We start from the raw sequence: 71,582 nt of genomic DNA, 5'->3' as shown, positions 1-71,582 counted from the left end.
TTACATTATATTAAAGGCAGCAATAGCGTCAGATGCATTTTGATTTTATAACATCAGGTTATACTGTCTGGCACATTTAAAGCACTGACACAAATTTAATTGGTGTGTCTGCGTCAATGCATGCAAGGTTTCTGTATTTATAACCACCTCAGAGGATATTGGGGGTCGCGAGTCACTGGCATGGTTATTTTGGGGGTCGCGGGCTGAAAAGTTTGGGAACCCCTGGTCTAGTGGACTGAACACCTTGTATGTAATGTAAATGTGTGGGGGGAGGTACATTATGCGATCATTGAAAACTTGTTTGGATGTATGTTCTTCACAGAAATTAAGCCAAAGCCAGTGAATTTCAGGTTGAAAAAATAATCCATTGTTTAATTTTTCTTTTGAAAAAAACTGAAAACGGGTCTCACAGACCCGAACACCACGCAAGGGTTAGGCACAAACACAACAATCACAAAACATGTTGAGCGTCCTCATTTCTTAAGTGAAGTCTTTCACACAACCTGTTTGTACTCATCAGTTTTCTGATGAAAATCAGCCAGCGGCAATGCAAAGGTACACAGTAGCTGTGCATTTTTGCAGCTATTTCATACTTTTAGTCATGAACTGAACCTTCTCTGTGATGGCTATAGGGCAGATTGCCTAAGTTCACTTCCTCCATGAATTCTTGCTAAAAGAATTTTTGTTTTCAACAGAGAATTCACTTTTATGAAAAACAGGTATGCTAAAATGCAAATAATGTTGAGACACCCCCATCGCCCACCACACGTACACACACAGACATGAACCAAACCAACAGTACATGCACGCACACAGACACACAGATGTACAGTACATCAACGGTCACACTACCACACAGGGCCGGAGTGGGACTCTTTTTCAGCCCTGGAGTTTCAAGCCTTAGACCGGCCCACATCAGTTCTCGACTGACAATATTAAAATAAGGTCAAATTCAGTTTCTAATAACACTATAATGTCTTTTTCAAGTAAACAGCTGCTTTAGAACTTCAAATATTCAACAACCCTAACAGTATAACATGTCTTAACAATAAAAATAAAAAAATAAATAATTACTCAGGTGAGGTTATAACACCGGTTGGCAGCATCATAACGCAACGTGCTGACCACTGGACCACAGCTGTTATGCTGGTGCGGCCGGAATATAATCTTTTTCTCTCCTATCTGGATTACTGATCAAGTTATGTCAGATTTATTAATGTAGTAATTCATCTGATTTTGGCGACGCAGTGGCCGCTGGATGAAAGACCTAGAAAGACCTTGGATCCAAGGTCGCTGGATCGAGCCTCGGCTCAGTTGGCGTTTGTGTGGAGTTTGCATGTTCTCCCTGGGTTCGCGTGGGTTTCCTTTTGGTCTAGGCTAAGCGGACAAGAAAAATGAATCATCTGATTTTCATTGAGCAGGTGTAATATTCATTAATATTAATTATTCGAATTCTTACTTTCACTAAGGTGCCGCTGTTTGTGGTTGAATGATAGTTACGTCTTCATTACCCTGCAGGCAGCATTTTGCTCTCGGGGCAGTGAGAAAATAAATAAGAAGAGCGGAGCTGCGGCAAAATAATGAATAAAAAGAGTGAGGCCTTGGTCAAATAAATAAATAAATGAAAAAAAAAAGTGTGACTGCTGAGAGTGCAAGCAGCTAGGGACACCAGCACTTAATTGCGGCCAAAAAACGGACCGGCCCACCGGGAATTCTCCCGGTCCTCCTGATTAGCCAATCCAGGCCTGCCCTCACAGAAGTGACAGAAGGATAATTGTAAGTCCCATTAAGTGTGAGACCCCTCCAGCCACAGAAGAGGATCCACAATCCATCCCGCCAGGCTGTCCTCCAGGTCTCCAGTTCATCCCTCAGTCTCAATGCATCCCACGATTTCTGGTGGCTGGGAATGGCACAGGACGTGAGAAGGTTTGTGCAGAGGTGCAAAGAATGCACTATGGCCAAAACTCCTTGTCGTCTGCCAAAAGGGAAGCTGTTATCCCTGCAAGTCTCAAATCATCCCTAGATTCAACATCTAGATTATTTGACTGACCTCGCAGCTTCCCAGGGTAATACCTGTATTTTGGAATCGTAGGTCGATTTTTCAAGTTTTGTAAATTTATTCCTTACTAGGCCTATCATCTGCAATGGTAACTGTAGAGCTCATGTTTAACCATGTTTTCCTCAATTATGGACCTTCACAAGATATTGTTTCAGATCAAGGTCCCTAGTTTATTTCCAGAGTCTGAAGAGTATTTTTCAGACTACAAGATGTGACCATCAGTCTGTGCTCAAACTATCATCCCCAGACAAATGGACAGACTGAGTGTCACCAGAACTCCTGGAGCCAGTTCCTGGGCAGGGGCGAGTATGTGCAAAACTTCTTGTGCCATCCTGACTCTAGACATTCTGGTTCTGAGAGATAAAGATGGTCTGGGACTCAGCTCATCACCATCTCCAGAGGGCTGTACGGAGATGGAAAAATTACACAGATCAACGTCGTTCCAACACTCTCAACTTTGAGATTGGCCAGAGAGTCTGGTTGTCTACTCGGCATATGAGTCTCTGATAGCCCTGTAAAAAGCTGAGTCCCAGGTTCGTTGGTCTTTTCCTCATCATCGAGAAGATCAACATCCTTTCACATGTCCCTACTAAAAACCCTTCTACCTTCCTCTCTCCACACATGCTGGTCCTGCAGAAGAACCCCCTCCGCCTATCTTGTTGGAAGAGGGTTCAATTTATTCTGTAAAGGAGATCATCAGTTCTAGATGGAGTTGAGGTAGATGGGAATATCTAGATATTTACGTAAGTTAGGATAATTAGGCAAGTCATTGTATAACAGTGGTTTGTTCTGTAGACAATCCAAAAACAAATATTGCTTTAGGGGGCTAATAATATTGACCTTAACATGGCTTCAAAACAATAAAAACTGATTTTTTCCAGCCGAAATAAAACAAATAAGACGTTCTCTAGAAGAAAAAAATAGTATATGAAATACTGTGACAATTTCCTGAACCTGTTAAAACATCATTTAGGAAATATTTAATAAAGAAAAAAAAAATCAAAGGAGGGTGAATAGTAATAACAACACGGTGGCTCAGGGGTTAGCACCGTCACCTCACAGCAAGAAGGTCACTGGTTCGAGTGCAGGCTGGGCCAGATGACAATTCATGCATTGCACGAATTCTGTTTATTCTTCACGTATGAGTGGACACAGCCATTTGAATCTTTTTGGCGTGAGGCTTCCGGTCGCAATCATTTTCATTAATTTTTAGACATTAACAACAGCTCATTTTGCTGCTTGTTGTTGCAAACTGATATTTTCTTATTATATTATTGTATTCTGTCTGTATAATCAAATGTTTGTAGAGCAAGAAGTTTTCTGCAGTTTATCACTCCTAGTCATTTCTCCCGTAGGCAGCTGACTCGGAAGTTCTAAAATAATCTTAAAAACAGTACACTTCCGCATTGAAGAAGAAGGTCAATAGGTGAATTGGATTAACTAAACTGGCTGTAGTGTGTGTGCTAAAGGGAAATAAATGCATGAGGGTGAATAATTGTGTACATGTAACTGTACACATAAACACCGCACTTCAAAGACAATAAATGTCAAACTTGCCAACAACAACAGCAGTCGAGGAAACTACATCTCTTACATTTACCTTGGAATTCCAACAATTGTACAAGACATTCTGCAGGGCATTCATGTTTGTGTTTTTTCACCTCAACTATGAGACAGTTCTGAGACCTGTAAACGAGTGTTGTCCATGTGTTTTTGAGCAAGTTATTTCTCTGCTAAACCTGTCGAGATCTTCAGCAGAAATGTCTCTTCTCTACATCTAATCAACTGATATTTTTTATGAGGGGGGTAAAATCAGATTTGTTTGCATTTTGCAACTTTTGTAAGGATGCGGTTTTCATTCGCTTATTTTTTATTCTCTAACTATAGATCATACACCTTAATTATGCAGATATGATGACAACGGTTGACCTAAAAGAGTAATAATATTCATTTTTCACACAAACAAGAGGTTTCTTTTTTCTTCTTCTCAAAATTCTGCTACACAAGTCCGCTACACATTGATTTTCATAGATGGTTATTATTGGCCTTTTTAGTCACAAAATACCAGACACTATTTAGGGATTTCACTGGGCAAAAAAAAGGTTCTTACCCGTTTTAAAAACTGAATCGTTTTCAAACCCAAAGCAACTTTTAACAATAAAAGGTTCCCAAAAGAACCGAAAAATCACATGGAATCATTTTTGTCATTTACCAATCAAAATATGTGCAGCAGAGAGTTAAGTAGAACATATGATTACATTTGTTTGTTTAAATTCAGCTTATAAAAAATTGTTTGCAACCAAAATGAGCAAATCCAAAGAGTCATTTTTTTGTCAGTGCAGTGTGAACTATCAAAGACAAATGCAGACTTGTTGCCGATGTCTAGGAACTATTTGGCATGCTATATATCCTGACCTGTTAGACCAGTTGAAACAGGTTAAAACTATGCTGTCAAATGAGTTCTTACTGTAAAAACAGATTAGGATCAGCGGGGAGTTCAGGAATGAGTTACAAAAGGCACAAATAATCATTTATTTAATTGACGGTGACATTTTTTCATTCAAATCTTTGGTTGAGGTATTTTTTGCTGGTTAGTGTGCACATTTATACGGTGGCCGGGAAAGGTGAGAAACGTTTTAGAAATCTCAAGACAAATTTACATTTTGGAAAACAGTTTTACCTATCACTTGACACAATTACATAGAAAAAATGATTTTACCAGGGACGAAACAAATGTACATTTTAGAAAAAAATTAACAAGACGCAGAACAACACCAATCCCGAAACACATTTACAATGGCAGATTCTTTACGGAAAGGGAATGTACAACACACTGGAAAATATCAGCTCATGTTTGACTTCGTACACAGTCCAAAGGCACAGGTAGACATGAGTATATGACAATAAAAAAGTAATGTAATGTAATGTGTGTATTTATATAGCGCATTTATTGTGTATGGCCATACACCCAAAGCGCTTCACAATCATGAGAAGGGTTTCTCCACACCACCACCAGTGTGCAGCATCCACTTGGATGATGCGACGGCTGCCACAGGACAACGGCGCCAGTGCGCTCACCACACACCAGCTATTGGTGGAGTGGAGAGACAGTGATAGAGTCAATTCGGTGGAAGGGGATGATTGGGAGGCCATGATCATATGGGCCGATAGAGGGACTTTGGCCAGAACACCAGGGTTACACTCCTGCTCTTTCACGAGAAGTGCCATGGGATTTTTAATGACCACAGAGAGTCAGGACCTCGGTTTAACGTCTCATCCGAAAGACGGCTCCCACTGACAGTTTAGTGTCCCCTTCACTTTTACTGGGGCATTAGGACTCACACAGACCACAGGTTGAGCGCCCCCTGCTGGCCTCACTAACACCACTTCCAACAGCAACCTAGTGTTCCCTAGTGGTCTCCCATCCAGGTACTAACCAGGCTCAGCCCTGCTTAGCTTCAGTGAGTAACCGGTCTTGGGCTGCAGGGTGATATGGCTGTGACAAAAATCCTGATTTGACCAACTGCAACAAAACAATGTTTTGTCAATTAGAGCTATTCTGAGAAAATATCAGCGTTAGAGTATGTAGAAACATATAAATGCCAGTACATGGAAACAAGTTAACACAACCAAAGCACAACATATCGTCACCTTAGAATTATAAGGTTCTATCTGACATTTTTGTCAAAATTGAGTTGTCGACATATTATTAATTGACAACTTATTTACATTATGGGATGTTTTTTTATAAGTTGTTTACATTTTAAGACTTTTATTTTTTTAAAGCAAATGTTACACACATACTGTTTGAATATTGAACCTCAATATCTCAAGATGATTCAGAACGCAGAAACAACCTTATAATTCCAAGGTGACGAAATGTTGACTGATAAAGATAACACAAAAGGCTTTAATGTCTAGTCCTGAATAGTTCAGTCAGATGAGTCGATTGATACTTGTGCTGAACCTTTTGATTTGGGTTCGAATCCCATTGATGACATTCATTCATTCATTTATTCATTTTCTTGTCGGCTTAGTCCCTTTATTAATCCGGGGTCGCCACAGCAGAATTAACTGCCAACTTATGCAGAGGATGCCCTTCCAGCCGCAACCATCTCTGGGAAACTTTCACACACACACTCATACACTATGGACGATTTAGCCTACCCAATTCACCTGTACCACATGTCTTTGGACTGAAGCACTTAGAGGAAACCCACGTGAACACAGGGAGAACATGCAAACTCCACACAGAAATGCCAACTGAGCCGAGGCTCGAACCAGTGACCTTCTTGCTGTGTGGCGACAGCACTACCTACTCCGCCACTGCTTCACCCCCCATTTATGACATGTCAATTTTAATACAATGACACTGACACCAAGTGATAAGAATATTTATTTGATACGGGCATGTTTTGTTAAGAAGTGATGAATCTGCCAATCTTCCAGTTCCCCAAAAGGGTCCCCAGTTCACACGGACACCAGTTAAACCATAACAATGGCTTCATTTAGTTTACTGTTAATAGTCCTCTAGCAGATGTTTACAGAGTGTAGACTTAACATCATGTCTATGATTACAGCGTACGAGTGGCCCTCGTTGGTGACTTGTGCGGGCCCTTGATAATGTCTCTGGCGGCCCCCTAAATATATGAGCCCTTAGAATCATCCTAACACCAAGTTTAGTTAATTTTTTCAATTATATTTTAATGATAGTTATATATATATATATATATATATATATATATATATATATATATATATATTTATAACCCAATGGTTGAGTTTGTCTATATTAGGCCCAATTTTGGGTTACAATGTTGTTGTTGTTTTTTTTTTTTTTTTTTTTTGTAGTGTTAAAAAAAAATATTCTTTAAAAAAATAATGGGTTATTGTTCGAAATTAATACTTGCAGTTTTTCCCTATTGTCAACGCACAATTACTTGCACCTCAGACGCAATGCCTACAATATGTAACTGATGCACCAACCCCCTGAACCAATTCTGCTAAACTACAAGCACAATTCCTGCTTTACATTTAAATTGCAGGTTTAAAACACACTTTTTACAAAACACTAGACACAATTCTCTGCATTTGGCACAAGGAGAAAATCTCCTGTTTTTACATGGTACACACTAACATTCAAAATTACCCTACTTTGCATATTAGCTCATCACATGACTAAACATGTCACAAGTGGAATTTGAAAATCAGAACTCCTCTGGTTCAAAACTAACCTGGTTCCTCAAACCTATTGAGGAATTTTTTTCTGCCTGGGGATGGAAAGTGTATGACTGAAATCCACACACACATATACCCCTTCTCTAAACTATAGCAGTTGATGCTTTTCATGGCTGAATTCGCCATGCAAGATAACATTTTCCCTACTGCTTGGCCAGACCAAAACAGAGAAGAGGATGCAGTATAGCTGTTTATATATATATATATATATATATATATATATATATATATATATATATATATATATATATATATATATATATATATATATATATATATATATATACTGTAACTGTATTCTGTAAATACTTCTGTTGATGGCATATGTAGATCATATTATGTAAAACTTTGTGTTGGCTAAGATGAACACTGTGTTTTTGTGGGGAAAATATAGTCACATATATTTGGTATTTGTGTGTTTTGTATAAAAACATTATTTTGAAATATTTTGCAATGCACTTCTGTAGGCCTATATGTCTGTAGTACAGTTTTACTGGATTGCTTACACACTAAAATTAAAAGTAGTACACTATTAGCAAAACCTTACACACAAGAAGCAAAACATCAGCCCATATTTGCGCAACTATCAGCACATTGACAACCTCACACTTGTTGCAAAACTCTACACGCAGTGATTTGCAAAACACTAAACAAACTTAACTTACAATACACACTAAAATCTATCATGAAATCACTTCTTAGCAATACCAAAGCACTGACTGTCAAATTACCGCGCCGTCCAACCAATTGGTTCAGCATTGGGTCATCAGGTGTGCAAACACTTGTTTGCTTAATTGTAGACACACCAATCAGGTGTTTAAGCACTATAAAAAGCAGCAGGTGAGTTCATCGGTCTTCAAGCACAATGGAAAGTGTCAGGGAAAGAGTAAGAAAATCAGCAAATCGATCATATGCAATACATTGTTGTCTTGGACACTGTGTCTTACCATCGCTCTGCTCTGGTTCAGAACTGGTGTCAGCAACATCCACAATTCATCGTCCTATATCTTCCACCATACTCTCCATTCCTCAACCCTATAGAAGAGATTTTTCTCAGCGTGGTGGTGGAAGGTGTATAATCTCCATCTCCAAGCTGAGGTATCCCTCATCCAAGCCATGACAGGAGGAGACCTGTGACCAGATGGAGGTAGCAGCGATGCAAGAACACTGCAAAAAAAGGCTTTTCTTTCTTAGATTTTTTTGTCTTGTTTCTAGTCCAAATATCTACAATTTTTTTATTTTAAATCAAGATGCATTTTCTAGACAAGCAACACATATTGTCTTGTTTTACAGTTTTTTCCTATTGTTTATGTAACAGAGGCCAGCTAGTGAGTTCTGTGCAGGTAAACCTCACTCCTCTGACCTCTAAAGGTGCTCTAGCGACAAATATTTTCTGTATTTTCAGAACTCTACACACAAAACACACACACACATTGGGCAAAACTCTTCAATGCTTCTGCAAGTTCAAAACAGTGTGCTTTCTTCTCAAATGTATTTATACTCTAATGTAAAACACAATGATCACTTCTTCTCTATTCATTATTATGACTTTCTGTAAGCCTTTTTTTTTTGGCCTACAGAAGTGCATTGTAAAATATTTCAGAGTGTTGTTTTTATACAAATTCAAGAGTTCACACTTAGATACTGTTTGACACTTGTTAGCAAGTTAGCAGGTTTGGCATGCTGTCCCGGGAGAGAACCCTGAGCTCGGAAATAGTTGAGCCCAGGGCTCCCGCCAGGTCCATAGGGCATGTGAGGGGAGTACGAGGTCAGGTGTTCTCGAGAGCTCCCCTCGGCAAAAGAGGAAAGGAGGAGAAGGGGTGGATGGGGGGTTTCTTCGGGAAACGAAGATAAGGGAGTAGATCTTAGCTAGGTTACTTATAGTGAGTTTGGATCAATCTGATTGGCTAGCCAATGAGTGTAGATGAGTGGCCAGCTGCAGTCTATCATGTCACGTGCTCCTCTCGAAATTAGTTTGTGAAAACAATACCAAATATATTTTACTGTATTTTCCCACAAAAACAGAGTACACAGTGTTCATTCCAACCAACACAAAGCTGCAGATACCGTGGTCTACATGTACCATCAACAAGTATTTACAGAATACAGTTACAATTAAAAAAATAAAAAATAAAATAAATAAATAAAATACAGTACTGCATCCTCTTTTCTGTTTTGGTCTGGCCAAGCAGTGAGGGAAATGTCACTTCGCCTGACGAATCCAGCCACGAAAAGCATCAACTGCTATAGCTTGCAAAATAGGTATATGTGTGTGTGGATGTCGGTCATACACTTTACATCTTCAGGCAGAAAAAAAGAAAATTCTCAATAGGTTCGAGGAATGGAGAATATGGAGGGGGAGATAAACTAGTTGTGACCCAGATGAGCTCTGATTTCCAAATTCTGTGTGACAGGTGTTTACTCATGTGATGAGTTGGTATGCAAAGTAGGACGACTGAATTTACAATTGTGACAGTGTGTTCCTTGTGAAAACAAGATTTTCTGCATGAAAATTGTGCAAAATGCAGAGAATTGTGTGTAGTGTTTTGAAAAAAAAAGTGTGTTTTAAACCTGCAATTAAAGTCTAGAGCAGGAATTGTGCTTGTAGTTTAGCAGAATTGGTTCAGGGGGTTGGTGCATTATTTACATGTTGTAGTCATTGTGTCTGAAGTACAAGTAATTGTGTAAACTGCAAAAAATGCTTTTCTTACTTAGATTTTTTGTCTTGTTTCTTGTCCAAATATTTAAACACTCTTAAATCAAGCAGAAATTTATAGACAAGCAAAACAAACTGTCTTGTTTTAAGATATAATATGCCAAAATTAAGTGAGTTTTTCCTTAAAACAAGTTAAATAATCTGCTAACGGGGTGAGCAAAATAATCTTAGGTCAAAAGGAAAAAACAAGATTATTTTGCTTACCCCATTGGCAGATTATTTAGCTTGTTTTAAGGGAAAACCCATTAAATATTGGCATGTTATTTCTGAAAACAAGACAATATGTTTCGCTTGTCTGAAAAATGCTTCTTAATATAAGAATTTTTAAATATTTGGACTAGAATCAAGACAAAAAAATCTAAATAAGAAAAGCATTTTTGCAGTGTAAACAATTAGAAAAAAATGGAAGAAATAATATGCCAAAATGAAGTGAGTTTTTCCTTAAATCAAGCTAAATAATCTGCCAATGGGGTAAGCAAAATAATCTTATTACAAATCGAAAAACAAGATTATTTTGCTAACCCCATTGGCAGATTATTTTGCTTGATTTGAGGAAAAACTCACTTCATTTTGGCATATTATTTCTGAAAACAAGACAATATGTTTTGCTTGTCTAGGAAATGCTTCTTGATTTAAGAACTTTTAGATATTTGGACAAGAAATAAGACAAAACAAATCTAGGTAAGAAAAGCATTTTTTTGCATTGAATGGATTCGTCATTCAAGACATTTCTTTCCAAGGTGTCTTAGTAATGACATTACCTGCGTTGTTGATGAAATTCTCTGGCCAGATCCAGCTAGATGAAGAGAGTATTCTTTTTTTTCTTTTTTTTTTTGTAACAGTAAACTTTCAGTACAATAGGTAAAATTACATGTTGTTACAGTACTATGAATCTCCATGTCAACATGTTGGGCATATTGAGAAATAAATGAGTTTCTTCAGTGTGCTGCATTGGTTTTGTGTAGTTTTTGGTGGATTCAGTTTATATTTGTACTTTGTTGACGGTAGCCTACTCTAATCATAGGGAAGTAGAAGTGCTAAAAGTGTTTATCACAGCGGAGTGTAACTCGTGCAAACTGAGTATAGTAAATGTGAAACACACGTTTCTTATGGTAAAAAAAAAAGTGTGTTTAAAAAAAAAAAACAGTAGTGTCGAGTTTTTACAAGAGTGTTTAATTATGCAAATGATCTGTAGTGTTTTGCTAAGTGGGTGTGTGGTTGTGCTACTTGTGTGTACTGTTTTGAAAACTCGGCCCCTGTTTTGAAAATCGTGCTTAAGCAATTCCTAAAAAACTAAGTTTAACACTGAACGAAAAAAGGCTTACAACAAGTCATTATGATGAATGGAGAAGAAGTGGTCATAGTGTTTTACATTAGGCACATCAGTGCTTAATTGTACATAAAATTGTCTATTCATGTGATGGCTTGTGTGTCATTTGAAAACAAAACACCATTTTAAGGAAGGAATCACACTGTTTTGATTTCATTTTGCAGAAGAATTGAAGGGTTTTGACTAATGTGTGTGTGGTTTGAGACCTGCTTTCAGAAAATGTGTGCAAACCACTCGGAAAAACTGTAATAACCCAAAGGTTGGGTTTGTCCACATATCACCCAACATTGGGTTTCAATAACCCATATTTTCTTTGAGTGTAATAATATTCTTAAAACACGTTAAATCCTATTTGTTAACACTAATAACCTGCTGGGCATGCCGGTTTGAAATGCAGCATTTTTCTTCAAAGAGTGTGTTGTGGGTGTTTCCCCATATTAAAGGCGGTATGCAGTGAAGACTATATAAGTTCCTCTTTTTCAGTTCTTATTCAGATGAACCAAGGCTCTGAGTGACTGCAGGAGGCAAAATGTCATCAAGAGAAGGTCAGTCTAAACTAATCTAACATCCACTAATCTAACAAACACTCACAGACTAGACAGCTAGGACAGGAATTCTGCACTATTGATTACGTTCAAATACTGTAAATATACTACATTATTAACCCTTCTGTCAAATGTATGGTTATTATGGTTATGGTTTTGTAGATGTTTTTCATATGCCTTTTATGAACCTTTTTCACAGTATATTCATAAACATGCACTCATCTCAGTTAGAGAGTTTGTTGATGTGACATAAAGCAAATGTTTTCAAATGTTTGACATTTATTGTGACTCTGTGTTTCTCATTTTGGTCATTATTAAAGATGAAGATTATGAAGACAATTACGAAGATGATGGTGATGTAAATGATGAGGTGGAGGAAGATGAAGCTGAGGAAGAAGTTGAAGAGGATGAGGAAGAAGAAGAAGATGAGGAGGAGGTAGAAGTAGATGAGGAAGAGGAGGAGGAGGAGGAGGAGGAAGATAATGAGGAGGAGGAAAATGAAGATGAGGAAGAAGATGATGATGATGATGATGATGATGATGATGATGATGAGGAAGAAGATGACGAAGAAGATGAAGATGGTGACAAGATCTCCGGTATGTAAATATGTACATATTACAGTGATTCAACAGCTGAATGTGCCTCTATATCTAGTATATTCAGTATGTTCTGACTGCAGTTTAAGATATTAAACATCAAACATTTATTTGAAAAATGTCATTAAATTATAAATAAATTATATTTGGCCCCGCCCATGGCTGTTCCATATTAGCATAGATTTCCCTGAGTGAGTCACATTAAACAAGCCCCGGCGGCCTCAACTCTGTATTGCACTGCAGTATTAGCGTAGATCTGCCCTGAGTGAGTCACTTTACAGAGGCCACGCCCATTATCATATTAGCCTTGTTAGCATAAACCCGCCCAGTCACACTGAACTTGCCCCGCCCATGACTGTTGATGATGTTTACTGTACTTTTGGTTTAGTTTAACTCTTGTGTGAATACAGATATCACGCCCTGGATTGTTAACAAACCCTACCTTATTAGTGTAGCCCCGAATGAAGCTGCAGTCACACTGGGCTTTTCCTCCCATAGACTCCATTCATACGCACGCGAATGCGTCAGACCGGAAACACAGGGTCATGTGTCAAGTTTTGCAGGTTGCTGCGGTGCAAAGTTCAAGCTTGGTGAACTCTGACCTGCGGAATCGCATCACTTGACTGCTCGCTTTTTTAAATATCTAATAAGCTTGTTTAATCCCGCCCGTTTTCGCATCCCCGCACGACAAAATATATCGCATGCTCAAACTCTAATGTGATCGCAGCTTAAGTCGCATTGAACAGGCCCCGCCCATGACTGTGTCATAATTAGCATAAACCTGCAGTAATAAAGTCACATTAAACAGCCCCCGCCCACAACTCTTGATGGACACTGCTATAGTAGCATAGACCTGCCTTGAGTAAGATATTTTGAACTGGCTCCACCTATGACTGCACCATAATTAGCATAGGCCTGCCCTAAGTAAGTCACATTGAACAGGCCCGCCCACAACTGTTAATGGACATTGCTTTAGTAGCATAGACCTGCCTTAAGTTATACACTCTGAACTGACTCTGCCCATAATTGTGTATAATTAGAATAGACCCGCCCTGAGTGAGTCACATTGAACTCACAGGCCCTGCCCACAAATATGTATTACTCTACAGTATGAAGCTGTGGTCACGCTAGAGTTTATGCATGCGAAATTCTGTCGGGCGGAGCAGCAAAAAAGGGTGGGATTAAACAAAATGATTAGACATTTTAATAAGCGAGCTATTGGTCCATATTTAAATTTCTGTCCGGAGAGGTCATGTTTTGACCCTCGATTGGTCCCACGCAGTCATGTGATGCGATTTCGCAGGTCGGAGTTCACCAAGCTTGAACTTTGCACCGCAGCAACCTGCGAAACTCGACGCATTCGCGTGCGTATGAATGGAAGCCTATAGGAGGAAAAGCCCAGTGTGACCGCAGCTGTAGCGTAGATCTCACTTTACAGAGGCCATGTACAGGATTGTTGACAATCCCTTCATTATTAGCATAGACCTGCCTTGAGTCACATTGAACAGGCCCCGCCCATGATTGTGCTATAATTAGAATAGACCCGCCCTGAGTGAGTCACATTGAACAGGGCCACATGGCCCTGCCCACAAATGTGTATTACTCTGCTGTATTAGCATAAATCTGATCTGAGTGAGTCACTTTCAAGAGGCCACATCCAGGATTATTGACAAACCCTACATTATTAGCATAGACCCACCCCGAGTGAGTCATATTGAACAAGACCTGCCCATGACTCTTTATTGTACTGCAGTGTTAGCGTAGATCTGCCCTGAGTGAGTCACTTTACAGAGGCCACATCTGGTATTGTTTACCTTATTAGCATAGACTCGCCCAGTCACACTGAACTTGCCCCGCCCATGACTGTTGATGATGTTTACAGTACTTTTGGTTTACTTTAACTCTTGTGTGAATACAGATATCATCGCAATGGGCTTAAGCGATCTCGCTGTCTCCAGTATGCCAGGTGAGCAATTTCTGAATTGAGAGAAATGCTTCTAAAGCCATAGATGATCATTAATGTTTCACTTAAGGTTACTAAATCAGTAGAATTATTTTTTATATAAATGAGGTTCACTGGATATTGTGTCTCATACATGCACTTTCTATCAAGATAACTACATTAACATCAAACTAACATAAACTTTTCCCACCCATGTGTAAAGATGAGCTGGTGCATAAGAAAATGCAAAAGAAGATTCGCAAAATGAAAGAGGCGGGGGTCGAAAAAGCTGTTATTATCGCTGATACAAAGGCTATGATGCATAAAATCGAGAAGAAAACACAAAGAAAAAACGCAGCTGCAGCTGGTACAAAGGCTACGATGCCGAAAACCCAGAAGAAACAAACGAAGATAAAAGCCACTGCAACTGGAACAAATGCTGCGATGCCGAAAACCCAGAAGAAACCAACAAAGATAAAAGCCACCTTAACTGGTACAAATGCCACGACACCTAAAGTCCAGAAGAAACAAACGAAGAAAAAAGCTGCTGCAGCATCTCATTAAATATTTAGCTCAACAGTTTTATTTTTATTATTTATGTTATTGTTATCATTATTATTAGTAATCGAACCTGAAAATACATTGGTCACTTCTACAGCACTTTCAGTACTTGCGTTTTACTCAGCCTGATCTCACGAGGAAAGTAACTATTTTAAATTTTGTTTAGTAGTCAAGTCATACGAGTTTAGTCATACAAAATGGCTCCTAAACCAAATCGTCATTGGGGATAAGCAAATCGTGCTAAACTGTGTGAATACAAATTCATACAAATTAGCCACTAAATCAATTTAGGAAATGCCATGAGAATATGTTGGATGTACCAATCACTCTGCGTAGATCATTTAACAACATATATACATATATTCACATGTAGTTAAAGTCAAAATGATTCGCTTAACTCTGAATTGTTTTTTTCTCTCTCAAATGTTATAAACCAGTGTTAGACATAGACTTGCATAATAACTCTAACTTGCCTAATTAACCTAGTTAAGCTATTAAATGTCACTTTAAGCTGAATACTAGTATCTTGAAAAATTCTGTGCAAAAAATACAATGCTGAAGTCAGATATTCTGCTTTGAAAATGTGCTCTACGTGCTGGAATGCTGTCTTTGTTTTGGTTCTTTTAACCCACCCAATGCCAGTTTAGCTAATTATGTTTCAGCACACCGGGGTGCCTTCATGGAAAACAGCATATTAGGGTGCTTTCACAGCTAGACTTTTGTTTCAGAACTTGTCTCGTTTGCCCAGTTAGCGCGGTTCATTTGGCAAATGTGAATTCAGCAATTGCGCTTGGATCCGCGCCAAAACAATCGCTCCGAAATCGCCTGAATGAGGTGGTCTCGGCTCAATTGAAACGAACTCTGGAGCTGATCAATTATAGTGAGAAAGCGATACGATCCGAGCCTGGTTATATCACAGTGTTTTATGGATATGTAATAGGCATACGGCTATATGAAGAGAGAACTATGAGTAGGGCAGGAGGTCATTTCAGACATCCCAAGTCTCCCGGATGTCACCGGGAGTCTCCCTCAAATGCACTGACACCCGGATGGCCGCAAATGTGTGATAATTTCCCGGTAATCGCGCGTCTCCCTCCCGGTCTTCAAATACATTGCGCACCCTTCTCACCCCTCCCCACCAGATCCCTCCTCGCACTTCAGACACTTTGCGTGCACCCTGTCAAACACCACCAAACCACCACTGCCCCTGACAGCTGAGCGGGACTCTGCAAATAAATCGTGAATCTCTGACCAATGTGAGGAGAGTTTAGTCACACATGACTTGTTTTAGCTATTTTGGTCCATTTAGAAACATTGCCGTGTGAAAGCGAAACGCAACAAAGAGCAACAATGTAACAATTTTAATCCCTGTTTTGGAACAAATGAATTGATTCACAGGTGTGAAAGCACCCTTAGATTCCCTCAGTTAGGAAGGCTCTCAAAGCATGCGTACACGACGGATAATGCAACCTCTTGTGGACAGTAGCAGACTCTGTAACGAGTTCCACGTGGGGTGGTTATTATTAGCAAGTAATATAAATATTAGGAATGTAAACATTAGGTGAACAGATTACATTGCAACCTTGTGTGCTAACAACACGCTATGTGAAGAGATTTGCAGTGATCAGCAATTTGGATGTTTGCATCAGACAAAACACAACAGATATGTAAATACAGCCATTCAGAAGCACAGAATAGTGCACTTACTGCACTCCAACAACATGGTAAGGTCTGTAATCTAATATACACAACATTAAACCTCTTTAACATTATCATCATATGTACCTGATGAATAATTGGTATTTGTTGGCACTGAGTCTCAGTTCTAAAGTTCAGTTTCAAACTGTTTATTTTACTTTATTTATCTGCTGCTGCTTTCAGTAGTATGGCAATAAATGTCATGTAAAATGGCATTCAAACTCTCACATTGATAGCACTCGTGTTAATCTGGCAACCTGCACTTGCGTGGACTCAGAGAAGGAGCCGAGTGAAAATGTGTGTTGATCCAGGAATGCAATACCTAGTTCAACCACTAGGTGTCAAACTTACATACTTCGCCTTTAAACGGGGGGGGGGGGTGGAAGAGGGGGGCTAATAATTCAGGAGGGCGAATGATTCAGACTTTAACTGTGCATATATGCAATTGAATAAAGCTGAACACAAACTCAGCTTTTTAAGACATTATACGCAAGACATCCTCATGTAGTGCTGAGTGTCGATGTTGTTTGGGTCAGAGTTTGTTGGATGAAACTTTTGTCAGTGTTTAAAACTGTGAGTTAAATTTCCATATTCATTACACGTTTTGGGAGTTTTGATTTGCAAATTGTTAAAAAGATATCAGTCTTTTTGAATCTTTCAAAAAAATTAATCCAACAATAGCTAAATAATAATGAAATAAATACATGAATAATAAAAAAATACTGGAAATGGGCAAATGTTTTAAGCACACTGATTATAAAGCATGATGCATTTATTTGTTCTGCTGCAATAAATGGTTTATGGGTTTATGAGTGTGAATTCATTTTTTAATATTCAATACTTGTTAGATTTTAGTTCCTCTTTGTTCTTTTATTAGTATTTTGGTTTGTATTTGCTCTGATCCTTTCATCTTTGGCATTGCTTGTGTGTTTCTAAATAAAAACTTTACTGAAAATCAGACTTTTTGTTTTTAGTTGATTTCCTATAAAGTATATAGACCCATACAAAATTATATATATTCAATTCAATTCAATTCAGCTTTATTTGTATAGCGCTTTTACAATGTAGATTGTGTCAAAGCAGCTTCACATAAATGGTCATAGTAACTGGAACAGTGTGGTTCAGTAACTGGAACAGTGTGGTTCAGGTTTTAGTGTTTAAGTTCAGTTCAGTTTAGCTCAGTTCAGTGTGATTTAATCATTACTGAGAGTTCAAACACTGAAGAGCAAATTCATTGATGCGTAGCTCTACCAATCCTGAACCATGCGAGGCAGTGGCGAGCGGAGAGGGAAAAAAAAACTTCACCTATATATATATGAGTAAAGTAAGTACTTTAATCACCCAGGAGCTGTGCAGAGAGTATGACAGTGAAGTAATAAAGAGTTATATTTAACACTCTGTTGTGTGCACACTAAGAAGTGCTTATTTTATGCATTTAAGTTTCAAGATCACAAATTATTGAACTACAACTCCCATAATGCGAGGTCTACACACACCAGTTCCTAATCCCCCTGATTACAAACACACATCTGGAAGCTCATGATGGACTAATCAGATGGACTATAAAAACAGCACACAAAGACACACACACAGACACATACATCATTGCTGAGTCTTCTTTATTCCCTGTAACATTACAAAGCATTTTCCATTGTCTTGCCTTGATGTGTTTTCTGACCTACGCCTTGTTTGATGTTGTTTAACCCTATCTACTCTTTTGGGTTGCCCTTAAACTTGCTGCTCTCTCCTACTTGGATTGTTTATCTGTGCCCAAATGAATAAAGACACTACATAGTGGATCCTTAACTCTGTTGCCAGAACAGTTTATGTTACATAAAGTACATTTTACAACAATGCAATTGAATGCATGGGAGTTTAATTCTACATGCAATGCTCTGTTAAGATTGTCTAATTTCGAGACAACTGAAGAGTTAATTAATTCAATGACTTTTGCAATGATTGGATAAAATTTAGTTATTGAATTTCAAAATCATGTGTGTAATCACAAAGCGTACAAATATATAAACTCACAAGTGCAGCCAGCAATCTCAAGAGGTTACTGTCGAACACATAATAGCTGCAGGACACCTGAGAGCTGTTTTTGACATCAAGGCATCTTCAGCTTTAAGGGAATCATTTTCAAAATGAAAACATTACAGTTTTTCTCAAATGCTAAAACACATTTAACAAATGTTTCCGCCATGTTCCCCTAAAAACAACACCCTTTTCTAAAGCTACACAACCACACCTTCTCACTTCAAAACTCAAACTTTCACACCAAAAGAGCAGCTTAAAGCATTCATAAATGTAAACACTGTACACATCATCACACACTACAGCAAAACAATTGAAAACACAATGCTCAATTTGTGAGTATATTCTTTGTTTCATAACTGCCGCGTGGACGGATTATGAGAATAAAGGCCTTTGAATATTTTTCCAGACACATTTAGCTGCTAGAAATCAGTCAGATAACGTTTTTATGTTCATCTGAATGCCAACTGTGTAAATAATTATTGCTGTTAATTTTCCGGAAAGGTTTGTATGTGTTAAAGGGGCTAATGACTAAAACATGTAACTGATGCACCAACCCCCTGAACCAATTCTGCTAAACTACAAGCACAATTCCTGCTTCACACTCTAATTGCAGGTTTAAAACACACTTTTTTTAAAAAAAAACACTACACACAGTTCTCTGCATCTGGCGCAATTTCTATGCAGAAAATCTCTTGCGTTTACAAGGAACGCACTGTCTGTCAAAATGGCTCAGTCAGCAGCCCTACTTTGCATACTAGCTCATCACATGACTAAACATGTCTCAAGTGGAATTTGGAAATCAGAGCTTCTGTGGTTCACAACTGGTTCACTGCCCACCCATGTTTTTTAGTTGTTTATCTCCCTCCATATTCTCCATTCCTCAAACCTATTGAGGATATTTTTTCTGCCTGGGGATGGAAAGTGTATGACTGAAATCCACACACACATATACCCCTTCTCCAAACTAAAGCAGTTGATGCTTTTCATGGCTGGATTTGCCATGTGAGATAACATTTCCCCCACTGCTTGGCCAGACCAAAACAGAAAAAAAGATGTGGTATAGTTGGTTATATATATATATATATATATATATATATATATATATATATATATATATACTGTAACTGTATTCTGTAAATACTTCTGTTGATGGCATATGTAGACCACACTATGTGCAACTTTGTGTTGGCTGAGATGAACAGTGTACACTGTTTTTGTGGGGAAAATACAGTAAAATATATTTGGTATTTAAGTGTTTTCTATAAAAACATTATTCTGAAATATTTTACAATGCACTTCTGTAGGACTTTATGTCTGTAGTAGGTGAACACTGAACAAAAAAAAAGGCTTACAGTAAGTCATTACGATGAATGGAGAAGAAGTGCTCATAGTGTTTTACATTAGGCACATCAGTGCTCAACTGTTCTTATAATTGTCTATTCATGTGATGGCTTGTGTGTCATTTGATAACAAAACACCATTTTGAGAATAAATTACATTGATTGGAACATAGAGTTTTATTTTGCTGAAGAATTGAAGGGTTTTGACCAATGTGTGTGTGATTTGTGTGTAGAGTTCTGACAACATGATACCTGCTTTCAGAAAACGTGTGCAAACAACTGGGAAAAAACTGTAATAACCCAAAGGTTGGGTTTGTCCACATATGACCCAACATTTGACCCATATTTTTTTTGAGTGTAATAATATTCTTAAAACATGTTAAATCCTATTTGTTAAAACTAATAATCTACTCGTCTGCTCACTTGGAATGCAGCATTTTTCTTCAGAGAGTGTGTTGTGGGTGTTTCCTCATGTTAAAGGCGGGATGCAGTGAAGACTTTAGACGTTCCTCTTTTTCAGTTCATATTCAGATGAACCGTGGATCTGAGTGACTGCAGGAGGCAAAAATGGCAACAAGAGGTCAGTCTAAACTAATTTAATATTTAATTTAAAAGTAATTTAACACTAATCTAACAAACACTCACAGACTAGACAGCTAGGACAGGAATTCTGCACTATTGATTACGTTCAAATACTGTAAATACGCTACATTATTAACCCTTCTGTCAAATGTTTGGTTATTATGGTTATGGTTTTGTAGATGTTTTCCATATGCCTTTTATGAACCTTTTTCACAGTATATTCATAAACATGCACTCATCTCAGTTAGAGAGTTTGTTGATGTGACATAAAGCAAATGTTTTCAAATGTTTGACATTTATTGTGACTCTGTGTTTCTCATTTTGGTCATTATTAAAGATGAAGATTATGAAGACAATTACGAAGATGATGGTGATGTAGATGATGAGGTGGAGGAAGATAAGGATGGGGAAGATGATGATGGTGATGTAAATGATGAGGTGGAGGAAGATAAGGATGAGGAAGATGATGGTGGTGATGTGATTAATGAGGTGGAGGAAGATAAGGATGAGGAAGATGATGGTGGTGATGTGATTAATGAGGTGGAGGAAGATAAGGATGAGGAAGATGATGGTGGTGATGTAATTAATGAGATGGAGGAAGATGAAGATGAGGAAGATGGTGGTGGTGATGTAATTAATGAGGTGGAGGAAGATGAAGATGAGGAAGATGGTGGTGGTGATGTAATTAATGAGGTGGAGGAAGATGAAGATGAGGAAGATGGTGGTGGTGATGTAATTAATGAGGTGGAGGAAGATGATGGTGGGGATGTAATTAATGAGGTGGAGGAAGATGATGATGAGGAAGATGGTGGTGGTGATGTAATTAATGAGGTGGAGGAAGATAAGGATGAGGAAGATGATGGTGGTGATGTAATTAATGAGGTAGAGGAAGATAAGGATGAGGAAGATGATGGTGGTGATGTAATTAATGAGATGGAGGAAGATGAAGATGAGGAAGATGGTGGTGGTGATGTAATTAATGAGGTGGAGGAAGATGAAGATGAGGAAGATGGTGGTGGTGATGTAATTAATGAGGTGGAGGAAGATGATGGTGGGGATGTAATTAATGAGGTGGAGGAAGATGATGATGAGGAAGATGGTGGTGGTGATGTAATTAATGAGGTGGAGGAAGATAAGGATGAGGAAGATGATGGTGGTGATGTAATTAATGAGGTAGAGGAAGATAAGGATGAAGATGATGGTGGTGATGTAATTAATGAGGTAGAGGAAGATAAGGATGAAGATGATGGTGGTGATGTAATTAATGAGGTAGAGGAAGATAAGGATGAAGATGATGGTGGTGATGTAATTAATGAGGTGGAGGGAGATAAGGATGAGGAAGATGATGGTGGTGATGTACTTAATGAGGTGGAGGAAGATAAAGATGAGGATGTGGAAGAAGATGATGAGGAAGGTAAAGATAATGAGAAGGTAGAAGAAGATGAGGAAGATAATGAGGAGGAGGAAGAGGAAGAAGATAAAGTGGAGGTAGAAGAAGATGTGGAAGAAGAAGATGATGGAGAGGTAGAAGAAGATGAGGAAGATGAGGAGGAGGAGGAGGAGGATGAAGAAGATGAAGATGATGACGACGACGATGATGATGATGATGATGATGATGAAGATGATGATGATGAAGAAGATGAAGATGGTGACAAGATCTCCGGTAAGTAGATATTTACATAATACAGTGATTTAACAGCTGAATGTACCTCTATATCTAGTAAATTCAGTATGTTCTGACTGCAGTTTAAGATATTAAACAGCATACATTTATTTAAAAAATGTCATTAAATTATAAATAAATTATATTTGGCCCCGCCCATGGCTGTACCATATTAGCATAGATTTCCCTGAGTGAGTCACATTAAACAAGCCCCGGCCTCAACTGTGTATTGTACTGCAGTGTTAGCGTAGATCTGCCCTGAGTGAGTCACTTTACAGAGGCCACGCCCAGGATTGTTGACAAACCCTACCTTATTAGTGTAGCCCTTGAATGAGTCGCATTGAACTGTGTCATAATTAGCATAGACCTGCAGTAATTAAGTCAAATTAAACAGGCCCCGCCCACAACTTTTGATGGACACTGCTATAGTAGCATAGACCTGCCTTGAGTAAGATATTTTGAACTGGCTCTGCCCATGACTGCGCCATAATTACCATAGGCCTGCCCTAATTAGGTCACATTGAACAGGCCCGCCCACGACTGTTGATGGACAATGCATTAGTAGCATAGACCTGCCTTAAGTTAGACACTCTGAACTGACTCTGCCCATGATTGTGTATAACTAGAATAGACCTGCCCTGAGTGAGTCACATTGAACAGGCCCACAGGGCCCCGCCCACAAATGTTTATTACGCTGCCGTATTAGCATAGACCCACCTTGAGAGAGTCATATTGAACAAGCCCTGCCCATGAATGCTTATTGCACTGCAGTATTAGCATAGATCTGCCCTGAGTGAGTCACTTTACTGAGGCCACGGCCAGTAAAAAAGTTTACCTTATTAGCATAGACCTGCCCTGAATGAGTCACAATTGGCCCTGCTCATAACTGTGCCATATTAGCATAAACCCACCCTGAGTGAGTCACATTGAACAAGCCCCGCTCATGAGGGTTTATTGTACTACAGAGGCCACGCCCATTATCATATTATAAACCCGCCCAGTCACACTGAACTTGCTTGTTGATGATGTTTACAGTACTTTTGGTTTACTTTAACTCTTGTGTGAATACAGATATCATCGCAATGGGCTTAATGGATCTCGCTGTCTCCAAACTGCCAGGTGAGCAATTTCTGAATTGAAAGAAATGCTTGTAAAGCCATAGATGATCATTAATGTTTCACTTTAGGTTTCTAAATACTCGTATCAGTAGTATTATTTTTTATATAAATGAGGTTCACTGGATATTGTGTCTCATACATGCACTTTCTATCAAGATAACTACATTAACATCAAACTAACATAAACTTTTCCCACCCATGTGTAAAGATGAGCTGGTTAATAAGAAAATGCGCAAGAAGATCCGGAAAAAGATGAAGTCGGGAGTCGAAAAAGCTGTTCTTATCGCTGATACAGTGGCTATGATGTATAAAATCCAGAAGAAAACCAAAAAAAAAATCAAGAAGACAAAAAAAAAAATCCAGAAGAAGCTAACAAAGTTAAAAGACACTACAGCTGGAACAAAGGCCACGACTCCTACAACCGAGACGAAACAAACGATGATGAAAGACACTACAGCTGGAACAAAGGCCACGACTCCTACAACCGAGACGAAACAAACGATGATGAAAGACACTACAGCTGGAACAAAGGCCACGACTCCTACAACCGAGACGAAACAAACGATGATGAAAGACACTACAGCTGGAACAAAGGCCACGACTCCTACAACCGAGACGAAACAAACGATGATGAAAGACACTACAGCTGGTACAAATGTCAAGACGCCTATAACCGAGAAGAAACAAGTCATGGAAAAAGCCGCTGGAGCTGGTACAAATGTCAAGACGCCTATAACCGAGAAGAAACAAGCGATGGAAAAAGCTGCTGGAGCTGGTACAAATGTCAAGACGCCTATAACCGACAAGAAACAAGCGATGGAAAAAGCTGCTGGAGCTGGTAAAACTGCCAAGACGCCAATAACCGAGAAGAAACAAGCGATGGAAAAAGCCGCTGGAGGTGGTACAAATGTCAAGACGCCTATAACCGAGAAGAAACAAGCTATGGAAAAAGCTGCTGGAGCTGGTAAAACTGGCAAGACGCCAATAACCGAGAAGAAACAAGCGATGGAAAAAGCCGCTGGAGCTGGTACAAATGTCAAGACGCCTATAACCGAGAAGAAACAAGCGATAATAAAAGACACTAAAGCTGGTACAAATGTCAAGACGCCTATAACCGGGAAGAATCAAACGAAGATAAAAGACACTAAAGCTGGTACAAATGTCAAGACGCCAATAACCGAGGAGAAACAAACGATGATAAAAGACACTAAAGCTGGTACAAATGTCAAGACGCCTATAACCGAAAAGAAACAAACGATGGTAAAAGCCGCTGCAGCTGGTACAAATGTCAAGACGCCTAAAACCGAGACGAAACAAACTAAAATAAAAACCACTACAGCTGATACAAACGCCAAGACGCCTATAACCAAGAAGAATTAAACGAAGATAAAAGCCACTGCTGCATCTCATTAAATATTTAGCTCAACAGTTTTTATTTTTATCATTTATGTTATTGTTATCATTATTATTAGTAATCGAATCTGAAAATACATTGGTCACTTCTTCAGCACTTTCGGTACTTGTGTTTTACCCAGCCTAATCACACAAGAAAATGTAAATGTGTTAAGTGTAAACGTTTAGTGAGTTTAGTGGCTAAGTCGTATGAGTTCATTCATACGAAATGGCACCGAAACCCAACTGTCATTGGGCGAATGAGATCGTCCAAATGCATACGAATTAGCCACTGAATCAAGTTAGGAAATGCCGTGAGAAAATGTTGGATGTACCAATCACTCTGCGTAAGCAAAACTGTAGATCATTTAATACCATATATATATATATATATATATATATATATATATATATATATATATATATATATATATATATATATATATATATATATATATAAATATATATATAATAAATATATATATATATATTCACATGAAGTTAAGGTCAAAATGATTTGCTTTCCTGTGAATTGTTTTTCCTTTCTCAAATGTTATAAACTAATGTTAGACATTGACTTGCCTAATTAACCTAGTTAAGCTATTAAATGTCACTTTAAGCTGAATACTAGTATCTTGGAAAATTCTGTGCAAAAAATACAATGCTGTCCAAGTCAAGTATTATGCTTTGAAAATGTGTGTTACGTGCTGTGCTTTGTTTTGGTTCTTTTAACCCACCCAATGCCAGTTTAGCCAATTATATTTCAGCACACCGGGGTGCCTTCATGGAAAACAGCATATTAGGGTGCTTTCACAGCTAGACTTTTGTTTCAGGACCTGTCTCGTTTGCCCAGTTAGCGCGGTTCGTTTGGCATATGTGAAACCAGCAATCGCAATCGGATCCGCGCCAAAACAATTGCTCCGAGATCGACTGAATGAGATGGTCTCAGCTTGATTAAAACGAACTCTTGTATAATAATTGATATTTGTTGGCACTGAGTCTCAGTTCTAAAGTTCAGTTTCAAACTGTTTATTTTACTTTATTTATCTGCTGCTGCTGCTTTCAGTAGTATGGCAATAAATGTCATGTAAAATGCCATTCAAACTCTCACATTGATAGCACGCACGTTAATCTGGCAACCTGCAATTGCGTGGACTTCGAGAAGGAGCCGAGTGAAAATGTGTATTGATCCAGGAATGCAATACCTAGTTCAACCACTGGGTGTCAAACTTACATACTTCGTCTTTAAACAGGGGGGGGAAAGAGGGGGGCTAATAATTCAGGAGGGCGAATAATTCTGACTTTATATATGCAATTGCATATATGCAATTGCATAAAACTAAACACAAACTCAGCTTTTTAAGACATTATACGCAAGACATCCTCATGTAGTGCTGAGTGTCGATGTTGTTTGGGTCAGTGTTTGTTGGATGAAACTTTTGTCAGTGTTTAAAACTGTGAGTAAAATTTCCATATTCATTACACGTTTTGGGAGTTTTGATTTGCAAATTGATAAAGATAGTCTAAATAATAGCTAAATAATAATTAAATAAATACATGAATAACAAAAAAATACTGTAAAAGGCCAAATGTTTTAAGCACACTGATTATAAAGCATAATGCATTTATTTGTTCTGCTGCAATAAATGGTTTATGGGTTTATGAGTGTTGTCTTCAGTCAAATAACAGCTTGTTATAATGTCTACAAAGTGGTGAATTAAATAATTTCATTTTTTTTATATTCAATACTTGTTAGATTTTAGTTCCTCTTTCTTCTTTAATTAGTATTTTGGTTTGTATTTGCTCTGATCCTTCCATTTTCAGCATTGCTTGTGAGTTTCTAAATAAAAACTTTCCTGAAAATCAGCATTTTCGTTTTTAGTTGATTCCTTATACAGTATATAGACCCACACAGAATTATATATATATATATATAGGAACTGTGCAAACAGTATGACAGTGAACTAATAAAGGGTTATATTCAACTCCCTGTTGTGTGCACACTAAGCAGTGTTCATTTTATGCAATTAACTCTTTAGATCACCAGCGATCTAGCCTGTGCAGAATATTGAACTACAACTCCCATAATGTGAGGTGCACACACACCAGTTCCTGATCCCTTCTGATTACAAACACACTGCTGAAAGTTTATGATGGACTAATCAGATAGACCATAAAAACAGCACACACACATACACACATACATACACACAGATATACACATACATACACTTAAATTTCTTCTTTATTCCCTGTAACATTACAAAGCCTTTTCCATGGTCTTGCCTTGATGTGTTTTCTGACCTACGCCTTGTTTGATGTTGTTTGACCCCTATCTACTCTTTTTGATTGCCTTTAAACTTGCTGCTCTCTCCTACTTGGATTGTTTATCTGTGCCCAAATGAATAAAGACACTGCATAGTGGATCCTTAGCTCTGTTGCCAGAACCGTTTATGTTACAGAAAGTACATTTTACATTAACAATGCAATTCAATGCATGGAAGTTTAATTCTATATGCAATGCTCTGTTAAGATTTCCAGACAGATGAAGAGTCAATTCACTAACTTATATAATGAATTTGTAAGTTTTCTTGTTGAATTTCAAAACCATGTGTGTAATCACAAAGCGTACAAATATATAAACTCACAAGTGCAGCCAGCAATCTCAAGAGGTTACTGTCAAACACATAATAGCTGCAGGACACCTGAAAGCTGTTTTTGACATCAAGGCATCTTCAGCCCCAGGGGAATCTTTTTTCAAAACGAAAACATTAATCACCCCCTTCCCCACATTCAGGTAAGATTGATCATCTTGCAAACCAGATTGACACTAAAAGCTCTCTTCTGCTGTTTCGAGCTTCCTTACCTGCAGAAGAGTAGTGAGAGACTAGTGATTTAAACCAAACTGCAGTTACACTTTTAATATTATAGTATTTACATCTCTGTTCATATCACTGTAAATGAATATTGTTGCATATAATTGTAGAAAAGTACAGTATTGTACCGTTTGTTTATATTACTATAGTTACTGTTGCCTTAGCAACTATAGAATCACCAAAGAATCCCAAACAACAATGTAACTCGCGGCTTAATTTATCATAGTACGATGCATCGTTGGGAAAAGAACGATGTGGTGACGAGTGTTTCCCAAAACCCGTTGTCTGTCGCAGATCTATCGCTTGAATCAAATTATTTATTACGTAAAACACCCATAATGATGCTCTAAACAGGGTGGAGTAACAACTTCTTTAGAGAAAAACCCATAATCTCTTTGTGCAAATTATATTGTTTTACAAGCACACTCATTTAAAATAAAATCCATTATTAGTTTTGGTAAAAACATTCACTTGTTTTCCATATTAATTGAAATATATGTAAATGGAACACATAGGCCTGTGTTTGCTTTACTAATATTATTGAGAAGTTGAACAATACATATTCTATTCTAAAACATATCACTTACAAAAGCTAACATTTATTCTCATATCATAGATAAAACATATAAATAAATAAATAAATAAATAATGAGGAAATTTATTGAGAAATTAATAATTATTATTTATTAGAAATAAAAAAAGCATACTTTAATAATATTACTAGTAATATTAATGATGAGGATGATAATGATGATGATGATAATTATTATTATTAAGTAGGATATTGTTTTTTTATTGTTTTATTTTTTTTTTTTTTGAAAAGTCTACTTTTACAATTTGACACATGTAAACCACTGCAGAAATGTTCTAACCAGCAGGCCCATGTCATATACAGTACAGATATTTAATAAATAACTTAATATAAATTAAAAGAATTACCATATGCTATGTTTTTTGTTTTCACAAGCTTTAGAGACATAAAATTAATTCCGCTTTAAAATAATAGGTCACCTATAGCTTTCGCCATGAGGCTGTGTTCAAAATGACATCAATGTCTTCAAAGTGCACTGCGAAGGAAGCACAATTGTACACATGAAGATCGCTAAAACTGAACTGCAAAAATAGTTTGGAAGCAAATTACACCTAAGAGAGATGACCTTAGTGCTTTTTTATTTTTCATAATTTCAACTTTGAATGTTAGAATGTTCTAAATGAATTGGGCATAGGGGGGATAAGTGGGAACAGAACACAGCCAGGAATTATGTTTCTAACTACAGTTCCAGAGGTGTGGTTGAAAGTGCTCAACTTTGCGGTGCAGTTTGCGAATGTTCATTAGAGCGATTGATTTGGGAAACGACAAATCAACAAACTATGTTTGTAATGACGGAACTTGCGACCTTAGTTGTCTAATGATGGTTTTGGGAAACACACCCCAGGTGAGTTTTGTAAAGTTGGTATTATATTTGCACATCCAGACTTTCTCCTTTATAACATTATTTTGGAAAAGTATATTTAGCAAATTCTAAACAGGGAAATCATATTAGCAGCCAATGACTCTCAAAGTAGGGCGTCAGGGTGGCAGAGTGGGTAGCATGATCGCCTCACTGCAAGAAGTTGGCATTTCTGTATGGAGTTTGCACCCAGTTTCCTCCGGGTGCTCCTTAATGTATGTGTTTTATGAGTGTGTATGGATGTTTCCCATTGTTAGGTTGCAGCTGGAAGGGCATCCTCTGCTTAAAACATATGGATAAGTTGGCGATTCATTCCACTGTGGCAACCCCAGATTAATAAAGGGACTTAGCCGAAAGGAAAATGAATGAATGAATGAGTGAATGAATACCCAAGTGACGTAAGGTATTATCATATATATTTAAACACCCAAGTGACATGTGACTTTAAAGTTATGCTACTCTCTTTAACATGATCCAGTTAGACAAGTTAGACAACAGATAGTTTAGATTATAAGCAGGAAGTTTTGGGTGTTTCTGTAGGTACCAGTGAGCTAAACGGTAAGTGTGTTAACGTGTAGCCTATTTTTATTTTATTTAGTTAACTATATGTTGGGACTTCTGTCTTCTAAACCACAAGTCCAACGTTATATTAATTATCTCATGTCTACCATAATTAATAGACAAATGTTGTGTGTTTCTTTTCAATGAAACAGGAAGACTCTGGCTGGTTTGCCTAGATCAGGAGTGAAACAGAAAAAAAGTAGCGTAGATTAACAGAGATCTGCATTATAATATCATATATTAAAACTGCATAAAGAAAAGCTGCTATTTCTGTCCTTTGATTTGATCCTGTAGAAATCAAGACAATATGCAGGAGAACAACATTGACCAACCACCACGTAAGTAATAAGTCGTTCATGCTGTCATTTATTCATCTATCTCAGGGGTCACCAATCTTGTTCCTGGAGCGCCGGTGTCCTGCAGGTTTTAGCTTTAACCCTAATTAAACACACCAACAAACAAATCAACAAACAAATCAAACAAACACACCTATTTGAAACACCCGGGCAGGTGTGTTGAGTCAAGTTGGAGCTAAACCCCTTCATGGACACCGGGCCTCCAGGATCGAGATTGGTGACCCCTGATCTATCTATTTATTCGTTTGCATGTCTTAAGGCTGGTTTATACTTCTGCGTCAAGCACACTTGTATGCTCCGGCACAGCCTACGGAAAAGCTCTGTGATTGGTCAGTTTGGTAGAGCTAATGAGTGTGGGCGCGGGTGAGAGCAGTGCGTGTAGTGTGGAGTCCCGTGAAGGAGTTCTAGACGGAGACTATTGTTTTATGGTTATCTCATCATTGAAGTTGTTGCACGTCCGCCGATTCCAGCCTCAAAATGAGCGAGTTTGAGCTTCTTGTACATTAAGGTAGCGAAACACCAGCGAAAAATCTTGACACAGAGGAACATTCCATAACCTACTGCACGCTGTCGTTTCTGAAGTGTTATTGCAGAGCAACACAAACAACTTGTAGAATTATATATGCATGGCTACGTGCAAGGCAGACGCAGTGGGTCACGCTAATCACTCGACGTAGAAGTATAAACCAGGCTTTATTCACAATATCAGATATTTCTGAACGCAATCCTGTTTACATTCGGAACATAGCTTAAACCCTAGGTCCTACAAGAACAATTATAAGAGGTGGACCATCGTGTCAAAATAACAATTTCAGTGTCACACACACACAGCCGAGTTTTATAGTAAATATGTGCAACTTATTAAAAAAGTATGTTTTGTTTAATGGAAGTGTGGATGTATTTGAGTTATGTTTTTTTTTCCTATATCTCACAAAAGACAAATTATGAAATTTTATTTAAACACTTTTGAGATAGTCTTATAATCCCTATATTATTTCTTTGAAGGTGCAAAAAAGTCATAAAAATGGCTTTCAGTAAATAACCTTAGATAATTTTCTCTCTGGCTTTTCTTTCTTGTTTTTAAACTATTTAAAGGCTTAACTAACTAGGCAGGTTAAGGTAATTAGGCAAGTCATTGTATCACAGTGGTTTGTTCTGGAGACAATCCAAAACTAATGTATTTTAAGGGGGCTAAAAATATTGACCTAAAAATGGGTTTTAAAAAAATTATAACTGCTTTTATTCTTGCCGAAATAAAACAAATAAGACTTTCTCCAGAAGAAAAAATATTATAGGAAATACTGTGAAAAATTCCTGAATCTGTTCAACATCATTTGGAAAATATTTGACAAAGATGTTCACAGCATTGTGATCAATTTTCAGCTGTACAGACTTTGAGTGTTCTCAATTGGTTTTTTTTTTTTTTACGTTTGAATTATTCATATTTTTGACATTAACTTAAAATAATCCTCTCATCAGATCTGAGCATTGTTCTGCTGGGTAAAACCGGATCAGGAAAAAGTTCAGCCGGAAACACCATCCTGGGCCAGAAGAAGTTCAAGAGTAAGGCTTCAGTGGTGTCAGTCACTAAAACCTGTGAGAGAGGAGAAGCAGAGATTAATGGAAAGAAGATCTCCGTCATCGACACCCCCGGACTGTTGGATTCAACACTGACAGAACCAGAAATGAAGGAGGAAATAACGAAGTGTGTAGAGATGTCTGCTCCTGGTCCTCACGTGTTTCTGCTGGTCATCAGACTGGATGTGAAATTCACAGAAGAAGAGAAAAACACAGTGAAATGGATTCAGGAGAACTTTGGAGAAGAAGCTGCTCGATACACCGTCATTCTGTTCACTCATGCTGATGCACTGGAGGATCAGCTACTATATGGGTATATCAGTCAAAGTGGTGATCTCTGGGATCTTCTTTATGAGTGTGGAGCCAGATATCACTCATTCAACAATAAAGACATGAATGATCGCTCACAGGTCGCTGAACTGATGGAGAAGATTGAGAAGATGCTGGTGGAGAATGGAGGACAGCACTACACTAATGAGATGTATGAAGAAGCCCAGGAGAAAATTGAATTGGATGCTGCTAGTCAGAAAACTAGACACTATGCGAGAATAGCAACAACAGTATTGGGAGTGGGATCAATAGCAATAGTTGGAGTAACAATTGCAGCAAATGCAGGAATACTAGCAGGATTAACAGCAGCATTGGGATTGATAACATTAGCATTAGCAGGAAGAGAAGGAGATGAAAGAGGAAGAGCTGAAGCATTAGCAACCCTAGAAGTACTCTCAACAGTAGTTGAAGGAAGAGGAAGAGCATTAGCTGGAGGGCAGGGAAATTAATCGAATGTGATATTCGTGCGCACTTGCCAGTAGAGATGGCTCTAGTAAATCTAAACTCTGCAAAAAAAAAAAAAAAAGCTTTTCTTTAGATCTTCTGTCTTGTTTATAGTGCAAATATCTAAAAACTCTTAAAGATTCAAGACACCCTGGAGTACTTGTTTTGATATATTAACAGATGTGTGTGTGTTGAGCATCAGTTAAGACAATGTTAGCACCTGTCAGCTTTAATTGTGGGGAAAACTGGATAATTTTGAGCTTTTGTCTGCTGATTTCAGCTTTCGGGTTTAAAATGATTTTTGGGGCGGGATCAAAATCGGCGACGTAGCGCAGTACTGCAAGTGCAATGATGACGCGTCGGTTTTTTATTATTATTCATAGCGGAGTTTTCTTATCCTATGAGAAGAGCCGGCTGCTTAATTATTCATGAGAGCAAGCTGCTTCCGAAGGCAAGGCAGACCTGCCAGTTTCAACCAAGCTGAGAGACACGGACCCACGGCACGCAGTAGCTGTTCATGAAGGCTCGTATGAGTTTGTTTCCATGATCCACAGGGTTTGTTGTATGTTTTTTCCCCACGATCTTGTCAGGGCTGATCATACACCAAAGCTGTGTGTGTGCTGCAAGCATTTTTGTCGGGAGAGCAGTGCGAGAATTGAAGAATGGCGGACGGTGACTTTTATCAGGAGTTCGTTCACATTCAGAAACATCGCCGTGCTGCTGTGTTTGCCAAAATCCTCCAGATTACCAACAGGGTTTGTGTATATGAAATTACGAATAACAAATGTAGCAGGGCATTAAATTACTGTTTATTTTTTTGCATTTTAACTTTGTGAACTATAAACTCATGCTGACTGACCGATCGACTGACTGACTGACTGACTGACAGATCGACTTACCCTCCTCCTTCCCTAAACCCAAATAAAAGCAATCCGGAAATTGAAAAGCCCTCACCTGATTTTTACCACATTTTCAGATTTGATCAGATTCTAACACTGTTGTTTACCTGTTTATTTTATTTTTTGGATTCTATATATATATATATATTTTTTTTTTTTTGCTGCTTTTGGAACCATTCTTCACTGGACACCATCATTGTGGTTAACTCCTCTCTGCATTTCAAGTCCTGATGGCAAGCAGCAGTGACCTAGCTGTCACTCAAGTGGCCACACCCACAATTATGCAGAATTTTAAGCCTTAATATACATGAAAAAGATGAGTTATAAAAATTTAACTCCCCTCACAGTCGTCATGAAGTGTAATATTAGCACACCAAAATCTTTTTATTTTTTTATTTATGTTTTTCTACCAGGCTGTGAACACCTTTTTCCATGAATTTTGCCTTTCCATGAATAGGGTATATGCCGAAATATGCTAAAAGGACTTTTAATTTGCCAGTAATGTGGGTTAATGGCTTCGTGTGAACTGTACCCCACATAGCAAAAGGACTTGGTCCAAATGTGGCTTCATTATGGTACTGGTGGTGTGTTGTCGACACTGGCACGCATAATGTCAGCCAAATATGGGCCATGCATGGCAATGATGGCACTGCATGCATGTGATGGGCCAGTTGTGGATGGGAGGTGTGTGGCCCAAATCAGTGCAGCGATTTTTTACATTGTTTAGGGAACATTATGCCGGGTTATGGCTCAGTTTTTGGGGTTTCTGGTTAAAGTATAAACTTATAGCTGAGAATCTGTACCAATAATAAACCTCTTTTGGCCCAGTTCAGGGCCAGTTAAAGGTGATACATTGGCTGAGATTCAGGCCAGTTATTTTCCATGTGTGGCTCTTGTCTTTTATCCAGTTCACTTCAAGATCGTCATTCTTTGCGATACTTGGGCCATGGAAAAAGTTATTGTGTGGCCTGAAGCTGGGCCAGAAAACATTTGCTTTGTGGGATGCCATTGCAAAATTGTCATGTTTTATATCTGTTTTGTTTCACTGGCTGAGTGATATCTGATGTAAAGTGGGTCTCAAATTGTACAAGACGCACTGCATTAAATTACATTTTCTCCGCTGTTATGACACATTCCCGTACTCTATTGGGTCATTTGTTTATTTTTACAGTTTTACTATAGTTGTTGTGTTACCCCTGACAACTGTAGAAACACCACAACAGATTAATTCAAGTATAGTAATATTGTTACTATATTATTTTTTCCAATTGGGATTATAAACAGTGAACCTGAGGTCACACTGTTGCTCTGGCTGGCACAGATGTGATGCACACACGAGGGTGCTGTTTAATACAAAATCAAATACCTTCCGTTCAGAAAGATTCTGTTTTTTCATTTTCACCTACTTGGCAAGATGTTCTTGTTCCACACTTACAAAAGCACCATTTGACCCCTGCGTAATATAACATGTAATGTATAGTACTATGACTTTAAATGAAATTATGTTTTGAACTGAAGTCAAAGCATGCATGTAAATACCCAACCTAATGGCATTATTTTTATTATTTTTATAGCTCTGCTGCTGTCTTCAAAATAATCTTGTAAGATCAATTGGACGATTATAGGGCCTGTTAACACATGGTCATTTCATTAACTTTCTCTGAGGGGATAACTGACTGATTTGTGACAATTCCATTTGCATTTGGTCACATACATGCATGTATCCACTGAAAGGATCTGATTTCGAATTTCAATTCCTGTGCTATGTGCAAATTTATCTAGGTTACTAAAGCAGCAGATACACTGAAAAAAGGAAGTCTGCAAAATTGTTGCAAGCAATTTATGTTGAATTTAAACAACAGTTTAAATTTAGTAATGTTCAACCTAATTTATTTGTTTAAATTCAGCCCAAATAAATAGTTTACAACCACTTAACTTAAAAAAAGAATTTAGTAAACCCAAGGAATCCTCACTGAATATTTTTTCAGTGTACAATACGTTTCATGAAATAATTAATTTTGCTACAGAAATGTAAGATACATATTTTTTTCAAACCTGTAAAGGGTTAATGTAATTTTGTGGTTATCCAACCATCCCAAAAAAAACATTCCACCTTTGTAAATAATTGAAGTCCTATGTAGCCTATTATTCTGTAATTGTTCCACTTTCACACAGACACACAGGTGTATGATGCGTCTCTAATGCTTCCATTTGGTATTAATCTAACATTTTAATTTTATTATTTAGTAATTCATGACTGGTCAAAAATAGAACGAAACAAAAAATAAAACTAAACAAAGATCCTTGCTGCATTTTGCATTAACGCTCCCGCATATAGCCTAGTGGTTTTTGTTTCACTTTGTTGGGTTTTATTTATTTATTATTTTTTTTACATTTTGGGAGGAGTAAATTTCACTTACGTGGTTTCAACAACCAGGTGCATTTAGACAAGTATAGATTTGTCTGGAATGCGTCTTAGAGAAATTTAAGTTATCAAATTTATATCCCTCTCGAATGAGTTTCGGAGATTTATGCCTGTCCTTTTCACAACCGGATTGCCACATATATTCAGAAAAATTGCCTAAAGTGACCAGGTGCAAACAGCCCCAGAGATTACAAGCAGGAAGTTTTGTCTTGACCGACAAGAACATTGTTTAACATTAAGCTAAACGGTAAGTGTTACAAAATATTTTTAATAAATTAAATTATTTATGTCTACAAGAATGAAAAGATAAAAAGTAAGAACAAAGAAGCTGGCTGGCTCGCGGAGAGTGAAACAGAAACAGACAATATAATCAGAAAAATATTTGGTCACACTTTATTTTGATTGTCCATTTGTTGAATTCAAGTTCTTTGCATCTGTATGCCAACTAATTCTCTTTAGATTACAAGTAGACTGTTAGGTTGGGATTAGTGTAAATTGAAATGTACTTGCAAAGTCTCTTATAGTCAGTTAAATGTCTGTTAAAGGAGAAATATCAACAGATATTAAGCAGACAGTCTACTAATACTCAAATGGACCATCAAAATAAAGTGTTACCAAATATTTTGAATTCAACTGCATAAAAAGCAGTATTTATGTTCCTTGATCCCCTACATGTGTTATTGTAGATCAAATTAAACTCAAGACAAGATGCGGAGGAACAGCATTGACCAACCACCAGGTGAGTATTAAATCGTATTGACTCTAAAGTTTATTTATCTATACATTCATTCATTTGCATGTCTTGTTTGTTAATTTACATAATGAATTGTAAATTAACATTTACATAAATTTGTAAAAGGGTGAAAATAGTTGTTCAGATTTGCATTGCTTTTATATTTATTTTTGCATTAAGATTACGTGAGGTTTATTTTTAAACTAATGTTGAGAGGATCACGCGCTTATGATTGATCACAGCTGGTGCTGCATTAACCAATTTATGATTCACCAATCGGATGATTTCTAAGCCACTATAATTACCCTAAGTTCCATACCATATTCATCTTCATTTTGAAGAATCCTCCCATCCACCCCTACTCTTCCTTATTTCCTAGTTGCGCAGCACAGCAGCCCAGTGGTTAGCACTGTTGCCTCACAGCAAGACCTTCACTGGTTCTAGTCTTTACCAAGCCAGCTAACGTTTCTGTGTGGAGTTTACACGTTCACCCCGTGCCCACGTGGGTTTCCTCGGGTGTCCTCCGACCATTCAAAACTTAACTTAATTGACTAATCCAAATCAGCACCATAGACACACTCCTAGCAATCCGTATTTGGTTATTAGCTTCAAACAGTAGGAAATATCTCGAGACCTACCTGCTCTCTCTCGGGACAGCATGCCAAACACGCTTTATCATCAAGCGTCAGCTAATGCTGAGTTCAGACTGCATGATTTTCAAAGTAGTCATGTCACAGATGTTTTCACACTGCATGACTTTAAAATAGGAAGAGTCACAGACAACTTTGTCCAAACTACGTCTCACAACCAAACAAACGTGAGAACAACACAAGGTCACTTAATATATATGTATATATATATATATATATATATATATATATATATATATATATATATATATAATTATATATATATATATATATATATATATATATATATATATATATATATATATATATATATATATTAGTGCTGTCAATCGATTAAAAAATTATGAATTAATTGCACCTTTTTAAAAAAATTTATCGTGATTAATCGCGATTATTTGCATTTAAAATACTGAAACATGTAATTTTGCCTTTTTAAATGTAAAATTAATGTAAACGCCAGACAAAAAATATTTAAATTCAAAATATTATTGTTTATTAGAATTTTTGTTTAACTTGTAACACAGATTTCTTCATGTAAACAACATACCCACAATAAACCATCAAGATCCTGCTTGACAGCCATATTTATTACAGAAATTAAAACACAGGCATGTTAATGACATTTAAATTTCAAAACAATCAATGCCAATAAAGAAAACATTGATTTCCATGTTGGATTCTTAGTGGACTGCAAAAAAAATGCCAAAATACAGGAATTGCAGATATGGAAAATAAAAAATTATAATAATCAACTATAGAATACAAACTGTTGCACTCATTGTAAAGTTTTATTGCTGTGAGTTGAGAACATTTATTATAGAATATAAACAATTTTGCTTAATCCTCCTTTACATTCATCCAGTTGCTAAGACTAGGAGTATCCTGCAAGTGCACAGAGACTCCCAAATGCTCGCAAATGAATGATAATTTCTTGCAAACTGGTCGTTAAATACAATGCACACCCCTCTCGCCCCTACTCAGATACGTCGCTCACTCCACCCCTGACACCCCTCAACGGGCCTGACACACACACAGACAGACACACACAACGCGCTGCAGATGTTTTGGCCCCAACGGCCTTCCATACTGGAGCGACTCCCCTCAGATTCAACACGCATGATCACGTTCATCAAATTTGCTAAGCGTCCTAAACTAAGCGTCCTAAAGTATTATTGTATTTCACAAGGATTCTGACACAACAACGCGAAGCATACGCTTTCGTTGTGTTTAATGAGGAAACACGCTAAACTTGGAGGGCTCATGCTGAAAGGCAGAGTAATGCCCTGTCTTTGACAGCTCGTGACTTCACCAAACGTTCTGAGTACAAGTACATAAGACACCAATACTCCGATTTTAATATGATATGAGTCCAAATAAACTAAAAATAAGCGCTTTTAACTTCTCCCCCAGCCTCCCGCTGGCCTGCAGGTGCCTGTACTAGTGAATGCTGCTCTCTCATTGGCTGTAGGTGATCGCTGATGTTATTTTTAGTCAGAACACATTTCACACAACATGATTAGGATCATCGACAGCTCCAGATATTTAGCATGTCAAATATCTTATGGGTGTCGGGGAATCATCGGCGATTCTCCCATATTGTGTCCTTGATAGTTCACACTGTGGGATTGCCACTCACATGAACGAGCACCTATTTGCCTGTGCTTTCAGGCATTTGTTCAAGAGGTGCTCGCTGCAGAGCCATTTTGGCAGAGCTGAGCTCCAGCGAGGGGGAGCTTGAGCTCTTGCTCCTCCTTTCTTGCACTTCTTCTACGAGTGATGTCACTGGGGGTAGGGTTAGGGGTGGGGTGGGTGTACGCATTAAAACAGCTTATAGGAGGAGGAGCGAGAGCTCATGCTCCCCCTCGCTGGAGCTCAGCTCTGCTCAAATGGCTCTGCAGCGAGCAGTGTCTCCATTTGTTGGCGATTTCTCAAAACCTGTTGGCGAAAATCAGGGCTAAAATCATGCAGTCTCAACTCGACTTATGCCGAGTTCAGACTGCATGATTTTCAAACTAGTCATGTCACAGATGTTTTCACACTGCATGACTATCTGGGCTTGCGTTTCGTCGCTGCTTTGTTTACACTGCAAGATGGTTCGGCGACAGGGATATTCACATTGCATGACTTTACTATAGGAAGAATCGCCGACAACTTCGTCCAAACTATGTCTCACAGCCAAAAACACGTAGTATATCTTTTGTTATTAACTACATAATGAGAAAGAAGCCTTTAATGGGGTAGAACATGTACATGTTTGCTCACCTGGGTTTAAACGGAATTAGCCATTTCTCCTCAACGTTGATAATAAACTAATTTCTTTCTGTATGAAACGTCAAACAGACAGTTGAGTCCTGTCAAACCTCCACTAGTTTTTCCTCCATTTCGTGGGTTCAAATAAACCGAAAAAAGAGCGCTTTTAACTTCTCCCCCAGCCTCCCGCTGGCCTGCAGCAGGTAAACGTGCACACCCACACAAGTGAAAGCTGCTCTCTCATTGGCTGTAGGCGATCGCTGATGTTATTTTCAGTCAAAACTCAATTCACACGGCATGATTTCAATCGCCGACAGCTCCAGATATTCAGCACGCCAAATTTCTCACAGGCATCGGCGACTCATCGGCGATTCTCTCAGATCGCGTCTTTGATCGTACATACTGTGTGATTGTCACTCACGTGCACGAGCAGCGATTTGCCTGTGATTTCAGACATTTGTCGGCGATTTCTCAAAACCTGTCGGCGAGCCAAAATCGGGGCTAAAATCACGCAGTCTGAACTAGGCATTAAGTGTGAAGTTAAGTCTTGAAATAATATAATCCTCTTGTCTTTGCAGACCTCAGGATTGTTCTGTTGGGTAAAACTGGATCAGGAAAAAGTTCAGCTGGAAACACCATCCTGGGCCAGCAGTTGTTTACAAATGATGCTTCACTAGAGTCAGTTACTAATACTTGTGAAAGAGGAGAAGCCATGATTGATGGAAAGAAGATCTCCGTCATCGACACGCCAGGACGGTTTGATACAAGACTGACAGATAAAGAAATGAAGAAGGAAATTCTAAAGTGTGTAGAGATGTCTGTTCCTGGTCCTCATGTGTTTCTGCTGGTCATCAGACTGGACGTGAAATTCACAGATGAAGAGAAAAATGCAGTCAAATGGATTCAGGAGGATTTTGGAGAAGAAGCTGCTCGATACACCGTCATTCTGTTCACTCATGCTGATGCACTGGAAAGACAGACACTACATCAATACATATGTGAAAGTGCAGATCTCTGGGCTCTTCTTTCTCAGTGTGGTCGGAGATATCACTCATTCAACAATAAAGATGAGGAGAACCGCTCGCAGGTCACTGAACTGATGGAGATGATTGAGAAGATGGTGGAGAGAAATGGAGGAAAGCACTACACTAATGAGATGTACAGAAAGGTCCAGAAAAAAAATGAATGGCTGGCTTTAAAACGGAAAGCTAAAGACTATGGAAAAGCAGCATTAACTGTGATAGGGGTAGGAGCATTAGCAATAGGAGCAGTTGCAGTAGTAGTAAAAGCAGGAGGAGGAGGAGCAGCAGGAAAAGCCGTAGCTGCAGCAGGAGGATCAGCATCAGTTGGAGGAGCAGCAGCATTAGTCGAAGCAGCAGCAAACGTGAAGTTACTGTAGGAATATAGGCAAGTGACTCTAGATAAATACAAGAATGAAAGTAAAACCATGGGCCATATGTATAGAACTTCTAAAAAAAAAATGCTCTTAAGAGTAAACTTCTTAAACTTTGACTTAAGTGTCAAAAAAACTCTTAATAGGAAGTAGGACCTTTTTAAGAGTATAAGACTTTTTTAAAGAATCTAAAAGCTACTTTCAGTAAAGTTTGAGACTGATTCTTAAGTTCTGACTTAAGTGTTTTAAATTAAGGACTACAATGGTTGAAACAGTTTAAAGCAGGGGTGTCAAACTCAGTTCCTGGAGATCCGCAGCTCTATACAGATTAGTTCCAACTCTAATTAAAACTGATGAAACTAATGAGTCAAAAATGATAAACTAATTGATAATGAGAAACTAATTGAGTCAATTAAGCTTGTTTGAGGGGCAATGCAGTGGCGCAGTGGGTAGTGCTGTCGCCTCACAGCAAGAAGGTCGCTGGTTCGAGCCTCGGCTGGGCCTGTTGGCATTTCTGTGTGGAGTTTGCATGCTCTCCCTACGTTTGCGTGGATTTCCTCCACGTGTTCTGGTTTCCCCCACAGTCCAAAGACATGTGGTACAGGTGAATTGGGTAAGCTAAATTGTCCATAGTGTGTGTGGATGTTTCCCACTGATGGGTTGCAGCTGGAAGGGCGTAAAAAGGTGCTGGATGAGTTAGCGGTTCATTCCACTGTGGCGACCCCATGTTAATAAAGGGACTAAGTCAAAAATTAATGAATGAATGAGGCTTGTTTGAAACAGGTAAAGCTGCAGTCACACTTGAGTTTGAGCATGCGAAATTCTGTCATACAGCACTGACAAGATGATTAGACATTAAAAAGCAAGCGATTGGTCCACATTTAAAATTCTTGTCCAGACAGGTCATGTTTTGATCTTCGATTGGTCTCACGCAAAAATCAGATGCGATTTCGCAGGTCAGAGTTCACCAAGCGGGAACTTTTCAACGCAGTGAACTGCGAAACTTGTCGCCTGAGCTTGCAATTTTGGTCTGCCGCATTCATCTGCGTATGAATGGAAGTCTATGGAGAGAATAGTGCAATGTGACCCGGGGCTTTCGTGTGTTGGAGCAGGGTTGGAACTAAACTGTGTACACAGCAAATATGGGGACCCAAAACAACTCTAAGATAGTTATTTTAACACTTTGAAAGTCATGGTGTCATGGTGTCCTCTTCCAACAAAGTTAGATCAACACTTTTCTAGAGGGCTGCGGCTGAGTTTGACACTCCTGTTCTAAAGCATGGTAAACATTTGATCTTTAAATGCATAATTCTGTGCTGTGTCCTGTATTCCTCAGCAGTCATCTGTAATGCAAGGAATCTTGTGATTGGTCATCCAACAGACCAACGGGGACCACGAAAAACTTCAAAACTGAGATAATACCAATGCAACAAGTCCTTTTGTGTTCTCAAAACATGATCTTATGCATGCTTTTTGCATATTTGAGTTGTATTTTTCTTGAAAGCCTGTAGTCACGAAACTTTCTTTAGAACTGTCATAAAAGTGAAAAAAAAAGATTTTTAATTCAGTGAAAGTGTCACAGTACAAGAGCAAATAAGACCAGTCTTGATCAGCTAAAGCACTTTCATGTGCCTGTGTGGACATGCTTGTTCATTCCAGTATTTAATTATATATCAATGGGAAAGAATCCAGATCTTGTAGACTGACACTGCATGAGGTCTCCTTATAGGTTTCTACACCTAACCCAACCTCTCACAGTGACGTCACTTGCTGTTTTCTGCCTGTCCTGACCTTTGCCTGTTTATTGGATAGCTCTATTGGATGAGTCCTTATGCTGTTGATTGCGCCTGATTTTGACCCCAGCCTGTTTTAGCCGGCAGCTAGCTCTCTTAAGCTGCGGTCACACTAGAGTTTGAGCTTGCAAAATTCTGTTGTGCGGCTCTGCAAAATGGGGTGGGATTAAACGAGAAGATTAGACATTAAAAAAAAGCAAGCGATTGCTCCATGTTTAAAATGTCTGTCCAGAGAGGTCATGTTTTAATCCTCGATTGGTCTCACGCAGTCAAGTGATGCGATGGTCAGAGCTCACCAAGCTTGAACTTTGGACCGCAGCAACCTGCAAAATTCGACGCATGACCCTGCATTTCCGGTCTAGCTTTTTCGCATGCATATGAAAGGAAGTCTATGGGAGGAAAAGCCCAGTATGAATTTACTCGGCAGCTAGCTCTCTCAGATTTTGTACTTGTATGTCTAAACCATTATTAAAAATACTTAAAACAAATACTTTAAAGCAAAAAAAAAAAAAGTCAAACAGGTGATATTTGAGGTCTTACATTTTTTTTTTAACTATTTTCAAACCTCAAATTTTTAATAGCTTAAACTATTTTTTATCGCAAAATATAGGGTGGTTGTAAGGATAACATCACTAAATGAAATTTAATTATATTATTTACTTCAACTTGACAAAAATAAAACCAATAAGTGATTGTTTTTTAACAAAGACCATGAAGTAATCATTTTGAATGTATGTTTAGTTCTGTTACGTTTAGTCCTGACCTCATCATAACCTGAGATGACGCTCTGCGCCACTAGAGGGAGCAGGTTTGTGTTTTATTTTAGTTGAGTTAAAAAAAAAAGATGCAAAGTAAAAACTAAAGAGAGAGTGGGGGAACTTAAGAAGAGACGCCATTTCTAGTCTTTAAAACTTGGAAATATGACACACATTTTGTGGTAAGACATTTTTTATCAACTTATTTATGCAAATTTATCATTTTATTCAAAGCGATCAAAGTGTCAGAAGTCTTGTAGAGGATCCCACATGGAAAGAAACTATATGAGGATGTATGTGCATATATGAAATCTATATGCAGTATATATCCACATATATGATAATTTATATATTATTTATATATATATATATATATATATATATATATATATATATATATATATATATATATATATATATATATACATTTACGTTTATATATGCCACATAAAGGCAATATTGAGGTGCATATACTGTATGTGCATATACAGGCCAAATAGGTCTCCTGTATTGCTTCTTCATATCCACATATAAGCCCTTTATGTTCATGATATGTCTCCGATATAGCTCATATCTCACTTTGGCAATTTTCATACATGATGACTTGACTAGGTCATATTTTTTAGTATCAAGGCAACAACTAAGAACTAACTTAAAAAAGTGCAAAAACGTATGTACTGTATGTGCCACGTAAATTTGGTATCACTTACAATTGGCATGTTATGGATTTTAACTATGGCAAATAAGTGAGAGAAGATGGTAAGCTATGATGTCTACACATTTTCCTGAAACATTTACAAGGTCAATTCTTTCTAATATGAAGATAGTGGGAAAGAAAGATATATAACACAATTGTCTTTTTTTCTTCTTTCCTTTATTGTTGTTTATTCTCTTTTTTTTTCTTGTACTATATTTATTTATTGTACTATTTGATTAAGTAAATAAAAATAAACAATTCTTTTAAATAATGTGGTCTAGCAGCTGCATTTTTAAAATTTTGCTAACATATAGGTGAATATATATGTACCCATATATGTGCATATACTGTATGTACAAATAATATAAGAAAACGGCCAATTTTTACAGTTTACAGTCTTTCACATAATTTGATTAAATTAATTAAAGTGTAATTGACCGGCGCAACATGGGAAAACTGTTTAATTTAGGCTTCTCTGTAACTGAACCTTTCACTTTAATTTAATTTAGCCTAGATTATTATTTTATCTGACAGTTCAGTTTGTGCTTCGGCATTGTTAAAGCATATTGCGGGTTTTGAAGCACTTCACTTCAAATGTTATTGGTTCTGTTTTATCTAGAAGACAACTGACCAAGTGAAATATTTGAACAAAGAGACAAACAATATATGAAATTATTTTTAAAAAGACATTTTTTCTAAGAAAAATATAGGCTACAAATTTTATTTTTGTTTGAGCCCGTCCACTACTTAACTGTGCGGGTGGAGGATTTTCGTTTAGTGGAAAGTAAGAATTTAATCAATGCTTCGCTAATTGTATTTTATCACAATTTTCTGTCATATATATGCAAATTTTTAAATATGTCATAATTTTAAAGATTACGTCTTGAGCGTCTGATTTTTCCTTGGTGTTTATGTGCTTATTACATTTAGATTTCAGCAAAATATTAAAATTAAAAAGGAAACAAGTTATGTCATAACGAATGCCCTTGAATAATGCAGCCTTTGACAGCAAGCATCAGTGTTTCCTGACATGACTGGCGGAAGGGGGCGGGGCGGTGCTGGATTTGTGCGTACCTTGGAATAAAATCCTGCAGGTGCCCCTGTATGTTTATGTATGTTCTTTCTATGTGGAATGTTCAGGAATAGTTATCTGGAGTTGTCTTTTTTATGGTTTAATGAATCAGTTTTGATTTACAAGTTGAGATATATCTAGTTGAGACTAGTTGCGCAAATTAAGTCTGTTTCTAAATCTCAGAAAGACTTAGTTAAAGCAATACTTGTATCACTTCTAGATTACTAGATTAGATTATCTGCATTTTTTACAGTGTAGTGTATAAATATATACTTTTGTTGAAGTCGTAGACCTAAATTCAGAGCTGAATAGTGACACAAATATTACTAAAAGTAACAAAAATGTTTTAAAGCGAAATTATACCCCAAATACCCCAAAATATCTTGTTTTTGGTTTGAAATAAGATTATTTTGCTTTCCTCACTGGCAAAAAGTTTAGCTTGTTTTGAGAAAAAAACTCACTAAAATCTTCTTATATCTGAAAACAAAACAGCATCTTTAGATTTACGAAGTTTTGGACATAAAACAAGACTATAATGAAATAATAATGAATTATTTTATTATTATTTATTTATTCATTTATTTACATGAAATACTCAGTTTGATTCATTCATTTATCTTCAGCGTAGTACCTTATTTAGCTGGGGTGGCCACAGTGAAATGAACCACAAACTGTTCCAGCATATGTTTTAAGCAGCGGATGCCCTTCCAGCCGCATCCCAGTACTGGGAAACCACAGATTGATCAACATGTATAGTGCAATCATGTGATCCAAACTATTAATAAGACAGAAGGGGAACAAAGAGAAACACATGACTAAAATAGGGAAACACAAGAGTCATGACCCTGAATCTGTTTCAATTTGATGGCTTACAATTTATCGATGAACACTATATTGCAGTGTAATCCATTTTAAATCTGTATTTACATCAGGAGGGACACTTCTTTATTTATTTTATATTGTTTCTTTGTACTACAGCATTTAACTCACCGCACTCGTGTACTGAATGAAAGAAGAACTCTAAAATGAGTCGCCATAATGAGAGAGAAGACGAGGTTTCTGCATCTGAAATGAGTTCTTTGTTTTCCGGTAATGACCTAACAGTGACCTCTGGTTTCAGGTAAGACACTGGCAATTTTACTACTGATGGGTGTTTTTATCTGAATTACATATGTGTGGATTACAAAGTTAATTACACTGCATTTTTAGGAGATTTTCAGGAAATTTTATAGCATCACAAAAACTCATTGGCTCACTCATTGGCTCACAGGCTCATTCTGAAAACGTAGCTCTATATACATTTCTGAAGATGGCGAATTATGTTGCCATAAGTACGTACAGCTGCATTTCGTCTTGAAAAACAAATGCTATGGGGTGGTATTATGCTGTTCCTTATCAAAATAAACAAGTAAATAACAGCTAGACTGTCACGATTACCAGCGATCATTTCCCATAAGATCGCTGGTTTGCACCTACAATAACCATGGACTACAAATCTGCCTTCTTCTGGACTACATATGCATACATGCACTTCTCCCAGACACTCACGCCTGCTCACTCATCTAGCTTGATTACATTCGCACACCTGAGGACTTTCAGAGACTGATTAACACACACTATTTAAGCCACACATTCACCCCTTCAGTGTGCTGAGGCTTGTTTACTGTAAAGTAGCATTACAACGCATTTTCCTTTTCTTGTTTTCCTGTGTTTTGAACCTAGCCTTGTTTATTTAGTTATCCTTAAGCCCTAAGCCACCTGCCTTCCAACCTCTTGCTTGTTATATTGACTATGATTCTGGATTGTCTTCACACACCTGTTTGCACCCGTATTGACCACTGCTTGCCTGACTGAATAAACCTGCATATTGGATTTTACCTCAGTTGCTGGTGTTACTCCCCGACGTTACATAGAGAATGTAGTAAAATCTAAAAATGTGGTCAAATCAGGCGATGGCTTTTTTTTTTCTGGATTGCTTTTGAAAACACTATCGGTTGGGTTTAGAGAAGGAGGTGGGTGGGTCGGTCAGTCGACAGTGGCTTCTAGTGGATTTACGTGAAAGTAGCAGGCGCGAATGGTTCTCAGAAGAAAAATGTGAGATCTGAAAAAGCGTTTACAGTGGGCTCTGCAAAAAAAAAAAAAAAAAAAACATAGCTCCTGGTACGTATTTGGCACTCCCTAGAAATGTATATAGGGGTATATTTTCAGAATGAGCCTGAGTTGATTTAATTTATGCCTGCATGTGTGGATTACAAAGTGAATTGCAGTGCATTTCAGGAGACTTCAGGGAATTTTATAGCACCACAGAAGTAATTAATTTATGTTTTGACCTGTCACATGACTAGTGGATGATCTATCCAGGCTTTAAAAACAAGAAGTGAAATCAAGAAGTGTTTTCTCTGAGAGCCTTTCTGCATTTGTCAGGATGATTTAAGCACTTGCAATTCAATCTAACAACACCTATTAACAATTGTAGCTTGCAAATATACTGATTGTTGTAAGTCGATATGCACTGATACATCATCCAATGTGCTGTATTTGTCACAATAAGGAATTATTCATGCTATTATCCACAGTTTTAAACAAGCAATTTCTAGGACCCAGGTCCCCCAGCTGTCTATTTTCTGTTTTTATACTCCATTTCTGCCATTATAAAAAATAATCGTGTATTTAAATTTTTAAGGTCTTAATCTTAAGGTCTTGAGTGCTTTATTAAAAGTTTCTACCTGTAATTAATCCCTACTTTTATATTACTTGTACTCTAAAGTCAAAGTTTAAGGGCTCATTCACACTTAGCACGATAACTATTAAGATAGTGGTAAAGACGTTGTAAATACTGTTCTGAGTATATAACAACAGCAGTTGTTCAGACCACAGCGATAACCATAAAGATGTAGAGTAATGACATTGTTAGGTTAGCTTTAAGGAGGATTTTTCCAGCTAATAAATGATAAAACACTGAAAGCCAGTCAGAATCACTGAAATATAAAGGGCTAATACTATTTAAAGCTGCAGACAAACTCTGCTTGATGTTAAGCTGTATTTTAAAACATTATTTAAAGATAATCTTGAAAACAATTCATTAAACTATGGGAAACAATTATAAAAACACATGGAAGTTATGCTAGATAAGCTGGCAGATTGAAGTATTAAAATAAAAGCACTTCAGGTTTACAGTATAGTTTCAGCATATGCATGTTTCCTCATTTGTTTCCTCCTTTTTTTGCCATTAAACTGACTGTGATTGCTGAATTCACTGTTTGAATATAGAGTACATAAGCTGGATTCACCGGTCAGATGCGCTAGAAATACAGCACAGCGTGGACATCTGCTGGTCACAAGAGGCTAATGCAAAAAAAAGCATATAACAAAAAAATAAATAGATCCTTGGTGTGAACAGGAGTTAAGACTGTTTTGAAAAACAAGTTTTATACCCACGGGCCACATAAATATTCTCATCCCCTTCATATCCATGCATTTTTATAGATCAGGAAGGTCTGTTTTCAGCTTTCTTGTATATGCTTGTACGGGAGTCAAGTCTTTGTCACAGTTCTAGCTGTCCTCCTGTGAGGTTTTGTAAGCTTGACCTTGTCCTCTCTATCCTGTGTATTTGTGTTAGCTTTTCTATAAAATTACTAATTGCTTTTTTTGTTCAAATACAAATTGATAAAAAGAATCTGCTATGTTAATGCATTTAGCTGCTTGAAAATTATGCTTTCAAGATACTGTAAACACTTTTGCTACAGCTCAGTTTTTGTTTGTTTGTTTGCTTGTTGTTTGCTTTAGGGGGAGGAAGAGACATAAATCAGACACTTCTGAACTCAGCGTTGTGTCTCTGAAGAGCGACGTATCCATGAGTCAACCTCCTGTACTGAGTGACACTACAGTGACCTCTGACCCTCTGTGAGTATAACATTCATATGTCAATGCACTGTACTACATCTCAAATCAACAATGTTAGGCATGTTACTTAAGTAATTATAGATACTGGTTGCTTTCACAAAAAGTAATCAAATTATATTATAAAAGTACCTAATTATTACTACCTGAATTACTCACATACATCAGTCTACACTGTTCCATACTATATTATTGATGCTGTGGGACAATATGACAGACATTCATTCATTTATTTTTCAGCTTAGTCCCTTTATTAATCAGGGGTCGCCACAGTGTGATGAACCACCAAATGAATGTACTAAGACGCAAAACAGTGGTACTTTCGAGATATACACTGTAGCTACTGTTGAGTTTTTGTTTGTTTTTTTGTTTGTTTGTCAACATTTGGTCAACATTAGGAGGAGGAAGAGACAGAAATCTGGTACTTCTGAACTCAGTGGTGTGTCTCTGAAGAGCGACGTATCCATGAGGCAACCCCCTGTACTGAGTGACACTACAATGACCTCTGACCCTCCGTAAATAAAACATTTATATGTCAATGCACTGTATTACATCTCATTTCAACAATGTTGGGCATGTTACTAAAAGTTAGCAACTGGAATACATTAATATAAAACTACCTAATTACCAGAAAAAGTAACTTATGCTTTACTTTTTTAAATAGAAAATATGTCAAGAATTTATATGTTGAATCATTATTATTATTATTATTATTATTATTATTATTATTATTATTATTATTATTATTATTATAAAACATTCTACACTACTCTATACTATAGTGATGTTGTTGTGGGACAATATGAGAAACACTTATCAAATTATATATATATATATATATATATATATATATATATATATATATATATATATATATATATATATATATATATACAATACGACAATATGTGAAACATTTATATATATATATATATATATATATATATATATATATATATATATATATATATATATATATATGCAAAACAATGGTGCTTTCGAAATATAAACTGTATCTTCTGCTGAATTTTTTTTTTTGTTTCGTTTGTTTGTTTGTTTGTTTGTCAACATTTGGTCATTATTCAACATTACCAGGAGGAAGAGACATAAATCAGACACTTCCGATCCCAGCATTGTGTCTCTAAAGAGTGACGTATCCATGAGGCAACCTCCTATACTGAGTGAGACTCCAGTAACCTCTGACCCTCCGTAAGCATAAACATTTATATGCCAATGCACTGTATTACATCTTGAAAGTCTTTATGATGGATGATTGTATATTTCTTACTATCAATTTATGCAGAAATCATTTATAATCTTGAATAATTGATTTGAATAAGATCAGTGTAGTAATTGTCATATTTTTATGACAGAAATTTTCTGACCTGCACTAAATACGATCAGACAGTTGATCTGCAGAAAGCAGAGAACGATGTCCTCCAAAGAGTCAAAGATCTGCACAAAATCAGCATGAAGAACAAATATGAGGGATTATTTGAGGGAGTCAAACTCCAAAAGACTCAAACCCTCCTGAACAGTGTCTACACACAGCTGTACATCATAGAAGGAGAGAGTGAAGGAGTGAATGAAGAACATGAGGTTTTACAGATGGAGAAAACAGCCAGAACAAAACACTCCCAACACACTCCAATCTACTGCAATGACATCTTTAAAGAGGAGAAAGAGCAAATCAAGACTGTTCTTACTAAAGGCATCGCTGGAATCGGAAAAACCGTCTCTGTGCAGAAGTTCATTCTGGACTGGGCCGAGGGAAAAGCCAATCAGGATGTAGATTTCATGTTTGTGCTTCCATTTCGAGAGCTGAACTTGATCAGAGATCATCAATACAGTCTTCACAGACTTCTGCTGGACTTCCATCCTGAACTTGAAGATCTGGAGCCCAAGATTTATGAGGAGTGTAAAGTTGTGTTCATCTTTGATGGTCTGGATGAAAGCAGAATCACACTGATGTTTTCAGACGCTCAGAAAGTTTGTGATGTGACTGAGACTTCATCAGTGGCTGTGTTGATGTCAAAGCTGATGAAAGGAGAGCTGCTTCCCTCTGCTCTCATCTGGATCACCTCCAGACCAGCAGCAGCCAATCAGATCCCCTCCAAATACATCAAGCGTCTGACAGAAATTCAGGGATTCACTGAGCCTCAGAAGGAGGAATATTTCAGGAAGAGAATCAGTGAGCAGCATCAAGCCAGCAGAATCATCTCACACATCAGAAGAGCAAAAAGCCTCCACATCATGTGCCACATACCCGTCTTCTGCTGGATCTCATCCACTGTGCTTCAGAAGCTCCTGGAAGAAGATCTGAGTGCAGAAATCCCTCAAACTCTGACTGAGATGTACATCCACTTCCTGCTGATTCAGATCAACATGAGGAATCAGAAGTATGAAGAGAGAGATCCAGAGAAACTCCTGCAGTCTAGCAGAGAAGTGATTGTCAAACTTGCTGAAGTGGCTTTCAGACAGCTGATGAAGGGCAATGTGATGTTCTATGAGGAGGACCTGATTGAGAGCGGCGTAGACGTCTCTGACGCCTCAGTGTACTCTGGGATTTGCACTGAGATCTTTAAGGAGGAATCTGTGATTCAGCAGAGGAAAGTCTACAGCTTCATCCATCTGAGCGTTCAGGAGTTTCTTGCTGCTTTCTATTTGTTTTATCATTACGTGATAAAAAATGTGGACACACTGCAGTTCTGTGATGTGATACAAAATCTACATAGAGATATAATCAATAAAGCTCTTGAGAGTGAAAATGGCCATCTGGATCTGTTCCTGCGGTTTCTTCTGGGCGTCTCTCTGGAGTCCAATCAGAGACTCTTCCAGGATCTACTGACACACACAGAGAAGAGCTCAGAAAGCATCAGGAGAAGCACACAGTACATTAAAGAGAAGATCAGAGATGGACATGGACTCTCCACTGAAAGATCCATCAATCTGTTCCTCTGTCTGCTGGAAGTGAAAGATCAGACTCTGTCCAGAGAGATTCAGGAGTTTGTGAAATCAGACAAACAGTCAGAGAGGAAACTCTCTCCTGCTCACTGCTCAACAATCGCCTACATGCTGCAGCTGTCAGAGGAGGCGCTGGATGAGCTGGAGTTCTGGAAATACAACACATCCGATGACGGCAGAAGAAGACTGATACCAGCCGTCAGCAACTGCAGAAGAGCTCTGTGAGTGTAACAATAAAATGTTTCTTCAGAACATTATCCTGTCTGAAAGAATTCATAATTGTTCATAAGATTTAAAATGATTCGACATATTGCCAAAAGTTTTGGTACACCTGCCTCTACATGCACATGAAATGACAGCCCACTAATGCTGGTTTAGGTGTTTGTGGGAATTATTATCCATTCTTCCTGAAGCCCAATTGTGAAGTCAAGCACTAATGTTGGATGGGAAGGCCTACTTCTAATTCTTCCTAAAAGCGTCTATTCAGGTTGAGGTTAGGGCAGTGTGCAGGCCAGTCACAGCCACAGCCATATCACCCTGCAGCCCAAGACCGGTTACTCACTGAAGCTAAGCAGGGCTGAGCCTGGTCAGTACCTGGATGGGAGACCACTAGGGAACACTAGGTTGCTGTTGGAAGTGGTGTTAGTGAGGCCAGCAGGGGGCGCTCAACCTGTGGTCTGTGTGAGTCCTAATGCCCCAGTAAAAGTGAAGGGGACACTACATTGTCAGTGGGCGCCATCTTTCGGATGAGACGTTAAAACCGAGGTCCTGACTCTCTGTGGTCATTAAAAATCCCATGGCACTTCTCGTGAAAGAGCAGGGGTGTAACCCCGGGAAGCCCTTTCGATCATGGCCTCCCAATCATCCCCTTCCACCAAATTGTCTCTATCACTGTCTCTCCACTCCACCAATAGATGGTGTGTGGTGAGCACACTGGCGCTGTTGTCTTGTGACTGCTGTCGCATCATCCAAGTGGATGCTGCACACTGGTGGTGGTGTGGAGAGACCCCCCTCATGATTGTGTAGCGCTTTGGGTGTATGGCCATCACAATAAATGCGCTATATAAATACACACATTACATTACATTACAAGTTCCTCCACAGCAAACTTCTCATTTGCATCTTTGTGGATCTTGCTTTGTGCTCTGGTGCTGGGTCATGGTGAACAGAATTCCCTATTCCCAAACTCTTTTTCCCAATGTTAAGAGTAAAAAATTGTCCAAAATGTCTTGGTTTACTGAAGCATTAAAAGGTCTGAACTTAAGGGCCATGGCATCACGGAGGCACAGTGGGTAGCACAATCACCTCGCAGCAAGAAGATCGCTGGTTCGAGCCTCAGCTGGGTCAGTAGGCATTTGCATGTTCTCCCCGTGTTTGCGTGGGTTTCTTCCGGGTGCTTCGGTTTCCTCCACAGTCCAGAAATGCTGTACAGGTGAATTGGGTAAGCTAAATTGTCCGTAGTGTATGTGTGTGAATGAGTGTGTATGGATGTTTCCCAGTGATGGGTTGCAGCTGGAAGGGCATCCGCTGTGTAAAACAAATGCTGGATAAGTTGGCTGCTCATTCCGCTGTGGCGACCCCTGGTTAACAAAGAGAGTAAGCCAACAAGAAAATGAATGAATGAATGAACTAAGGGGCCAATTCTAAAACAAATTCTAAAAAACAACACCACACCATTCTTAGTTCATTCGTATTATTCATTTAACAAAATCTACACTGCCACAATGCAGTCAGGCAAGAATATTCTCAAGGCAATCACCAAACCCAGACTTGCCTATCAAATAAGCAGATAGAGGAGTGTAATTGGTTACTATTAAAAACTCGTCTCCACTGCTCTCGAGTCGGTGGCGACCTGCTTTATACCACTGCATCCCATGTTCCGCATGGCACTTGTAAGGTTTGGATGCAGCTGCTGTTCCTAAGTTGCTGTTGTTCCCAGTGGATTTAACTTATCGCAACAATTGACAGTGGAATATTTTATATTGAAGAAAATACAATAATGGGCTTATTGCACACATGCCTCCTATCACTGCTCCATCCTTGAGTTCACGAAAGCTCATCTGGAGGGATGTGCCAAAACGTTTTGCAATACAGTGTATGTCTTCTTGATGTTATCTTGATATGTTGAAAAAAAGGGTTGCAGGATCATGCTAATTATAACTGATTTACCTTTTCAGTCTTGGTGGATGCAATCTCTCTACTCAGGATTGTGAAATTGTGTCGTCAGTTCTTCAATCCTCAAACTGCGTCCTGAGGGAGCTGGACCTGAGTAACAATGACCTGCAGGATTCAGGAGTGAAGCTGCTCTCTGATGGATTGAAGAGTTCCAATTGCCAGCTGGAGATACTGAGGTCTGAGTTTAAGAGGTTTTAATGTGTTATGTCTAATATAATCTGTTGCTTCCTGCTTTGCTACTGTTCGGACGTCTTTGCCTACTGCTCCGCTCCTTGCACTCCTGCTTTTTTATTTTATAATCTAATTTTAACTTGAGCCTATCAGCACAGTGCTCAAACGAAACAGCTTGAAGATCAACATCGAATCTACAAACTTTCTGGAGTACAACTTTACTTTTATTTAGAGGAATTATCGTCTAAACAATCCTCCCGCTACCAGCTGCTTTCATTCCTGAGATAGGAAAACACGGCTGTGAAAATGGCTCTGGATCATATTGATTTGGAATCTCACTGCTGCATCAACTGCCATAAACTTTTACAAAAGATTGCAGTTCTTGAAACAAAGTTACTTGCGATCCAACCAGAACTGCCGAATTACACAGGACCGGTTCATCGTGGAGCCTCACAGCATTCAGCCGGTAAGCCCTATAAATCTACTCCAGCTACTGTTTTGAGAACAGAAAAACAGATTGAAACTGTTGAAAATCAGCGTGAACTATGGCATAAACAAGGTGCGAAACCAAAGGGTACTCGTGGGGTCAGATCACGAAGGTCATACGCTGCTGCATTAGCGTTCTCTACCCCAAATACAGCTCGGACTCAAATACAGCTTCAGAACAGATATGAAGTTTTGAGTAATATGGGTGAAGATTCCCCAAATGCAGTTAGACAGAGATCGCATGACTCAGCAAATAACTTTGCTCTGAACAGAGGCTCAAGGCCGACTAGACAGCGGCATTCTGCTCCGATCGTAACAGAGATAAGAACATTGATTGTTGGAGACTCAATAATCAAAAATTTTAGGAGCAGAGATACCATGACATACTGCTTTCCTCATGCTACAGTTTCTGATATAAATAAAGAACTTGAGAACATATTAAGGAAACATGAGACTGCAAAACGGATTATCATCCATGTGGGGAAGAATGATATTCGGAAGGAGCAGTCAGAACTGCTCAAGAGAGATTTCTGTAAGCTTTTGGAAACAGTTGAAAGATTGAAAATTCAGCCGTTCATCAGTGGACCACTCCCTGCAAGAGGGACAAATATGTTTTCAAGGCTCCTTGGTCTAAATGCATGGCTGCAGAAAACATGTAACATGAAAAGACTGAATTTCATCGACAACTTCAATCTCTTCTGGAACCAAAGACAGCTGTTTACATCAGACGGCCTTCATCCAAACAAGCTTGGTGCAAAAGTGCTGAAAGACAACATCCTCTTCTCCCTCCATCATCCATCAGCTGTGTATGCCACTGAACTGAATGACACACACACACCTAGCAAATGTCCGGATGACCACAGGACTTCAAATCAGCTCCTGAGTGGACTTGTGGCTGACGCATCCTACAAGGACAGAGATAACACCACGCAGCCACAACAACCGCCGATAACGGACAAACTGCCGTCTGCGCCCTGCACACTGAGCTCAACACAGGCAGACTGTGATGCATCAGAACAGCATCAAGTCTCAGCACTCATTGATGATCCCCAGGAAAACAGCCAGGTAAACATATCTCAGCAGCCAGAAACCCCAGACCCACAGCCTCTGTCACCGGACACGTTCTCATTGTCATCTTGCTCGCCTCTCTTGGATTTTTCAAAAAAGATGGAGGAACTGGTGTGTGCTGGAACTAAACTCTCACACTCCATTGCTGCTAGCCCCCAGTTAGCAACCAAAAGTCAGCAAGCCACACGCCCATCTCTAAGCCCACCTCGCCCTACACCTAGGAAAGGCCTCAGGTCTTTGCGACAGCGCCAGGTCCCAAAAAACACCTCATCTTTAGCTGGTGAACTTAAAAACTGCCATTGATGTGTCTCGGGGGCCTGCTTAGGTAACAGTGTCTTTATCAGATGTTTACAGAACAAGCAGGAACCCAGTGTGTCTGTAGCTTTCTCTACGCAGATATGTGTCTTATTACGTGACAGAAAACCAAAGACTCTTTCAGACCGTATAGCAAATCATTCAAATCTGGTGTCTATTAAATGTATATCTGAGACTTCTGTAGTGAAAACGACTAAAACTGTTAAGTTAGCACTTCTAAACATCAGATCACTCAATAATAAATCACTTTTAGTCAATGATTTTATCAACACAAATTGCCTTGATTTTATGCTTTTAAATGAAACTTGGCTAGATGACAGTTGTAGTGCAGCAGTTCTGAATGAAGCAGCTCCTTTAAACTTTGACTTTTTGAGTGTTTGCAGAGCTAATAGGAGAGGTGGAGGCATCGCTGCCCTGTTTAAAGATGTCTATGAATGTAAACAAGTGTCATTTGGTGACTATTTGTCTTTTGAATATCTGAGTATAGCACTAAAAGGGTCTCCACGCATCTTACTAATCATTATCTACAGACCTCCAAAATATTCTCCAGCTTTTATTGATGATTTTACAGAGCTGTTATCAATAGTAACATCTGAATATGATTATTTTAGTATTGCTGGGGATTTTAATATTCACATTGATAATCCAGAAATCAATGCTGTAAAAGAACTGATGACTGTTTTTAACACTTTTGATCTGACTCAGCATGTTCAAGGACCCACACACAATCGTGGACACACTCTTGATCTACTTATAACTAAGGGTTTACACATTTCATCGACTGTTGTTAAGGATGTGGCACTATCTGATCATTTCTGTATTTTCTTTGATATATTGATCACTCCAGCTATTAAAGACAGATCTGTCTCTGTCAGAAAGAGATGCATAAATGAGAACACTAGTGAGCAGTTTATGAAGGCCATATCGCTGGCACCAAGTATATCTGCAGACTCTGTTGATTCTCTCCTTGATTTGTTTAATTCTAAAATTGAAAATGTAATAAATGACATCGCTCCTGTTAAAGTTAGGAAGAGAACTGGCAAAGAGAGAGTCCCTTGGAGAAACTCAAGAGCAGTCCAAATGAAGAAAAGACAATGCAGGAAAGCTGAGCGTATGTGGAGAAAGACGAAACTAGTAGTCCATTATAATATCTATAAAGACAGTCTTCAGGCTTTTAATGTGGAACTAAAAACTGCTAGACAGACTTTCTTTTCAAACCTTATAAACAACAATGTAAATAATGCTCGCACACTCTTTGCAACAGTAGAGAGGCTCACAAACCCCCCCAGTCGGATTCCCAGTGAGCTACTCTCTGTAAGCAAATGTAATGAATTTGCTAATTTCTTTACTGATAAGATCAATAATATCAGAAAGGCAATCAGCTCATCCAATCAGCCAAGTTGTGTCAATATCAAACAAACTCAACCACAACTTGAGAAGTCAGACATTATGTCTGATTTCATGGCAATTAACGGTAAAATCTTAGAAGAGATGGTGCAAATTATAAAAACATCAACCTGCAGTCTTGACACGCTCCCCACATCATTCTTCAAAACGGTGTTTACCTGTTTAGAAATGGATCTTCTAAAAGTGGTAAATGATTCACTTCTCTCAGGGATTTTTCCAAACTCACTTAAAACTGCAGTTGTTAAACCCCTCTTGAAGAAGAGCAACCTGGATAACACCCTATTGAGCAATTACAGGCCAATCTCAAATCTCCCTTTCATTGGCAAAATCATTGAAAAAGTTGTTTTCAACCAGGTTAACAAGTTCTTAAACTTCAAGGGGTGTTTAGATAATTTCCAATCTGGTTTCAGAGCACATCACAGTACAGAGAGCGCTCTTATAAAGATAATCAATGATATACGTCTAAACACAGATTCAGGTAAAATAACAGTGCTGGTATTGCTCGATCTCAGTGCTGCATTTGACACTGTCGATCACAGCATACTTCTGGATAGGCTGGAAAACTGGGTTGGGCTGTCTGGGACAGTCCTCAAATGGTTCAGATCTTACCTTGAAGGGAGAGGTTACTATGTCAGTATAGGTGATCATAGGTCGAGGTGGACACCCATGACATGTGGAGTCCCACAAGGCTCGATTCTGGCACCTCTCCTGTTCAACCTTTACATGCTCCCTCTGAGCCAAATAATGAGAAAGAATCAAATCTCCTACCACAGCTATGCTGATGACACTCAGATCTACCTAGCCTTACTGCCTAATGACTACAGCCCCATTGACACCCTCTGCCAATGTATTGATGAAATTAAAAATTGGATGTGCCAAAACTTTCTTCAGTTAAACAAAGAGAAAACTGAAGTCATTGCATTTGGGAACAGAGATGACGTTCTCAAGGTGAATGCGTACCTAGGCTCTAAAGGTCAAACGACAAAAAATAAGGTCAAGAATCTTGGTGTGACTCTTGAGTCAGATCTGAGTTTCAACAGTCATGTCAAAGCAGTCAGTAAATCAGCATACTATCATCTCAAAAACATAGCAAGAATCAGATGCTTTGTTTCTAGTGAAGATTTAGAGAAACTTGTTCATGCTTTTATCAGTAGCAGGGTGGATTACTGTAATGGACTCCTCACTGGCCTTCCCAAAAAGACAGTCAGACACTTGCAGCTCATCCAGAATGCTGCAGCCAGAATTCTGACCAGAAGCAGGAAATCAGAGCACATCACACCTGTCCTCAGGTCTCTACACTGGCTGCCAGTTACATTCAGAATAGATTTTAAAGTATTATTACTGGTCTATAAATCACTAAATGGCCAAGGACCTCAATACATTACAGATATGCTCACTGAATACAAACCTAACAGATCACTCAGATCTTTAGGATCATATAAACTAGAAGTTCCAAGAGTTCAGTCAAAGCAGGGTGAATCCGCCTTCAGCCACTACGCCCCTTGCTGCTGGAATCAGCTTCCAGAAATGATCAGATGTGCTCCAACATTAGGCACATTCAAATCAAGACTGAAAACACATCTGTTTAGCTGTGCCTTTACTGAATGAGCACTGTGCTGCGTCCGACAGATCGCACTATTATGTTTTTCGTTTTCTTTTTCATTCTTTTATAACCTATTTTAACTCATTTTAATTTGTTTTTATCTGTTTTTAATAATTTTTATTGTCTGCATTTTATTTTCCTAAACTTGTCTTTTTTATTCCTGTTTATGTAAAGCACTTTGAATTGCCACTGTGTATGAAATGTGCTATATAAATAAACTTGCCTTGCCTTGCCTTGCCTTGCCTAATATGTAGTAATATCCAGGTTCTAAACTATCGGTGTCATGCAGATTTTAGCTTTAACCCTAATTAAACACACTAGAACAAGCTAATCAAGCTCTTGGTATACTTGAATCTGCCATACAGGTGCCTTGAGGCAAGTCAGAGCTAAACTCTGTAAAACCCTCCAGGACCAAGTTTGGTGAGCCCTGCTTTAAAATGACTCCTTGTTTGTGTGTGTGTGTGTGTGTGTGCGTGTGTTTGTGTGCAGGTTGTCTGGCTGTATGGTGACAGAGGAAGGCTGTGGTTTTCTCTCTTCAGCTCTGAGTTCAAACCCCTCACACCTGAGAGAGCTGGATCTGAGCTACAATCACCCTGGAGATTCAGGAGTCAAGCTGCTCCAACACAAGCTGAAGGATCCACACTATGCACTGCAGAAACTCAAGTATGTGGAAGAATTTAAACACTTCTCTCTGTTTGCGACTTACAGGATTGCTTTACTTAGACTGTACTAGTACTAATTCTGTTGAACAATTAATTCAAAATAAAAGTTTGTATTTATGTATTGTGTGTGTAATCACTGTGTATAAATATTCTGTATATGTAAATAAAAAAAATGGATCAGATAAAAGAACCCTCCAAAAACATTTTATATAATATTCATTTATTCATTTCATTTTCGGCTTAGTCCCTTTATTAATCCGGGGTTGCCACAGCGGAATGAACCGCCAACTTATCCAGCAAGTTTTTTACACAACGGATGCCCTTCCAGCTGCAACCCATCTCTGGGAAACATCCACACACACATTCTCACACACACACACACATACACTACAGACAGTTTAGCCTACCCAATTCACCTGTACCGCATGTCTTTGGACTGTGGGGGAAACCGGAGCACCCGCGAAAGCAGGGACAACATGCAAACTCCATACATACATATATTACACCAACTTATCCAGCATATGTTTTACGCAGCGAATGCCCTCACAGCTGCAACCCATCACTGGGAAGCACCCACACTCTCATACACACTCATTCACACACACGCTGTGGTCAATTTAGCCTTCCCAATTCACCTATAGCGCAGGTCGTTGGACTTGGAGGAAACCCACCAACACAGGGAGAACATGCAAACTCCACACAGAAACGCCAACTGACCCAGCTGAGGCTCAAACCAGAGACCTTTTTGCTGTGAGGCGACAGCACTACCTACTGCGCCACTGCCTCGCCCCTTTATATAATATATAATATATATATAGTGGGCTGCACGGTTGCGCAGTGGGTAGCACATTCGCCTCACAGCAAAAAGGTCTCTGGTTTGAGCCTCAGCTGGCGTTTCTGTGTGGAGTTTGCATGTTCTCCCTGTGTTGGTGGGTTTCCTCCAAGTCCAACGACCTGCGCTATAGGTGAATTGGGAAGGCTAAATTAACCACAGCGTGTGTGTGAATGAGTGTGTATGAGAGTGTGGATGCTTCCCAGTGATGGGTTGCAGCTGTGAGGGCATTTGCTGCGTAAAACATATGCTGGATAAGTTGGTGTAATATATGTATGTATCAATGATTATTTATAAATGATTAAAGTCATTAATTTCCTCTAATGTTTTGTTGTTTTTGTCTGTCCAGTGTAGATCATGGAGGGCATTTCAGGATCACACATGGAATGCGAAAATGTATGTCTACAAACACACACAAATATACATATCTTTGCATATTTAATTATTTTAATGAGTTATTTGGCAGTTTTTAAACCTGTCCTGGAAGCACTTCCAGCGCTATTTATATCTCCCTCATCTAAAGCCCAGCGAATAGTCCTGTACAGTTATAGCTGTATTCTCTCTCCTTGTGTGCAGATGCCTGTAGTCTCTCACTGGATCCAAACACAGCACACACTCGCGTGATTGTGTCTGAGGACAACAGAAGGGGAACGCATGTGAGAGATCATCAGCCGTATCCTGATCATCCAGACAGATTTGAGAACTATGAGCAGATTCTGAGTGCAGAGACTCTGACTGGACGCTGTTACTGGGAGGCTAAGTTGACAGGCTGGGGTCACGCAGCGGTGGCATATAAAGGGATCCAGAGGAAAGGAGGAATTGACTGTCGCTTCGGTCTTAATAATAAGTCCTGGAATCTGTACTTTTGCGATACGATTTTCTCTGCGTGGCATGATGGGAAGGCTAACAGCACACCTATTCCTCCCTCTTCCTCTTTATCCAATAGAGTAGGGGTCTATCTAGATGTGTCGTCAGGTCGTCTGTCCTTTTACAGCATCTCTGACGCACACACACTCACACACATATACACGTTCAACACTACATTCACTGAACCCCTCTATGCAGGATTTGGGTTTTACAACGATTCTGAAGTCTCTCTGTGTCAGATTTAAAAGCCTCATCACATGTACACAGTTTACAAACCACCGGACTAACATTTCACAATTCTTAAAAATGTCATCTTTCTTTCTTGAAGTTCTTGCATGCATCTAAATATTGACTTTTTGTTGTTTATATGTATTTTTTTTATTTTCATTAGATAACAGAGGTGCTTATTTAAGAGAAAATTTGCTGTTTTAAATAAAACATGCAGGACGAAGACGTTTACATATTATTCAGTGTATTTGTCTGTTTAAACATGCACCCGAATCCCAAAGTGTCCTGCCCTTTTGCTCCTCTGTAAATGGCGTGTACAGAAGCTGATCTAGGATAATATTGTACGAAGCTCATCTGTCAGTCAGCGCTTATACATGCATTCACTGGATCAGAGGTTGCATATGAAAGGTGACGATTGATGCACAGCTTTAATGTGAAGAAAGTGATTTTAATTTTGATGTCAGCGTGCTTTCAAGACTAAAAATATATCAGAAATATGGGAAGATACTTAATGATAGGATGATAGTGGGATAGAATGGTAAAGTACAGGAGAATTTCGGCAAAAACATGCTATAGGGGAATCTCTAGCACCACCGCATTTGCTCTTTAACAATTTAGTACACAGAATATCTCAGTAAACAGAACTTTTGATCATTGACAACAAAGATGTATTTTAGATAAAGGTCCTACTATCATGAACACGTCTTACCTATCATTGTTGATAACACAAACTGAGGAAAATATGGTGCACTATGATATGCCAAGAGGCTCAAACAACACAAAAGAACATCAGAAAACAGTGTCATAGCGACATCTTGTGGACAAAACAAACCCTGCCCTACATTTATATGAATGAAGTGAACAGGAAGTGTTTGTGGAGAAACATTTTTGCGAGGGAACACAAAAAAACTTTAAAATATGTTTTCCTATCACTCTTTTTTTTCCATCCAGTTTTTGTTTCTTCCACCATTTTTTTCCCCACCATCACGTCCCTTCCGGGTCTCCGTAGTGAAGGGACGTGATGGTGGAGAAAAAAATGGGTGGAAAAAAAAAAACGAGTGATAGGTAAGCATTTTTTTTTGCCGGCATTCTCCCGTATTTTACCATTGTTCTATTATTAGGTATTTTCCATATTTTCTCATATTTTTATTCCTGGAGAATCCCGGCAAAAACAGGAGGGTTGTTATGTATGTAGTGAAGTGTTTGTCGAATAGTTTTACGAGGGAACGCAAACACTTTCAAAAATCACTCAATTTTGTTTTTTTTTTCCCACACATTTTTTTTCCACTCATTTCATTAAAAAAGAAATATTAATGAAAATAAAAAATGCCCAAATGAGGATTTAACTTAAATATTATTGTGCTTTCAAATCACTGTAGGCATTCTGCATATTAAACTGCCTTAAACATCAAACGGAGACGAATTTACAAAACTCCAGCACATGTCATCTAGCGTAGCGCCATCTAGTGTTCACACTGAAAATACACCCATTTAAATCAATAAAAGCTGTAAAAATCCCCTCCTGCAGGAAGGACGCAGATATCAAAAATCAAGGTATTCATCTTTTTTTCTTTCATTTATTTATTTATTTTGAAATGTTTAATCAGGTGTGGCTCAGTGGTCAGCACTGTGGCCTCATCACCGTAAGAAGGTCGCTGGTTCGAGTCCCGGCTGGGTCAGTTGGCATTTCTGTGTGGAGTTTGCATGTCCTCTCCGTGTTGGTGTGGGTTTGCTCAGGGTGCTCCGGTTTCCCCCACAGTCCAAACACATGCGCTATAGGGGAACTGGATTAATTAAATTGTCCGTAGTGTATGAGTGTGTGTGTGAATGAGCGTGTATCAGTGTTTCCCATACTGGGTTGCAGCTGGAAGGGCATGCGCTGTGTAAAACATATGCTGGAATAGTTGGTGGTTCAATCCACTGTGGTGATCTCTGATGAATAAAGGGACTAAGCTAGGCATGTCCAAACTCGGTCCTGGAGGGCCGGTGTCCTGCAAAGTTTAGTTCCAACCCCAATCCCGCCTGGGCTAGCTAATCAAGCTTTTATTAGGCTTTCTAGAAACATCCTTGCAGGTGTGTTGAGGCAAGTTGGAGCTAAAATCTGCAGAACACCAGGACCTCCAGGACCGACTAAGCTGAACGAAAATAAATGAAAGAATAAATTGATAAGAATCAAATCATCGTAAAAACATGTTTTAAAAAATGCATATAAAAGGGCGTGGCTTAGATAGGAGGTCCCGCCCTAAAAGGGGGCGGGATTAGACAGGAAGTCATCACTCATCTTGAAAGTAGCACCATCATAAATTCTCTCTCCAGTTGTTCAATCTTCTCCAGCAGCTCAGTGACCTGATTCGGATTGTTTCTATCCTGATTGTTCACCGTGTGAAATTTTCCACCACAGCTGTCAATCAGTAACTTTAGATCCAGACTTTGTCTAATATAATCATCCATAGATTCATCCGTCAGCAAATCAACATGAGTGAACAGAACCATGGTATAACGAACAGCTTCTTCTCCAAAGTTCTCCTGAATCCACTTGACAGTGTTTGCGTCTTCATCTGTGTGTCTGCCATTGGGCCTCATGACCAGCAGAAACACGTTCGGACCCGGAGCACACTTCTCCAGGTATTTCTCTATATCCTGCTTGAGTTTGTTCTGTAAATGCTTGTACCACCTGACGTTTAACAGTCCAGGGGTGTCGATTACTGAGATGTTTCTTCCTGAAATCACCGCATTTCTTCTCTCACATGTTTGAGTGGATGAGAGAAAACTGACTCTGAAGGCATCTCTTCCCAAAATAGTGTTTCCTGTTGAGCTCTTTCCTGATCCGGTTTTACCAAGAAGAACAATCCTCAAATTCTCTAGAGGAGAAAACATATAGGTGGTTAGTTATAAATTTACACTTCAAATTAATCATTTCAAATGAAATGTTCAGACTTAGTAAGCAATGTTTGTTTCTTTTTCTTTATTTTGATAGCAATCTGATTTTTGGCTTTTGCCAAAACAAGGATTTCTCTGAACTGTCAAAACACCTCTCAAAACATTTTATAATAGATGCAAAAACGAAGAAAATCTAACCGAAGCGGTTAACTTATTTATTTATTTATTTATTTATTGACAGACGAATGTTTCGGATGTTAAGTAAATGTGATTCACACAAAATGAGGTGTCATTTATTTTTTAATGTGGAAAAAAAATCTAACAAAGTTTGCAATAAGCTTCTGTGTACATAGAAATAAATGTTATGTTTTTTCTTTGTTTTGTTTTGTTTTTGTATTGCTTTTCTTTTGTTTTTGGTTTCTTTTTGCTTTAGTTTTGTTTTCCTTTGCATTGTTTTCATCTAATTTGTTTTGCTTTGTTTTTTTTTTTTTTTTTTTTTTTTTGCTTTGATTTACTTTCCTCTGTTTTGTTTTGATTTGTTTTGCATAGATTTTTTTTTCTTTTTTGTTTTGTTTTGTTATTTTTATTTCTCTTTGTTTTGCTTTGCTTTCCTCTGTTTTGTTTTGATTTGTTTTGGTTTGCTTTGCTTTGCTTTGTTTTAATTAGCTTGGATTTATTTTCCTGTTATGTTTTAATTTGTTTTGCTTTGTTTTGTTTTTATTTCTCTTTATTTTGCTTTGATTTGTTTTCCTCTCTTTTGTTTTGATTTGTTTTGCTTTGTTTTGATTTTATTCTCTTTGTTTTGCTTTGATTTGTTTTCTTTTGCTTTGCTTTGTTTTCCTCTGTTTTGATTGGCTTTGATTTGATTTGTTTTGCTTTGTTTTATTTTGATTTGTTTTGCTTTGTTTTTCTCTGCTTTGCTTTGTTTTCCAGTGTTTGTTTTGATTTGTTTTGCTTTGCTTTGTTTTCCTCTGTTTTGATTTGATTTGCTTTGTTTTGTTGTGCTTTGTTTTGCTTTGTTTTGTTGTGCTTTGTTTTGTTTTTATTTGTTTTGCTTTGTTTTCCTCTGCCTCGCTTTCCAGTGTTTTGTTTTGATTTTATTTCTCTTTGTTTTGCTTTGTTTTGCTTTGCTTTGTTTTATTTTTCTTAATTTTCGTTTGCATTGTCTCCCTTTAAATGGCTTTTCCTTGTTTTGCTGTTGGTTTTGTTTTCTTTTGCATTGCTTTTCTTTTGCTGTGCTGTTTTGTTTTGCATTGATTTGCTTTGCTTTTGTTTTGTTTTTGTTTTCCTTTGCATTGCTTTCCTTTTTTCTTTGTTTTGCTTTGCTTTGCTTAATTTTGTATTTTGTTTTTCTATGCATTGCTTTCCTTTGTTTTTTTTTGTTGTTTTTTTTCCACCCATTCCAGTATATATGTTTGAAATTATTTGTGCATCATTATTTCACATGAGAAACATTACCTGATAACGGTGCAGTGCGATCTGAATCCAGTGGCACGGCTGTTGAGGCCGTCTGCGAGATGGATTTGCCTTCACCCACTGATCCAATCACATTTGATCGAAAACCTTTAGAATTTACTATTGATGAAAACGGTTGTAATATTTATAAAAACGATTATAATAAATTCTACAAATGTAAACAAGATTAGTACGTACATCCAGGGTTAGGGCTTTTCTCTGCTTCTGTTTTCTGTCCCACAGAAGCATCTGCCTTCACTTTCTGCAAATATCTGCTAACTGCATCTGTCATGATTGTTTTGTATTAATAATCTAAAACTCATCAGCATGCAAGCAAACAGTGTCTAATTTAAATGCATTTATTTGATATGCTTATATTTGATATTACTTATATAAATAGATTTGTCATATGAACCACATGTATAACAATTATTAGGGTTATATAAAGCTGATGTTACATGGAGCAGCGTTTTGAGCAATGATGCTGAGCAATAATGTTTAAATGGTGTCATATATGGGCAACCAGCTGAAACACAGAGTAGGGAAATTGGTGATAGGTGCATTCTTAATAGGAAAGTAGCCAAGCAACATAGCACTGCAAAATTGCCCGGCAGCATTGCTCAAAAAGTTGCTCTGTGTACTTTCCTTTCACAGCTCACCTTTATGGGAGGAGATTAATGGTATTTATGCTATTATTTAACGCTTGCAAAAGCATATCTGAATTTTTTTTCAGCTAGCTTATGCTTGACTAACCATTGGCAATTTATTCTTACAAAAATATTTACATTTAAAATATGTATACTGCACATAAAAAAGCTTACCTGGATCTTCACTCTGCTTGCAACCAGTCATTCTCTCCACTTTGGTTTTAGTTTTAATGTCCTTGTCAATATTTATTTGAGCTTCCAGCCTTTTTGGCTCTCCTTGTGTTACTCTCTCGTTCTTCTCTTGTCTTTGGCTAATCGGTTTGATCTCACTGCTGTAGTGTTGTCCTCTGTTCATCTTCACCATTTCATCAATGCTCTTAAAAAGTTTTGCGACGTGTTTTAAATCACATTCAGCTTTGCTGTTCATCTCATGAAATCTCCCTTTAAAGTTGCTCAGTATTTTCTGCGCTTTTTCACTTGTAATAATTCGAGTCCATTCTCTTCTGGAGAACTTTTCCTTTCCAATGAACAGCACCATTGTGAACTTCAATGCTTTTTCTCCAAAGCTCTCCAGGATTTCCTGCACAATGTTCCTGTGGTCGTCTGTGAAGTTCTCCAGGTTGATGATGAGCAGGAACACATGAGGTCCAGGAGAACAGAGATCCAGGCTCTTCATCATCTCCTTCTGCAGCTCTTCATCAGTCAGGTGAGTGTTGAAGAATCCTGGAGTGTCGATGATGGAGATGTTTCTGCCTTCTACTCTTCCTCTCTGCACCTCACTCTCTCTCGTTCTGCCCTCTTTAAACACATCTTCATCCAGTATTGCGTTTCCCATTGAACTCTTTCCAGCTCCACAGACTCCCAGCAGCACAATCCTCACATCAGGTTTATTACCTGTCAGACAGGTATGTCATTATCTAGAGATGTTAAGCATGTCTGAACGCTTCTGTGAGCTGTTGTTTCTAAGTTTGAAGTATGCTTCTTTTTAGTATACAGCTTAGTGAATTTTAAAGGCTTAATTAGGCAAGTTAGGGTAAATAGGCACGTCATTGTTTTACAGTGGATCATTCTGTCGACTATCCAAAACAAATATTGCTTAAGGGGGCTAAAAATATTGACCTTAAAATAGGCTTAAAAAATTAAAAGCTGCTTTTATTCCTGCCGAAATAAAACAAATAAGAATTTCTTCAGAAGAAAAAATATTATAGGAAATATTGTAAAAAATTCCTGAATCTGTTAAACATAATTTGGGAAATATTTAAGAGGAAGAAAATAATTCACAGTAGGGTGAAAAATTTTGCCATTAACTGTATATATATATATATATATATATATATATATATATATTTATATATATATATATATATATAATGTATGTATGTATGTATATATATATATATATATATATATATATATATATATATATATATATATACATACATACATACATACATACATACATACATTATTTATATATATATATATATATATATATATATATATATATATATATATATATATATATATATATACATACATTATAAATTATATAATGTATGTATGTATGTATATATATATATATATATATATATATATATATATATATATATATATATATATATATATATATATATATATACATTATAAATTATATAATATATATATATATATATATATATATATATATATATATATATATATATATATATATATATATATATAAATACACATTCGAGCTGTCAAGCAATAAATCATAATATTTAAATGTGTTATTGTTTCTTTAATGCTAAATTAATCATTTGTTAAGGTTTGACCTCCATTTTTTTGTGAACCCCAGTGCTTTCAATTTAATCTCTGCTTTTGTAATCTCACACAAATGTACTGCCGCACCCTAACCAACTGAAAAGCACAACCTAACGCTCACAAACAACAGAATTCTGACTAAAATAGGGAACATAGACAGCAGTACATTTGTGTCGTTACATCCTGCTACTTACTCATTTAAAACGTCAAAACAACTTGCAGTATAAATCCAAATCAAATCCAACAGATAAAGATACAGATTACACCTCATGTCAGATTGTGATGTTAAAAAGTGTCGCTCTGCACAGATAAAGTGTGTGTATCATATAACGTATTGATGTCAGACTGACCTTCATATGCTGATGCCATTATGATTGTATTTCTGTCCCTTATTTCAGTCGGTGAAAAAAAAAAATGATTAAAGTCCCTTTATAATTATTACAACCTCATTTTCAGCCCTTTTGGGGAAAAGTTTACCAGACTCCAAACTGCCTGAGACTATGGCAGTTTTCAAGACACGGTAAAGACACACCTATTTGGCAAACACGTACCCAAAAATTTCCTGCCAAGTATGGTGTTCTGGATCTCAACTTACAGCTCTACCAACCTGCATCATAGAAATACCATATTACACCAGCCATGTTTGGAGTTGAATCAAACTCTGGTATATTAATAAAAGTTGCTCATCAAATCTTCTGCTCTTATTATTAAAATATATGTTTATTTATTAAAAAAAGCAGACTTTTCAGATGTTTAACTTGATGTCAAGTGATTAATTGATCTAAGATTGACCTCAATAAAACAAACATGTCAAATGTGATTTAGTTTGTTTGACTTGCTATCCTGTTAAGTAGTATCTGGATGCAGCCTTTATGATGCAAGATGAGATTGCAATGCTCGGAGATACAAACTGAGACACAATGCACCTAATGTAGCTAGTGATTTCACTGTGAGGAGTTGAGTTAGGTGAGCGCATTAAAAAGCATTGGAGTTTGCAGCCAGACCCATCTCATCCTGTTAGTAATCAGGCTCTTAAATGCACAAAAATAGCATTACGCCCTCCAGTGCTTACAAAAAGAATTGCAACCAAAAATAAATAATTCTAATAATAATAACAATATTTTAAAAAAAAAGACTTATAATAATATTCCTTCATTCAATTTTTTTGTCGGCTTAGTCCTTTTATTAATCCGGGGTTGCCACGGTGGAATGAACCGCCAACTTATCCAGTAAGTTTTTATGCAGCTGATGCCCTTCCAGCCCCAACCCATTTCTGGGAAACATCCACACACACACCTTCAAACACACTCATACACTACGGACAATTTAGCCTACCCAATTCACCTGTACCACATGTGTTTGGACTGTGGGGGAAAACCGGAGCACCCAAAGGAAACCCAAGCAAATGCAGGGAGAACATGCAAACTCCACACAGAAACGCCAACTGAGCCAAGGATCGAACCAGCGACCTTCTTGCTGTGAGGCGGCAGCACTACCTACTGCGCCACTGCATTCCCCTTATTATTATAATAATAATAATAATAATAATAATAATAATAATAATAATAATAATAATAATAATAATAATAATAATAATAATAATGATGATAAGCTTTATTTTTATATAGTGCCTTTCAAATTAGCATCTCAAGGCACTTTACAGACAAACAAAATGTGCAGCAGTAAAAGATACATAGAAGGGTAAATGCAAAAAAAATGCAATCATAAATATATTAAACGCGTAATTAATAACTAATAGCAATAGTTCTAAAAATTAAATATAAGCTACGCTATAAAGTACGTTTTAAGAGATGATTTAAAAACACTTTGGGATTCTGCATTGTGAAAATCAGAAGGTAAAGAGATCCACAATTTAGGTGCCAATGAAGACAATGCCCATAGATCTCCCATAGATTTTAGCTGCATTGACTGAACAGTTAAAAGAGCAGCATCAGATCAGCGTAAAGCACTTTCATTGCCTTGTATGTATCAACGATCATTTTAAAATCATTGAAATTAAATCTGTGCATAAACACTGAATGGGAACAATATCTGTTGTAAACTGGATATAAAGCAGGCCACGGTCTGTCTAAAGCAGAGATGCCACAGCCATATCACCCTTCAGCCCTAGACCGGTTACTCACTGAAGCTATGCAGGGCTGAGCCTGGTCAGAACCCGGATGGGAGACCAAATGGGAAAACTAGGTTGCTGTTGGAAGTGGAGTTAAAGAGGCCAGCAGGGGGCGCTCAGGGAATATGCGTTTGTTTCATTTAGTGTGTCATATTTACCAGGGTTTGTGTTTTTCTGCCATTTCAAAATGACACTACAGGGTGGGCCATTTATATGGATACACCTTATTAAAATGGGAATGGTGATATTAACGCTCTGTTTGTCACCATATGGTTGTGGTGACCATAGTGGCCATTTTGAAGTCTGCCATCTTGGATCTAACTTTTTTTTTAATAGGAAGAGGGTCATGTGACACATCAAACCTATTGGGAATTTCACAGGACATACAATGGTGCGCTTGGTTTTAACCTAACTTTAGATAGATAGATAGATAGATAGATAGATAGATAGATAGATAGATAGATAGATAGATAGATAGATAGATAGATAGATAGATAGATAGATAGATAGATAGATAGATAGATATATAGATAGATAGATAGATAGATAGATAGATAGATAGATAGATAGATAGATGGATGGATGGATGGATGGATGGATGGATGGATGGATGGATGGATGGATGACTTGGCTTTTTTATGTTATTCATACAAGAAGAACACTATTATTTATTATCAGTTAAATGAGTTATAATGTATTAATTCCATAATAACATATTATATTAACTGTAATGATGTAGATGTATATGATAAATGCCACAATAGTCAAATTTATGTGCTTTGACTTTTAGTTATCTGCCTAAATTGACCATTAACTACTGATAACAAAGCTGTGACTGTTTTGATTGTAATTGTCCACTGGGAGGCGCTGCGACACCTCTATATTATAAAGAGCGCTTTGCTATTTAG

The 71,582-nt window shown here is 37.9% G+C and overlaps 6 protein-coding genes across 16 annotated transcripts; 5 read left to right on the top strand and 1 right to left on the bottom strand.

The window, feature by feature from the left end:
* Positions 1–11,835: 11,835 nt before the first annotated feature.
* On the top strand, positions 11,836–17,643 carry wu:fa03e10. Its single transcript, XM_001921619.7, has 4 exons — positions 11,836–11,888; positions 12,209–12,484; positions 14,403–14,450; positions 14,650–17,643. Exons 1-4 carry the CDS (start codon positions 11,873–11,875, stop codon positions 14,988–14,990), a joined length of 681 nt encoding a protein of 226 aa, XP_001921654.1. The 5' UTR covers positions 11,836–11,872; the 3' UTR covers positions 14,991–17,643.
* Positions 17,644–20,591: 2,948 nt separating this feature from the next.
* LOC100538177 (uncharacterized) lies at positions 20,592–24,949 on the top strand. The gene is made up of 4 exons (XM_021477576.3): positions 20,592–20,642; positions 20,982–22,307; positions 23,379–23,426; positions 23,634–24,949. Exons 1-4 carry the CDS (start codon positions 20,630–20,632, stop codon positions 24,803–24,805), a joined length of 2,559 nt encoding a protein of 852 aa, XP_021333251.2. The 5' UTR covers positions 20,592–20,629; the 3' UTR covers positions 24,806–24,949.
* Positions 24,950–29,674: 4,725 nt separating this feature from the next.
* Positions 29,675–33,359, top strand: LOC571092 (GTPase IMAP family member 9). 2 transcript variants are annotated; one of them, XM_021477573.2, is made up of 4 exons: positions 29,675–29,702; positions 29,858–29,904; positions 30,000–30,043; positions 31,541–33,359. In XM_021477573.2, exons 3-4 carry the CDS (start codon positions 30,013–30,015, stop codon positions 32,416–32,418), a joined length of 909 nt encoding a protein of 302 aa, XP_021333248.1. In that variant the 5' UTR covers positions 29,675–29,702; positions 29,858–29,904; positions 30,000–30,012; the 3' UTR covers positions 32,419–33,359. The 2 variants fall into 2 exon arrangements, with proteins under 2 accessions (XP_021333248.1, XP_073763442.1); XM_073907341.1 differs by having other exon boundaries at positions 29,858–30,043.
* A 2,398-nt stretch (positions 33,360–35,757) lies between these two features.
* Positions 35,758–43,055, top strand: LOC101886664 (GTPase IMAP family member 9-like). The gene is made up of 3 exons (XM_068220947.2): positions 35,758–35,984; positions 36,424–36,476; positions 39,949–43,055. Exons 2-3 carry the CDS (start codon positions 36,446–36,448, stop codon positions 40,767–40,769), a joined length of 852 nt encoding a protein of 283 aa, XP_068077048.1. The 5' UTR covers positions 35,758–35,984; positions 36,424–36,445; the 3' UTR covers positions 40,770–43,055.
* Positions 43,056–43,376: 321 nt separating this feature from the next.
* LOC100333957 (protein NLRC3-like) lies at positions 43,377–61,996 on the top strand. Of its 3 annotated transcripts, XM_073906495.1 has the most exons (10): positions 43,412–43,493; positions 46,059–46,200; positions 48,867–48,983; positions 49,379–49,495; positions 50,076–50,189; positions 50,354–52,165; positions 54,122–54,295; positions 59,659–59,832; positions 61,013–61,059; positions 61,240–61,996. In XM_073906495.1, the coding sequence occupies exons 2-10, from the start codon at positions 46,106–46,108 to the stop codon at positions 61,773–61,775; spliced, it is 3,186 nt and encodes a 1,061-aa protein (XP_073762596.1). In that variant the 5' UTR covers positions 43,412–43,493; positions 46,059–46,105; the 3' UTR covers positions 61,776–61,996. The 3 variants fall into 3 exon arrangements, with proteins under 3 accessions (XP_073762605.1, XP_073762596.1, XP_073762585.1); XM_073906504.1 differs by lacking the exon at positions 48,867–48,983 and having other exon boundaries at positions 43,377–43,493; positions 49,382–49,495; XM_073906484.1 differs by lacking the exon at positions 43,412–43,493 and having other exon boundaries at positions 45,888–46,200.
* Positions 61,997–63,043: 1,047 nt separating this feature from the next.
* LOC100334176 (GTPase IMAP family member 4) lies at positions 63,044–69,073 on the bottom strand. Of its 8 annotated transcripts, none has more exons than XM_073907139.1 (6): positions 68,894–69,071; positions 66,915–67,634; positions 66,292–66,378; positions 66,097–66,201; positions 64,000–64,619; positions 63,169–63,711 (listed from the first exon to the last, which is right to left on the bottom strand). In XM_073907139.1, exons 1-5 carry the CDS (start codon positions 68,910–68,912, stop codon positions 64,036–64,038), a joined length of 1,515 nt encoding a protein of 504 aa, XP_073763240.1. In that variant the 5' UTR covers positions 68,913–69,071; the 3' UTR covers positions 63,169–63,711; positions 64,000–64,035. The 8 variants fall into 8 exon arrangements, with proteins under 8 accessions (XP_073763225.1, XP_073763240.1, XP_073763248.1 ...); XM_073907129.1 differs by having other exon boundaries at positions 63,368–63,711; positions 66,097–66,213; XM_073907145.1 differs by having other exon boundaries at positions 63,368–63,711; positions 66,097–66,174.
* Positions 69,074–71,582: the final 2,509 nt, after the last annotated feature.

Source organism: Danio rerio, chromosome 1 (assembly GCF_049306965.1).
Source record: "Danio rerio strain Tuebingen ecotype United States chromosome 1, GRCz12tu, whole genome shotgun sequence".
In the NCBI taxonomy this organism is placed as follows: Eukaryota; Metazoa; Chordata; class Actinopteri; order Cypriniformes; family Danionidae; genus Danio; species Danio rerio.
This window is presented reverse-complemented; position numbering and strand designations above follow the sequence as displayed.

Coding starts and splice junctions, on each gene's coding strand:
- wu:fa03e10 (XM_001921619.7), top strand. Junction 12,485..14,402: donor AGATGGTGACAAGATCTCCG/GTATGTAAATAT, acceptor GTGTGAATACAG/ATATCATCGCAATGGGCTTA. Junction 14,451..14,649: donor CGCTGTCTCCAGTATGCCAG/GTGAGCAATTTC, acceptor CCATGTGTAAAG/ATGAGCTGGTGCATAAGAAA.
- LOC100538177 (XM_021477576.3), top strand. Junction 22,308..23,378: donor AGATGGTGACAAGATCTCCG/GTAAGTAGATAT, acceptor GTGTGAATACAG/ATATCATCGCAATGGGCTTA. Junction 23,427..23,633: donor CGCTGTCTCCAAACTGCCAG/GTGAGCAATTTC, acceptor CCATGTGTAAAG/ATGAGCTGGTTAATAAGAAA.
- LOC571092 (XM_021477573.2), top strand. CDS start 30,013: ATGCAGGAGAACAACATTGACCAACCACCAC. Junction 30,044..31,540: donor CAACATTGACCAACCACCAC/GTAAGTAATAAG, acceptor TCCTCTCATCAG/ATCTGAGCATTGTTCTGCTG.
- LOC101886664 (XM_068220947.2), top strand. CDS start 36,446: ATGCGGAGGAACAGCATTGACCAACCACCAG. Junction 36,477..39,948: donor CAGCATTGACCAACCACCAG/GTGAGTATTAAA, acceptor TTGTCTTTGCAG/ACCTCAGGATTGTTCTGTTG.
- LOC100333957 (XM_073906495.1), top strand. CDS start 46,106: ATGAGTCGCCATAATGAGAGAGAAGACGAGGTTTCTGCATCTGAAATG. Junction 46,201..48,866: donor ACAGTGACCTCTGGTTTCAG/GTAAGACACTGG, acceptor TGTTTGCTTTAG/GGGGAGGAAGAGACATAAAT. Junction 48,984..49,378: donor ACAGTGACCTCTGACCCTCT/GTGAGTATAACA, acceptor GGTCAACATTAG/GAGGAGGAAGAGACAGAAAT.
- LOC100334176 (XM_073907124.1), bottom strand. Junction 66,214..66,291: donor GAAAAGCCCTAACCCTGGAT/GTACGTACTAAT, acceptor TTTCATCAATAG/TAAATTCTAAAGGTTTTCGA. Junction 64,620..66,096: donor TCGCACTGCACCGTTATCAG/GTAATGTTTCTC, acceptor TTTCTCCTCTAG/AGAATTTGAGGATTGTTCTT.